The sequence below is a fragment of the Coregonus lavaretus genome (genome assembly GCF_964263955.1).
Source record: "Coregonus lavaretus genome assembly, chromosome: 20".
Taxonomy (NCBI): domain Eukaryota; kingdom Metazoa; phylum Chordata; class Actinopteri; order Salmoniformes; family Salmonidae; genus Coregonus; species Coregonus lavaretus.
The window spans coordinates 29,888,250-29,959,790 of record NC_140007.1 but is presented as its reverse complement, the minus strand read 5'-3'; the positions used below and the strand labels follow the sequence as shown (position 1 = coordinate 29,959,790).

Genomic DNA, 71,541 nt, shown 5'->3' with positions numbered 1-71,541 from the left:
AAAGCACATATACATGCCCGTCTGAAGTTTGCCAATGAACATCTGAATGATTCAGAGGAGAACTGGGTGAAAGTGTTGTGGTCAGATAAGACCAAAATGGAGCTCTTTGGCATCAACTCAACTCGCCGTGTTTGGAGGAGGAGGAATGCTGCCTATGACCCCAAGAACACCATCCCCACCATCAAACATGGAGGTGGAAACATTATGCTTTGGGGGTGTTTTTCTGCTAAGGGGACAGGACAACTTCACCGCATCAAAGGGACGATGGAATGGGCCATGTACCGTCAAATCTTGGGTGAGAACCTCCTTAACTCAGCCAGGGCATTGAAAATGGGTCGTGGATGGGTATTCCAGCATGACAATGACCCAAAACACACAGCCAAGGCAACAAAGGAGTGGCTCAAGAAGAAGCACATTAAGGTCCTGGAGTGGCCTAGCCAGTCTCCAGACCTTAATCCCATAGAAAAGCTGTGGAGGGAGCTGAAGGTTTGAGTTGTCAAACGTCAGCCTCGAAACCTTAATGACTTGCAGAAGATCTGCAAGGCGGAGTGGGACAAAATCCCTCCTGAGATGTGTGCAAACCTGGTGGCCAACTATAAGAAACGTCTGACCTCTGTGATTGCCAACAAGGGTTTTGCCACCAAGTACTAAGTCATGTTTTGCAGAGGGGTCAAATACTTATTTCCCTCATTAAAATGCAAATCAATTTATAACATTTTTGACATGTGTTTTTCTGGGTTAAGTTGTTGTTATTCTGTCTCTCACTGTTCAAATAAACCTACCATTAAAATTATAGACTGATCATGTCTTTGTCAGTGGGCTAAAGTACAAAATCAGCAGGGGATCAAATACTTTTTTCCCTCACTGTATATATATATATATATATATATATATATATATATATATATATATTCAAATATCTTGCATATCTTAATTTCCATCATTATCAATGAATATGCATAATAATGTCGGCAGTTCATGCGAAGGATTGTTACCTATAACCCGGATTGCCATTGTATTACATTACATTTTTGTCAAGCAATTATTATTTTAGCAAACAATTATTGTGGTTCATCCTATATTCTCCCTAACATCCTTACCCCCTTCCAACAGATGTGGGATACACACACACACACACACACATACTTTAACACACTCAACCCCTTTCCTCCACTATCAACCATAAGCTCAGATGCTCAACGGTTGTTACATCCCAGAGCCCAACTCAAGAAAGGACCTGATTTACGAATTCATATACAGTTACTGCTGTTTGAGAAAGCGTGCAAGATTGAGCAAAAATGGACAAAAATTTGAGATTTGATTAACCTATGTCAAGTCCTAGGTGATGGCGATCAGATCCACCCTCTTCCCCTGAGACACCACCACTCTGGTCCCCCGTTGTAACCATTTTTCCTAAGCATCTCCGTGCAGTCAGACCTTTGATTATTTTGTGCCACCAGGGCCACAATAATATGCCCCCTCTCTGATTGTCCGAGTGTGACCCCCTCCCCATGGGTTACTGCAGCTAGTGTTGCCAGCACTGCCACTACCTGGGTGGGGGTACCCCACCGGAATCCCCACCGGCTAGGAACAAGGTCATCAAGGTTCTCATTAGCAGCTTTGAGAATTTCCTTGTATATTATGCTCTCCCATCAGGGGGCTCTGGCTTTGTAGGACCAACCCTGCCAGGCAGGCTCAGAATCTTGAGGGGGCGGTGCTGCTCTAGTAGTCTCTGACCGCATTTATCTTTCTGTTTTGGCTGCATATAGGCAACTTACAGCAGGGCCATAAAACAGATGGGGACTTCTCTTTGGTGTATGGGTCGCTCAGGTGGGTGTCTAGGATATAGGGTTATGGACCGTTCCATCACGATAGGACAATAAAAAAATAGATTAGATGTATACTTTCTTTTAAAATGTATATCCCTCATCTGCACAAAATTGAAAGCTCTCTCTCACAACCCCTTCCCCAAACTGTTGCCACAAAGATGGAAGCACACAATCGTCTAGAATACATTGTATGCTGTAGCGTTAGGATTTCCCTTCACTGGAACTCAGGGGCCTAGCCCGAACCATGAAAAACAGCCACAGACCATTATTCCTCCTCCACCAAACTTTACAGTTGGCACTATACATTCAGGCAGGTAGCGTTCTCCTGGCATCCGCCAAACCCAGATTCGTCCGTCGGACTGCAAGATGGTGAAGTGTGATTCATCACTCCAGAGAACGCATTTCCACTGCTCCAGAGTCCAATGGCGGCGAGCTTTACACTACTCCAGCCGACGCTTGGCATTGCGCATGGTGATCTTAGGCTTGTGTGCGGCTGCTCGGCCATAGAAACCCATTTCATGAAGCTGCAGACTAACAGTTCTTGTGCTGACGTTGCTTCCAGAGGCAGTTTGGAACTCGGTAGTGAGTGTTGCAACCGAGGAGAGACGATTTTTACGCGCTTCAGCACTCAACGGTCCCGTTTTGTGAGCTTGTTACATTTACATCATTTAGCAGACACTCTTATCCAGAGCGACTAGAGCTTCCTAGGGTTAGAGGCAGAGGCTTGAAATTTAGAGTGGTAGAAAGTGGCTTTAGCAGCGGAAACAGAGGAAGAGAATGTAGAGAGGAGGGAGTGAAAAGATGACAGGTCCGTAGGGAGTCTAGTTTTCCTCCATTTCCAATCGGCTGCCCAGAGCCCTCTTCTGTGAGCTCGCAATGAATCGTCAAGCCACGGAGCAGGAGGGGAGGACCGAGCCGGCCGGGAGGATAGGGGACATAGAGAGTCAAAAGATGCAGAAAGGGAGGAGAGGAGGTTTGAGGAGGCAGAATCAGGAGATCGGAGGGAGAAGGATTGAGCAGAGGGAAGAGATGATAGGATGGAAGAGGAGAGAGTAGCGGGAGAGAAAGAGCGAAGGTTGCGACGGCACATTACCATCTGAGTAGGGGCAGAGTGAGTAGTGTTGGAGGAGAGCGAGAGAGAAAAGGATACAAAGTAGTGGTCGGAGACTTGGAGGGGAGTTGCAGTGAGATTAGAGAAGAACAGCATCTAGTAAAGATGAGGTCAAGCGTATTGCCTGCCTTGTGAGTAGGGGGGGACGGTGAGAGGGTGAGGTCAAAAGAGGAAAGGAGTGGAAAGAAGGAGGCAGAGAGAAATGAGTCAAAGGCAGACGTAGAGAGGTTAAAGTCACCCAGAACTGTGAGGGGTGAGCCATCCTCAGGAAAGGAACTTGTCAAGCTCATTGATGAACTCTCCAAGGGAACCTGGAGGGCGATAAATGACAAGGATGTTAAGCTTGAATGGACTAGTGACTGTGACAGCATGGAATTCAAATGAGGAGATAGTCAGATGGGTCAGGGGAAAAAGAGAGAATGTCCACTTGGGAGAGATGAGGATTCCTGTGCCACCGCCACGCTGACCAGATGCTCTCGGGGTATGCGAGAACACATGGTCAGATGAGGAAAGAGCAGTAGGAGTAGCAGTGTTTTCTGTGGTAATCCATGTTTCCATCAGCGCAAAGAAGTCGAGGGACTGGAGGGTAGCATAGGCTGAGATGAACTCTGCCTTGTTGGCCGCAGAACGGCAGTTTCAGAGGCTGCAGGAGACCTGGAACTCCACGTGGGTCGTGCGCGCAGGGACCACCAGATTAGAGTGGCAGCAGCCACGCGGTGTGAAGCGTTTGTATGGCCTGTGCAGAGAGGAGAGAACAGGGATAGACAGACACATAGTTGACAGGCTACAGGAATAGGCTACAATAATGCAAAGGAGATCGGAATGAAATGAACTAAACATCTGGGAAAGCGAGAGAGTGGGGCCTCTCTCACTTACGTGTCACTGAAACACTCAAATATAACTCTCCCAACTTCCAAAATGTTGTAAACTACAGCGGTTCAATGTTTTCTAGGAATAGACTCTAACTTAGTTTATTCAGCTAGCTAACTTGGTACAGTATTCTTCCGTGAAAACCGTCCAGGGCACCGAATCCTATGACCCCATAGCCAACTAGCATGCCAGCCTCCAATAACACGGTTTAGCACCAATACTCGGTTACAACAAACCACCAGTGTGTTAACACGCCAAACAGATCATTTGTGTCCGTGTCTAACGTTGTGTAAAGCTTTGGGTTAGTTTTGACAGTTTGAGTGAGTACGTTGTCAACTTATTCAGACAGTTAGTTAGCTAGAATAGTTAGCATACTAGCTAGCCATTGCTCTCTGCCAACGAACCAACCCCTCCTCCCACGGCACGAAACACACAGAGAGAGCCAAGCTAACGTTAACTAGTCACCCATGTCCCGAATTCCCTTGAACGACTCTGGTTACCAGTATGTAAAAACAAAACAAAAATAAATGTAGGTTATAACTTACCCTTAGTAGCTACTGTTAGCCAGTTAAGTGCAAAGCTAGCCACTGAATCGATTCAGCCAGTTCGCGTCTGTCCCAACGGAGAGAAAGCGTCTCCAAATATTACAGCTAGGTCGTTCCAGCTATTGTTTAGTTAGCTATCCAGGTAGCAATAAGCTAGCTACATTTCGAGTACAGTAGCTACTAACTACCTAACATTAACGCTTCCGATAATGAGGTTAGAAAAACAGCTGAATGGTAGGTAGCTAGCTGGCATAATTAAAGGTACTCTTAAGCGTGAAATAACATTGGAAACAACTATCCACAGTTGCTAATAGTTACCAGTAGCTACCCGCTAGCTAGCTAGCTAGCTTTATTGGTCCAGCTAGTGGGTTAGCTAGCCTCGTGCTTCACCGGGCTCAGCCGAATACAATACTTACCTACAATAATTACCTACAATAACCTACAATAACTACCTAGATAAACTACCTACAATACCTAACTACAATACCTACCTACAATCTAAATACATGGTTTAAGCTTTACTCGACACCATATAAGAAGCCAAGCTTACCTCCTGCTAGAGAAACACAATCCAGAATCGGCTTCCTATTTCGCAACAAAGCCTCCTTCACTCATGCTGCCAAACATGCCCTCGTAAAACTGACTATCCTACCGATCCTTGACTTCGGCGATGTCATTTACAAAATAGCCTCCAACACTCTACTCAGCAAATTGGATGTAGTCTATCACAGTGCCATCCGTTTTGTCACCAAAGCTTGTGTGGCCTAGACTTTTCCACTTCACAATAACAGCACTTACAGTTGACCAGGGCAGCTCTAGCAGGGCAGAAATCTGATGAATGGACTTGTTGGAAAGGTGGCATTCTATGACGGTGCCACGTTAAAAGTCACTGACCTCTTCAGTAAGGCCATTCTACTGACAATGTTTGTCTATGGAGACTGCATGGCTATGTGCTCGATTTTATACACCTGTCAGCAACGTATGTGTCTCAAATAGCCGAATCCATCAATTTGAAGGGGTGTCCACATACTTTTGTATACAGTATATATACAGTAATTGCATTGGTGACTATTTTTTTCAATGGTAAACGGCCTGAGTGAGCTATCTTTATTTATCCACCATCTTTGATCATACGTAACATGCAGGGTGCATTTGTAAATTCCCCTCTCGTGCTCTGGCAACTTCGGACCCTCATAGACCATCTCTGTTTGTAGAAATGTTTTATGAAATGAGTCTGTCTCCAAGACCAAAGGTTAAAAAACAGTGGTTGATTAAACAATGCTATCTATTTCAGACCCATGTTCAGGGATGGAGGAAGCGGAAGCACTGTTTGAGTCGGATGGTGCATTGAGTAAAGTTAATGAAAATTAGTGGAACATTTGCATTGAAGAAAGGAGCAAAACGGGCTAAAGTTGTAAATGAAGATAGGCCTCGGTCTAATAATGCCTCGTTCCTTGTTGGAGTATGGTTCATGGATAAGAATGTGTTTTTGGGAGATACATTTGCGGTCAGGGAAATTTATGTTTTATTTATTTATTTTATTTAATCTTTATTTAACTAGGCAAGTCAGTTAAGAACAAATTCTTATTTACAATGATGGCCTACCAAAAGGCAAAAGGCCTCCTGCGGGGACTGGGGCTGGGATAAAAATAAAATAAAAAATACATGGTCCTCTGTAGCTCAGCTGGTAGAGCACGGCGCTTGTAACGCCAAGGTAGTGGGTTCGATCCCCGGGACCACCCAAACACAAAAAAAGAATTATGCACGCACGACTGTAAGTCGCTTTGGATAAAAGCGTCTGTTAAATGGCATATTATTATAAATGGCATATTACATAAGACAAAACACACATCACGACAAGAGAGACACCACAACACTACATAAAGAGAGACCTAAGACAACACCATAGCATGGCAGCAACACAACATGACAACAACATGGTAGCAGCCCAAAACATGGTACAAACATTATTGGGCACAGACAACAGTACAAAGGGCAAGAAGGTAGAGACAACAATACATCACACGAAGCAGCCATAACTGTGTGGAGGATGCACTGGGAAAGGTGGTGTCAATCAAAGTGACCAGGAGTGGTATAGTGTTGATTTATTGTATGTCATATAACAAAAGGAAAGTGCATTGTGTCTCTGGGAATTATCAGAGTATGTAGTAGAAAGCTTAGATTTTCTGAATAGGGCACTGGTAAAAGGTGTCTTCTCTGGCATCGCGGTGGAAATTGAGGCTGAAAATCTAAAGTACCACGTACCAGGAGAAGTGGATGCACATGGATTTAACCATATGGTGAATAGAAGGAAAGAGGAAAGCCTATTGGTGCTATTGCTATTTGATGAAGAGTCTCTTCCGACACATGTAAAGCACGGTGCTGCAATTGTGGTGGGAACCACATTCCCGAGTTCTTGGTGTGCGCTGTAAGGGTGAAGGAGGTCGAAGTAGCAAGAATCCGGGCTGTCCATCAGGTCTCCTATGCAGAGGCAGTGCAAATACAGTGGGGAGAACAAGTATTTGATACACTGCCGATTTTGCAGGTTTTCCTACTTACAAAGCATGTAGAGGTCTGTAATTTTTATCATAGGTACACTTCAACTGTGAGAGACGGAATCTAGAACAAAAATCCAGAAAATAACATTGTATGATTTTTAAGTTATTAATTTGCATTTTATTGCATGACATAAGTATTTGATCACCTAATAACCAGTAAGAATTCCGGCTCTCACAGACCTGTTAGTTTTTCTTTAAGAAGCCCTCCTGTTCTCCACTCATTACCTGTATTAACTGCACATGTTTGAACTCGTTACCTGTATAAAAGACACCTGTCCACACACTCAATCAAACAGACTCCAACCTCTCCACAATGGCCAAGACCAGAGAGCTGTGTAAGGACATCAGGGATAAAATTGTAGACCTGCACAAGGCTGGGATGGGCTACAGGACAATAGGTAAGCAGCTTGGTGAGAAGGCAACAACTGTTGGCGCAATTATTAGAAAATGGAAGAAGTTCAAGATGACGGTCAATCACCCTCGGTCTGGGGCTCCATGCAAGATCTCACCTCGTGGGGCATCAATGATCATGAGGAAGGTGAGGGATCAGCCCAGAACTACACGGCAGGACCTGGTCAATGACCTGAAGAGAGCTGGGACCACAGTCTCAAAGAAAACCATTAGTAACACACTACGCCTTCATGGATTAAAATCCTGCAGCGCACGCAAGGTCCCCCTGCTCAAACCAGCGCATGTCCAGGCCCGTCTGAAGTTTGCCAATGACCATCTGGATGATCCAGAGGAGGAATGGGAGAAGGTCATGTGGTCTGATAAGACAAAAATAGAGCTTTTTGGTCTAAACTCCACTCGCCGTGTTTGGAGGAAGAAGAAAGATGAGTACAACCCCAAGAACACCATCCCAACCGTGAAGCATGGAGGTGGAAACATCATTCTTTGGGGATGGTTTTCTGCAAAGGGGACAGGACGACTGCACCGTATTGAGGGGAGGATGGATGGGGCCATGTATCGCGAGATCTTGGCCAACAACCTCCTTCCCTCAGTAAGAGCATTGAAGATGGGTCGTGGCTGGGTCTTCCAGCATGACAACGACAAGAAACGCGCAGCCAGGGCAACTAAGGAGTGGCTCCGTAAGAAGCATCTCAAGGTCCTGGAGTGGCCTAGCCAGTCTCCAGACCTGAACCCAATAGAAAATCTTTGGAGGGAGCTGAAAGTCCGTATTGCCCAGCGACAGCCCCGAAACCTGAAGGATCTGGAGAAGGTCTGCATGGAGGAGTGGGCCAAAATCCCTGCTGCAGTGTGTGCAAACCTGGTCAAGACCTACAGGAAACTTATGATCTCTGTAATTGCAAACAAAGGTTTCTGTACCAAATATTAAGTTCTGCTTTTCTGATGTATCAAATACTTATGTCATGCAATAAAATGCAAATTAATTACTTAAAAATCATACAATGTGATTTTCTGGATTTTTGTTTTAGATTCCGTATCTCACAGTTGAAGTGTACCTATGATAAAAAATTACAGACCTCTACATGCTTTGTAAGTAGGAAAACCTGCAAAATCGGCAGTGTATCAAATACTTGTTCTCCCCACTGTAGCTGAAGGAGCAAGTGCAAATGAGGAAGAAATTGCAGAAAGTGTTGTTCATCAGTTGAGGGATCCTGAAGTACTGATAGTGAAGGTGGATTTTGTTGTGTTTATTGCGCAGGTGATAAATTGTGTCAAACAAGAAATGGAAGAAACTTGACATAATTGTGAATGCAGCAAAAAGGTTTTTGTATCTCCAGGACTTTATGGCTGAAACATTGCAGGGAATAGAGAGCAATAGTTATGGCGTCTTTTTGTCAGCACTAACTCCGCCATGGTTCATTGAACAAAGCCTATTGTAAAATGAATGGAGTTTTTATAGGGTTTTCGGATAAATGCCAAAAATAAGGTCTGTGGTAAACATACGTTTTGTTCTATGAGATAATCATCATCAGCTAACGTCACTTTTTGTGAATTTTGAAGCATTTATGTAATTTTAAAAAGCACATAAAGGCTTCATAATTCATAAAGGTCATGTTAACTGACTGATATTATCTCATAGAACAAAACGTATAAGCCTGTGTTAACCTCAGACCTTATTTTCGGTGTTTATCCCAAAACCCTATTCTTTCCCCATTCATTTTCGCCATAGGAATGTCTGAACGAACCAGAGATAACTCATTTCCGGGTTTTAAGACTACAAGCTGGCGAGCTCTATACCAAAGACAGTACATTATGAAGATAAGCTAAAACTGCTTCTCCAATAGAAATCCCGATCACACTTGTAGCCGATGTCATGGCGACGTTGGCTAACTAAGGGTGTTTTTACATATAGTGCTCTTTAAAATAACCGATCTCAGTCCTCTTTAAAGTGAACTCTGGGGTAAAAAAAAAGCTAAAGAACTCAGTTCTCTTTGAATTCACACTGCCCTTGCCTTTGAATGAGGACTCAGTTATTTTGCCAGTCCACTTCATCTATTTTATTGTCCGAGTCCTCTTTGCATTCACATTGCTATGTTTAGAATGGAACCTAGATCTTTTTCCAACATTCACTCAATGCACTCTGGGTTTTCACAAAGTGCAGGACAAGCCATTCCATCAAAACGTGTTATCGGACAGCTATACAGTATATACCTACTTACATTTTGGGAACCGGACCGAGAAATTCAAGTCAACCGAACTCGGACCTAGGAATTCAAGTGAACCCTGAACATGGTCTCAGTTCGGTTCGCTTCGGGGGCTCTTTTGAGGGGTCTGAATTCCTTTGGAGTGTTCACACTGGGCAAAAAAATCTAGCAAACCCGTTCATCAACATTGTCTGAAAGGGACCAAGTGTGAAAACACCCTAAACTCATGTGGAAAAACATGTAATCAGGTCTAACGGTCATCTCGCGCCGAACTGTGCATGTGCAGGCCGTCAAATCAAAGGCACTCCCTCGATATAAAGTTGTTTTTGAAGAAAATTATAACCTGTCAATTGTCACTTTCACGAGGTTGGAGTAATAACATGTTCAACTACTTAAGACATTGGCTCGAATCTAGGTTGTGCCTTTAGATTTGAGAAAATTAACAACTAATGAATAATTTTTCACTGTTTGGTCTGTTTCACAAGCATTCCTTGAAGTGTCCCGATGTAGCGCCTCTGGGTTTGCGCCTCGTTCACACCAAAAGTAAATTGCGTTTTGGTACACCAGAAGTACATTCAAATCCAATATAACGTTCCGTTTCAGTGGCAGTTGCATTGAGTTCTGTGTGGTGCATCCGTTGGATTAATAGAACGTATGCCTCAAACTGTATGTGTAGACGTCTTGACAGAAATGGTAGCAGAAAGTGAATATTTAACTTTTGTTGCATACATATCCAGATGATGCTGCTTACCATTTTGCGCAGAAACACTGTCGGTGTGATTGAGGCGTTAGAAACTTGTGTCTACTGTCCGAAGGTGCGCTTCCCTCTCAGGCTCCAGAGCCTGTAGGGATCAGAGTTTGTTGAATATGTTTTTTTTTTCAGCCTTTCCCTTGTTCCCCAGTTTTCACCTCACAGTAGGTGGCGGCATTGTACCTTTAACATATGTTTTCGGACTGCCATAATACCATAGACGACGAAGAAGAAGTGCTACCAAAGATATTTAGAACTAACCCAAGATAGTTAATCTGTGTCGTTTACAGTGAGAACAAATTAAGCATAGTTGGCAGAACAAGCAAGGAGCTGGCGAGATCCGATTGGCGCGTTGTAGCATATATCCATTAGGGAACGCCTCCTCTTTGAAGTGCGCGTGTGCACAAACTCAATTCGACCTTGCACTCCTAAACAACGCATTTTTTAAATCTTTGACAAAGCGTCAAGTCTATAAAACTTAATGCATGTGTTCGTAACAGACTGTAGTTTTGGGAACAGAAAAATGTATTGAGATCAGATATGAGAAAATTAGCAGAATGTCGGTCCAGTTTCACCTAGTTCAAACCTCTCACACTACCCGCGACTGGACTTCCTCTCACTACCATATTTGCTGGTGAGAAAACGTTCTAAACGGATGCTTCAACTTTATAGCCCTTGTGACGTATCTGGGTTACCCCTTTGGTCTGTGGCGCTACTTTATGTCTGGGGAAGCACAGGCGACAGCATGTTCTTGGGAATTTAGGGGCTTTTGAGCTAGAATGACTCAACAACCAACGGCTATATAGGCAAGCTCAACGTTGTGTCCTGTTTCGTTCATCATAGTGTAAAATATAAGTAGTATACGAGCGAGCTAACTAGCGTGCTAACGTTTCATTTCTGTATTTAGTTTGACGGGCCTCTAACAACACAGGAGCCCTTGCAGTTGTATGTAGACTACACTTCCTTGTGATGAAGAGGAGAGCAAAAATGGGCCAATTACAAAGCAAGAGCAACGACTGTGACTCAAGTTTGGTCCGGGAAAAAGTAAGTAGGTCCAACGTCATGTATATTTCTTGTCAAACATGGAAAAAGAGTCTTAGAAAACATCTACCAGAAAGTCTTAAAAATGTATTAAAAATACAACACAATAATGTTAAAGTAAAGACCCCTGCTAACTAATATCAACACTTATATTTAGTTTAGGAGATTTTCTTCAGCCTTCTGTAAGTTTAAGATACATTGCCTTGTGCCTGTATCCCGTTACCAAAAACCCCAGGTCTAAGAAAATAATGAAAGTTCACATACACTACCAGTCAAAAGTTTGGACACACCTATTCAAGGGTTTTTCTTTATTTTTACATTGTAGACATCAAAATTATGAAATAACACACATGGAATCATGTAGTAACCCAAAAAGTGTTAAACAAATAAAAATATATTTTATATTTGAGATTCTTCAAATAGCCACCCTTTGCCTTGATGACAGCTTTGCACACTCTTGGCATTCTCTCAACCAGCTTCATGAGGTAGTCACCTGGAATGCATTTCATTTAACAGGTGTGCCTTGTTAAAAGTTTATTTGTGGATTTCTTTCCTTCTTAATGCGTTTGAGCCAATCAGTTGTGTTGTGACAAGGTATACAGGAGATAGCCCTGTTTGGTAAAAGACCAAGTCCATATTATGGCCAGAACAGCTCAAATAAGCAAAGAGAAACGACAGTCCATCATTACTTTAAGACATGAAGGTCAGTCAACACCGAACATTAAGAACTTTGAAAGTCTCTTCAAGTGCAGTCGCAAAAACCATCAAGCGCTATGATGAAACTGGCTCTCATGAGGACCGCCACAGGAATGGAAGACCCAGAGTTACCTCTGCTGTGTTATTTCATCTTTTTGATGTCTTCACTATTATTCTACAATGTAGAAATAGTAAAAATAAAGAAAAACCCTGGAATGAGTAGGTGTGTCCAAACTTTTGACTGGTACTGTAAGTAACAATTAAAAGGTAGACCTGCCAATTAGTTGTAGTGTTTTTACTGATTTACATTTTGTTTATTAATTATTAGGTGATTTATACTCAAAATTCTGTTACCTAATCCATAACAAGATTTCTGAAAAATCGGTAAGAGGATTTCTGCAATTGAATTGGCTAAATGGGAAATTATAAGACTCACAAACCACATTGCACGTGCACTACGTTTTTTTATGGGCCTAATAGTAAAGACGTATTTTAATGGTAAACATGTATTACCTTTTAATGTGGCATGAACACAACCAGTCATGATGTTTTCATCTGATTGTAAAACGAATTACTTCTAAAAGTAGGCTACTGGCCTCCCGAGTGGCGCAGTGGTCTAAGGCACTGCATTGCAGTGCTAGAGGCGTCACTACAGATCCGGGTACAATCCTGGGCTGTGTCGCAGCCGGCCGCGACCTGGAGACCCATGAGGCGGCGCACAATTGGCCCAGCGTCGTCCGGGTTAGGGGAGGGTTTGTCCGGCTGGGATGTCCTTGTCCCATCGCGCTCTAGCGACTCCTTGTGGCGGCCGGGCGCATGCACGCTGACTTCGTCGCCAGCTGTACGGTGTTTCCTCTGACACATTGGTGCGGCTGGCTTCCGGGTTAAGGTAGCAGTGTGTCAAGAAGCAGTGCGGCTTGGCAGGGTCGTGTTTCGGAGGACGCATGGCTTTCGACCTTCGCCTCTCCCGAGCCCGTACGGGAGTTGCAGCGATGGGACAAGACTAACTACCAATTTGGATATCACGAAATTGGGGAGAAAAAGGGGCTACCTGCGCATGTTGTCCACTCCAAGATATACTGAACAAAAATATAAAATGCAACAATTTCAACGATTTTACTGAGTTACAGTTCATATAAGGAAATCAGTCAATTGAAATAAATTCAGTAGGCCCTAATCTATGGATTTCATATGACTGGGCAGGGGAGCAGCCACAGGTGGGCCTGGAAGGGCGCCAGGCCCACCCTCTGGGGAGCCAGGCCCAGCCAATCAGAATGAGTTTTTCCCCACAAAAGGGCTTTATTATAGACAGAAATACTCCTCAGTTTCATCAGCTACCCGGGTGGCTGATCTCAAGACGATCCTGCAGGTGAAGAAGCCACATGTGGTGGTCCTGGGCTGGCATGGTTACACGCGGTCTGCAGTTGTGAGGCCGGTTGGACATACTGCCAAATCCTCTAAAACAACGTTGGAAGCGGCTTATGGTAGAGAAATTAACATTACATTTTCTTGCAACAGCTCTGTTGGACATTACTGCAGCCAATATGCCAATTGCACGCTTCATCAAAACTTGAGACATCTGTGGAATTGTGTTGTGACAAAACTGCACATTTTAGAGTGGCCTTTTATTGTCCCCAGCACAAGATGCAACTGTGTAATGATCATGCTGTTTAATCAGCTTCTTGATATGCCACACCTGTCATGTGGATGGATTATCTTGGCAAAGGAGAAATGCTCACTAATGGATATAAACAAATTTGTGCACAAAATTAGCAAGAAATACATTTTTTTTGCGTATGTAAACTTTCTGGGATCTTTTATTTCAGCTCATGAAACATGGGACCAACACTTTACATGTTGCGTTTTATATTTTTGTTCAGTGTAATTCCAGCATCCAAACAGTGCACTTCTACCATTTGATGAAGGGAAAGAGACATCTGTTACCAGTGGCGTGTATTCATGGAGGCCAAGGGAAGCCAGGCTTCCCCTAATATTTGTCCAATAGAAATGATAAAATAATTGATCTTTCGTCTGTGTTTTTTCATAATTTTCCGTCAATTCGCAAGTGGCTGAATCTCACCGGAGAAATCATCCGATCGAGGGAAACAGTGCCCCTCTGTCTCAGAATGTGTAGCCCATGTATCTGATACTGTCTGGACCAAAAGAGTATGACATGTTGCCGCCATAGCATTTGATTGATTGATGCCAGCAAGCATTTGGCCTCATTGATAAAACAATAAAATAATTAGCCAATCAGCGTTGAGCTGAGCTCAACTGTGGGTTGTCCTGTTGCAGCAAAACACCCCCCAAGGGAGACCAGTTTGGATTTGGCTTCGCACCAATCAAATCACATCCTAAGCAAAACGTCATTTTCAGAAAAACTTGTCTGTTTCAGGTCTGCTTGTGTTGATGTCCTGCAGTATCTAGCTTGCTAAATAGGCCCATTCCTAAGCTATGGATGGAGATGGGGATTTCGATTTGTGGTTTTGACTTAATTCTCTGTACAGGCCAATGATTATGACAGTGATTCAGATCTAACCATAAATTCATATGTTGTGCCACTGGCCTGAGACGATTGCAGTTCAACATGTAGCCTAGCTGTAGACTAGTAGGCTAACTTCGCTGCTTCATTGTTGCCCATGCGAGGAAGTTAGGCTAGCAAGCATTTTAGCTAGGTAGCCTATGACAACAAAAACTAAACGCGCACTGTATGACAGCCATAGACCATTTTGCCAACATGAAAGAGGAGGATGGCATTGGTGTTCAACTAGTCTACAAGTAGGGTGACACATCAGTGCCATGGACAGCTACATATTTTATATTATTTTCCTGTGTGTTTATGCAACTTTCAAAACAATTCCACCAATCTTATAACCTCTCTAGGTGGATGTCAGTGACAGAAACTACCACAAAAGTGTATTTTGAAAACTAATATCTGGGCAGAGCTTCAGAGTAGGTGACTAGAGCGACTACCATACTCATGGGAAACAAGATCCCGGACGAGCCCCCATTCTGTTACATTCCCCAGCCAGAAAACCAAATAGTGTAGCTCAAACAGAAGGGAGAACTAACAAAGAGTCATTTATTTAATTTTAATATTTAACATTGTAGCAGTACAAAGTAGCATTTTAAACAAATAGGAGAATGGTTCAATTAGATTTGGTCTGGTCCACATGGCTTTCTCCCGATCAAACCAATGAATGTAATGGAGTTCCATCTCAAAAAGTTGTTTGAATAGCCTGAAAACGTGAGGTAGCCAGGGGACTAATAATGAGAGAGAGAGAACAAACCATATCAATAGCCTATAGAAAATTGGAATGACACGTTTAAGCTTATTAAAGGGGCAGTGCAGTCAACGTGATTTTCAAAAAAAAAAGGAAAAAAAAAAGAAGATATTTCCACACTATAAGGTCGAAATAACACTCTGAAATTGTGAAAATGATAATGCCCGTTTAGTCTAAGAGCTTTAAAAAATAAAACGCCTGGAATATGAGCCTGTACAGGTGGGATAGAGTTTTTGTCCCAGAGCATGACGTCACAATCTGATCTGCTTTGAATATTTTATTTGCATATGTATCCTCTAGGGCTGTAACGGTACACTTACTTTTTACCGGCACGGGGACCTCGATTCAGTCCGCACTGTGAACCTGAATGAATACATTAAAAAATTTAAAATCACTAGGGCTAGGCCTATAGGCTATGCCTACGCTGTGTTGTATGCCATTGCCTCGTGAGTAAATCTGAGCTGAAAAAACATTCAGTTAAAACAACTACAGCCTATGCACACGTTGTAATCAAAATTCTAATCTTAACTGGTGGATTTCAAACAATCCTTTTGTGAGGCACAGCCGGGAACTCTGTAGGTGGTGAGTGATGGGGCGAGTGTTGGGATCAATAAACCAGAATTGGAGGATCCTCCATCATCGTTTAAATCTCCAGTTTGGGAACATTTTTGCTTCACAGTCGATCACAACGGCGCTGGACAGAGTTGTGGATAAAAAGTTAATAATATGTTCTCCACTAGTGGTGCGGAGTCGAGTCCAAAATAATGGATTCCTCGACTACTTGCCCGTCGACTCCCATTTCTGGTGTCGACTGCTAAGATTCAGTATTTTTGCAATGGAGGAAACTAGTTGCTGTAGGCTACTTCCGAGAATACAAACTCATACATCTTTTACAGCAAAGAGCGAGCTAGGGAGGAAGAGAAAGGGGATCGAGAGGCATAGGCATGTCGGCCACCAGGCAGACAGTCAGAACCGTGCATCGGTAATCAAAAGATGTATAGGCTATCGCAATGCTGTATCTCTCAATTTCTTTGCTTGCAATGTCTCGTGCAAGTTCACCAAAGTAGGTGCTATCAATGAGTAGGCTGAGCTATTCTACATGCAAGACCAAACACACACTAGCATTGTTCGTAGCGAAGAGAAAGAGCAGACGAGCCAGACAGTCGGAACCGTGCACATAGGCTATATCTTGGTAATATGTGTTTCGCAATGTACACTGCTCAAAAAAATAAAGGGAACACTTAAACAACACAATGTAACTCCAAGTCAATCACACTTCTGTGAAATCAAACTGTCCACTTAGGAAGCAACACTGATTGACAATACATTTCACATGCTGTTGTGCAAATGGAATAGACAACAGGTGGGAATTATAGGCAATTAGCAAGACACCCCCAATAAAGAAGTGGTTCTGCAGGTGATGACCACAGACCACTTCTCAGTTCCTATGCTTCCTGGCTGATGTTTTGGTCACTTTTGAATGCTGGCGGTGCTTTCACTCTAGTGGTAGCATGAGTCGGAGTCTACAACCCACACAAGTGGCTCAGGTAGTGCAGCTCATCCAGGATGGCACATCAATGCGAGCTGTGGCAAGAAGGTTTGCTGTGTCTGTCAGTGTAGTGTCCAGAGCATGGAGGCGCTACCAGGAGACAGGCCAGTACATCAGGAGACGTGGAGGAGGCCGTAGGAGGGCAACAACCCAGCAGCAGGACTGCTACCTCCGCCTTTGTGCAAGGAGGAGCAGGAGGAGCACTGCCAGAGCCCTGCAAAATGACCTCCAGCAGGCCACAAATGTGCATGTGTCTGCTCAAACGGTCAGAAACAGACTCCATGAGGGTGGTATGAGGGCCCGACGTCCACAGGTGGGGGTTGTGCTTACAGCCCAACACCGTGCAGGACGTTTGGCATTTGCCAGAGAACACCAAGATTGGCAAATTCGCCACTGGCACCCTGTGCAGATGAAAGCAGGTTCACACTGAGCACATGTGACAGACGTGACAGAGTCTGGAGACGCCGTGGAGAACGTTCTGCTGCCTGCAACATCCTCCAGCATGACCAGTTTGGCGGTGGGTCAGTCATGGTGTGGGGTGGCATTTCTTTGGGGGGCCGCACAGCCCTCCATGTGCTCGCCAGAGGTAGCCTGACTGCCATTAGGTACCGAGATGAGATCCTCAGACCCCTTGTGAGACCATATGCTGGTGCGGTTGGCCCTGGGTTCCCTCATGTGGCTGGAGTGTGTCAGCAGTTCCTGCAAGAGGAAGGCATTGATTCTATGGACTGGCCCGCCCGTTCCCCAGACCTGAATCCAATTGAGCACATCTGGGACATCATGTCTCGCTCCATCCACCAACGCCACATTGCACCACAGACTGTCCAGGAATTGGCGGATGCTTTAGTCCAGGTCTGGGAGGAGATCCCTTAGGAGACCATCCGCCACCTCATCAGGAGCATGCCCAGGCGTTGTAGGGAGGTCATACAGGCACGTGGAGGCCGCACACACTACTGAGCCTCATTTTGACTTGTTTTAAGGACATTACATCAAAGTTGGATCAGCCTGTAGTGTGGTTTTCCACTTTAATTTTGAGTGTGACTCCAAATCCAGACCTCCATGGGTTGATAAATTTGATTTCCATTGATAATTTTTGTGTGATTTTGTTGTCAGCACATTCAACTATGTAAAGAAAAAAGTATTTTAATAAGATTATTTCATTCATTCAGATCTAGGATGTGTTGTTTAAGTGTTCCCTTAATTTTTTTGAGCAGTGTATTTTCTTGCAATGGCTCGTAAATTCACCAAATTATATTAAAGTGTACAGTGCATTTGGAAAGTATTCAAACCCCTTGACTTTTCCAACATTTTGTTACATTACAGCCTTATTCTAAAATGGAGTAAAAAAATAAATAATCCCTCATCAATCTACACACAATACCCCATAATGACAAAGCGAAAACAGGTTTTTAGAAATGTTGGCAAATTTATACAAAATAAAAAACAGAAATACCTCCTTTAAATACAGTTGAAGTCGGAAGTTTACATACACCTTAGCCAAATACATTTAAACTCATACATTTTTCACAATTCCTGACATTTAATCCTAGTAAAACATCCCTGTCCTAGGTCAGTTAGGATCACCACTTTATTTTAAGAATGTGAAATGTCAGAATAGTAGTAGAGAGAATGATTTATTTCAGCTTTTATTTCTTTAATCACATTCCCAGTGGGTCAGAAGTTTACATACACTCAATTAGTATTTGGTAGCATTGCCTTTAAATTGTTTAACTTGGGTGAAACGTTTCGGGTAGCCTTCCACAAGCTTCCCACAATAAGTTGGGTGAATTTTGGCCCATTCCTCCTGACAGAGCTGGTGTAACTGAGTCAGATTTGTAGGCCTTCTTGCTAGCACATGCTTTTTCAGTTCTGCCCATATATTTTCTATAGGATTGAGGTCAGGGCTTTGTGATGGCCACTCCAATACCTTGACTTTGTTGTCCTTAAGCCATTTTGCCACAACTTTGGAAGTATGCTTGGGGTCGTTGTCCATTTGGAAGACCCATTTGCGACCAAGCTTTAACTTCCTGACTGATGTCTTGATGTTGCTTCAAAATATCCACATAATTTTCCTTCCTCATGATGCCGTCTATTTTGTGAAGTGCACCAGTCCCTCCTGCAGCAAAGCACCCCCACAGCATGATGCTGTCACCCCGTGCTTCACGGTTGGGATGGTGTTCTTCGGCTTGCAAGTCTCCCCTTTTTCCTCCAAACATAACGATGGTCATTATGGCCAAACAGTTCTATTTTTGTTTAATCAGACTAGAGGACATTTCTCCAAAAAGTACAATCTTTGTCCCCATGTGCAGTTGCAATCCGTAGTCTGGCTTTTTTATGGCGGTTTTGGAGCAGTGGCTTCTTCCTTGCTGAGCGGCCTTTCAGGTTATGTCGATATAGGACTCGTTTTACTGTGGATATACAGTGGGGGAAAAAAGTATTTAGTCAGCCACCAATTGTGCAAGTTCTCCCACTTAAAAAGATGAGAGAGGCCTGTAATTTTCATCATAGGTACACGTCAACTATGACAGATTTTGTACCTGTTTCCTCCAGCATCTTCACAAGGTCCTTTGCTGTTGTTCTGGGATTGATTTGCACTTTTCGCACCAAAGTACGTTAATCTCTAGGAGACAGAACGCGTCTCCTTCCTGAGCTGTGTGATGGCTGCGTGGTCCCATGGTGTTTATACTTGCGTACTATTGTTTGTACAGATGAACGTGGTACCTTCAGGCGTTTGGAAATTGCTCCCAAGGATGAACCAGACTTGTGGTCTACAATTTTCTTTCTGAGGTCTTGGCTGATTTATTTTGATTTTCCCATGATGTCAAACAAAGAGGCACTGAGTTTGAAGGTAGGCCTTGAAATACATCCACAGGTAGACCTCCAATTGACTCAAATGATGTCAATTAGCCTATCAGAAGCTTCTAAAGCCATGACATTTTGTGGAATTTTCCAAGCTGTTTAAAGGCACATTCAACTTAGTGTATGTAAACTTCTGACCCACTGGCATTGTGATACAGTGAATTATAAGTGAAATAATCTGTCTGTTAACAATTGTTGGAAAAATTACTTGTGTCATGCACAAAGTAGATGTCCTAACAGACTTGCCAAAACTATAGTTTGTTAACAAGAAATTTGTGGAGTGGTTGAAAAACAAGTTTTAATGACTCCAACCTAAGTGTATGTAAACTTCCGACTTCAACTGTATAGTGATGATTTAGAAATGTAATTAAAAATACTGCATTGGGGCTTTAAGAAAGAAATGATACATGCGGGCCAGGAAAATCCCTTCATGCGAGGTTGAAAACCAAATGGCCAATAACCTATCCTCCTACTAGGCCTATCAAAAAAGTTAGTTATGAACAGTAGCTTATTTCTGAAATATTCTAGCCTAAGAAGGTGTCCTAAAGTTCCTGCTTGTTTTATGGGTACATAATCACGATAGGATTATTTAGGATATGTCACCTATTTAGGATAAAACACCATGTAGAGAATGACATTCATATCCATAATGATGCATTTCTGTATACAAATCAGAACAGGGACCCATGAGGAAATTCAGTTTCCGCAATTCTGTTACCGGGTGTAAATCCACTTCACTTACTCTAGTTCAATAACCAAAATATATGTTTTCAAACTCAAGGAGCCATGTCATAGCTAACACCCCATTCTTTCTGCAGACATCTTTGAATCTTAATTTGGAGCAGATATCCCACATGGAAAAGAATCATGAAAAACAAATAAGAATCTTGTATGGTGCAAAAAATCGAATTAGTATCTGGAAAAACTTTGTATGTTTTGCCTTATGTCAGCAGTGTATTTGTATATGTGTCTGGGGTTGGAACCGGTTCAGGGAACAGAACAGAAAACCTTAAAATAATGACATTTTTAAATGAACGGGAACAAAGGTGATCCATACTGTTCCGGCCCGTTATTTAAAAACATGGGAACCGGTTAATTTTACGTTCCAGACTTTTTTTTCTAGTCCCACAAAACAAACGCAACAAAGCACCTATGCAAAGCCCTCACTGTCACTCAGAATCGTATTCCAGTGTCTGCCTGCAAGCTGAAAATCTTTGACAGAGCGTGTTTAGGATACCTGCCCCTCCCCCCTCGAAGCATATGCTACTGTACTGACGTTACAAGCGTGATTCAGAAGATGTGGAGAGAGATTTTTATTAGCTACAAAAGAATGGATTAACTTTTTCAATGCTATTTAAGGATACTAAAGGCTGAGTTATCACGTTTCACGTTGGATTTACGAACTACAAAAAAGGTAAGACGTGTTTTTAATTCTGGTGCCGCTCTGCACACACAAGCATGTTAGCTAGGTAGCTCAAGCTTGTTAGCTAGCTAGCTCAAAGGACATTCAAAGTTCCTCCATAGAAGCCACTCCTCCTTGGTATAATTCTGTGGACCTAATTCAGATAATGCATGTCCTAACAAGATGCCCAGCGCTTCAAGACTCTTTCTCAACCCTCTCTCGTTCTCTCCCCACCCTAAAATTTCAGTCGCATCTTGCGCCATAGGCTACACTTGTTTGTCCATCACACATGTAAATACAGTTGAAGTCGGAAGTTTACATACACTTAGGTTGGAGTCATTAAAACTCGTTTTTCAACCACTCCACAAATTTCTTGGTAACAAACTATAGTTTTGGCAAGTCGGTTAGGACATCTACTTTGTGCATGACACAAGTAATTTTTTCCAACAATTGTTTACAGACAGATTATTTCACTTATAATTCACTGTATCACAATTCCAGTGGGTCAGAAGTTTACATACACTAAGTTGACTGTGCCTTTAAACAGCTGGATAATTCCAGAAAATGATGTCATGGCTTTAGAAGCTTCTGATAGGCTAATTGACATTATTTGAGTCCATTCGAGGTGTACCTGTGGATGTATTTCAAGGCCTACCTTCAAACTCAGTGCCTCTTTGCTTGACATCATGGGAAAATCAAAAGAAATCAGCCAAGACCTCAGACATTTTTTTTTGTAGATCTCCACCAGTCTGGTTCATCCTTGGGAGCAATTTCCAAACACCTGAAGGTACCACGTTCATCTGTACAAACAACAGTATGCAAGTATAAACACCATGGGACCACGCAGCCGTTATACCGCTCAGGAAGGAGACTCATTCTGTCTCCTAGAGATGAATGTACTTTGGTGCGAAAAGTGCAAATCAATCCCAGAACAACAGCAAAGGACCTTGTGAAGATGCTGGAGGAAACAGGTACAAAAGTATCTATATCCACAGTAAAACGAGTCCTATATCGACATGACCTGAAAGGCCGCTCAGCAAGGAAGAAGCCACTGCTCCAAAACCGCCATAAAAAAGCCAGACTACGGTTTGCAACTGCACATGGGGACAAAGATCGTACTTTTTGGAGAAATGTCCTCTGGTCTGATGAAACAAAAATAGAACTGTTTGGCCATAATGACCATCGTTATGTTTGGAGGAAAAAGGGGAACGCTTGCAAGCCGAAGAACACCATCCCAACCGTGAAGCACGGGGGTGGCAGCATCATGCTGTGGGGGTGCTTTGCTGCAAGAGGGACTGGTGTGCTTCACAAAATAGATGGCATCATGAGGAAGGAAAATTATATGGATATATTGAAGCAACATCTCAAGACAGGAAGTTAAAGCTTGGTCGCAAATGGGTCTTCCAAATGGACAATGACCCCAAGCATACTTCCAAAGTTGTGGCAAAATGGCTTAAGGACAACAAAGTCAAGGTATTGGAGTGGCCATCACAAAGCCCTGACCTCAATCCTATAGAAAATGTGTGGGCAGAACTGAAAAAGCGTGTGCGAGCAAGGAGGCCTACAAATCTGACTCAGTTACAGCAGCTCTGTCAGGAGGAATGGGCCAAAATTCACCCAAATTATTGTGGGAAGCTTGTGGAAGGCTACCCAAAACGTTTGACCCAAAGTTAAACAATTTTAAAGGCAATGCTACCAAATACTAATTGAGTGTATGTAAACTTCTGACCCACTGGGAATGTGATTAAAGAAATAAAAGCTGAAATAAATCATTCTCTCTACTATTATTCTGACATTTCACATTCTTAAAATAAAGTGGTGATCCTAACTGACCTAAAACAGGGAATTTTTACTAGGATTAAATGTCAGGAATTGTGAAAAATTGAGTTTAATTGTATTTGGCTAAGGTGTATGTAAACTTCCGACTTCAACTGTAACTAGCTTGCCTGCTCTATCTGCACTGATTGAAGTAATTTAATGAGCTAAATGTAAAAAACTTGATTTCACAGGTAAAAATAAATAAATAAAGGAAAGGTACGATATAAACTGTTACTTTTTGTTGTTCGAAATGGTTCAGAACTTTATTTTGCTGTTCGGAACAGTGGAACGGAACAAAAAGAGTGGTTCTGTTCAAAAATAAACGAATGGAAAATCATTTAGGTTCCAACTCCTGATATGTGTTACTGTTTACTTATTATATTCCTTATGTAACACATTCACTACATGATTGTGGTGAATTCCCTACATAGATATGGTGCAAGATCTTTGAGGCAAAATATGAAATGAGTAATCTATTAATATTATAAGAAAGGTGTATGTTCTGACAATGTAACCTCTACAAAATAAATGCTTTCCTTTATAGGTTTCACATTTGTTTTTATAAGTCAACATATACAAAACCCTGACAATTACTATAAGACAAGTATGAATTTTCATGTATAAGGCTGGGCAGCACCTCCTACTGGACAGTTGATTTATCTACAGCTATGCCTTTGGTCTCCCATCCAAGGTTTTAACCAAGCCCAGCTTTGATATTTATCACTGACTACTACCAATGTGCTATCATGAGAATGATTGTTGAGTGATCTCCACTTAATAATGAAATAGATTCAATGCTGCTGTTGAAGTCACCCCCCCCCCCCCCCCCCCCCCCCACCCTTCCTGCTCCTCCTCTTGCTACTCCTCGCAGCGGACTTTGTGTCTTTCTTCAATAAGTGTGACGTAGCATGTGTCAATGATGTCAGACAGTGGTATGCAAGCGCTTTGTATAATTTGTCTAAATAATTTGTCTAAAGTCTCCCATGTCAACGAAAACATACATTCTCTTGTTCAGTTCACAGGCATGCTAAATGTAAATGTAAATGTATGTGTATGTCCCATGTATGTGAGACCTTAGAAGGCTTAGCTTACATGTCTCTTGAATTTTTCTTATACAGTACTTGCAACATTTCTGTTATATGGGTGGATAACATTTAGACATTAGTCAGATATTAAAATAATCTTTGTGTATTTACTGCCATATGTATCACTGACCAGTTCCAGGTAGAACAAACAGTAATCTTGTTAAGTCTTCTAGATCTTTTCCATATGAGATTTAAGAGTTTTTGGAAAATGTGGTCACGTAAAACACTGAGGGAGATTTGACCAAAATTCTGTAAACAAACTTTGCATCTGCACAGTTCTTCCAGTCAATGTGTTAAAAGTAGTCCTTGTGGATAGAGGTTTGTTAAACTCTGAAATCAATAGTTTCTGTTTTGCATACATTTTAAGTGAAAGATCTGAGTCTAGACAGAATGTCTAGGAAGAGACGTTCTAATCACGTCTGTCAACTTGTTGCTAGAGCTAACATCTAGACCTATTCCTATTCTAAAATGTGTACAGAATTTGTCTAAAGTCTCCCATGTCAACGAAAACATCCATTCTCTTGTTCAGTTCAAAGGCATGCTACCTGTGCTCCCTCTAGAAGTCCTGGAGGAGATGCTCCTGAATGTCCCTCCACACCAGGTGGTGTGTGTCTGTCGACTTGTGTGCCGTGAGTGGAAAGAAGTGGTGGACAGTGATTCTCTTTGGAGAGAGAGGTGCCGAAGAGAAGGATACCAGACACATGATGTGACTAAACTACCTAAAGACTGGCGTTTGTTTTACTTCTTGAGCAAGAAGAGACGTAATCTTCTCAAGAACCCCAGAGCAGATGGTAAGAGTCGAGACCACAGAAATGTCTAAATTCTCTGTTGGGGTATGGGGGTCCTGTTATTAACCTCAGAACCCACACTTCAAATCCCTCACTCTTTTTCTCCAGATGAATTCAATGGCTGGCAAATTATGGAGAATGGAGGGGATAAATGGAAAATTGAGCCAGTGGAAGAAGTGCCGCTTCCTGATAACACAGTGAAAAAATACTTTGCAACTTCTTACTCGTGAGTTTACTACTATACCATATTCGTTTTTCAGTGAGAGAATATCACTTGGTCCCACTTTGTTTCACATCCACATTAGTGTTGATTTATTTTCCAGCTCTTCAAATACATTTGGATGATAATACCTATCATTGACCCTAACCCTTGGAGTTTTCCACATTTTGTTGTTACAAGGTGGGATTAAAATGGATTTAATTGTCCTTTTTTATCAACAATCTACACAAAACTGTCAAAATAAAAAATAAATATCCATGTGTATATATTGTGGCAGACGAGGGGGTTTGATCTAGACGTTTACACAGATCAGACACAAGTGTGATACCTCAGTTTCAAGGATGTTTATTTAAAACAATAAAGAAAATGAAAAGAAACAGGTCTCCTCCAGGAGACCACTTCTGGGTCACTGCCTTCTGGGCCCTGGGGAATGCTGTCTCCTCTGGGATAGAACACCGAGCCCCTCGGTTCTAGCAGACCGTGAGGACGTCAATCCGGCAGCAACCTCTCACTACCTCCAACCCTCCCGTGTGATGCCCTCCTGGCAGCTTTAAGAGCCCCGTACGGCTGGTGAGCAATCAGCCTCTTGATTACTCACCAGCCTCAATCAGCCCCAATTAGTCCTGGCCGGAGGACCCGTCGAGACCTGGCACGTCCAGCAGAGGGAGCCACCGCCGCGTGATGTAGACTCCGTCTGTCATGAGGCCTCGACGTGTCTCCCCCTGGTGGCTTGTCCGCGGTACGCCACAATATATGAAAAATAAAACCCTAATATATCTTCATTACATAAGTATTCAACCCCTTGAGTCTATACATGTTAGAATCACCTATGGCAGTGATTACAGCTCTGAGTCTTTCTGGGTAAGCCTCTTAAGAGCTTTGGACACCTGGATTGTACATTATTATTTGTAAAATTCTTCAAGCGCTGGCAAGTTGGTTGTTGATCATTGCTAGACAGCCATTTTCGATGCCGATTTTAAGTAAAAAGTGTAACTTTAGTGCCTTATTGCAAACAGGATGCATGTTTTAGAATATGTTTTATTCTGTACAGGCATCCTTCTTTTCACTCTGTCATTTAGGTTAGTATTGTGGAGTTCTAGAATGTTGTTGATCCATCCTCAGTTTTCTCAAAATGGAAACAAAACAAATTGAAACAGTAATATTGGTGCTTTTTTCTCGTTTTTCAAGCGAAGGTCTTTTTAAGGTAGTATATGCGCACACTCGTTCGGTTTGGCTAGACGAGCTTGGCTAGGTGCCAGCCGAACTGAAGCATGCTGACTGAAGCATGCTGACGCCTAAACATTATTGACTCGACATTTCAGCTTTTCATTTTTAATTAAAGATGCACTATGCAGAAATCACTCTGCCATTTCCGGGTTGCTAACATTTGAATAGTTTGCCTCATTTCAGTTTGTGACAATACAAGCAAGTATAGTGTAGAGAATCATTGTCCCATCTAAACCGCTGTGAAATGGATTTTCCATAACCAAAAAGATTGTATTTTCAGCTGTTTGAAGCTGGTGTACAAAACCGAAAGTAAAAGACCCAAAAACGAGACTTCAGTACGTAAAACATAGAAATAGTGCACATAGAACAGATCTACCGCTTCTTAGACTTGCTTTCAATGAGAATGACAGATCTATAACCCACATTTCTATGTGAATTTGGTCGGGTTGCCCAAAAAGTTACATGTTGCAGCTTTAATTTGTAAAAATGTCTAAAACATAATGTCCACTTTGACATTATTGGGTATTGTGTGTAGGCCAGTGACACAATCTTAGTTCAATCCATTTTAAATTCAGACTAACACAACAAAATGTGGAAAAAGTCAAGAGGTGTGAATACTTTCTGAAGGCACTGTATATGGCCTCCTGAATTGAAATGGCTTTCAGGCTGCTTACTATCAACTATGGTAAATGTGTTGGCTGTGTGTCCTCTTGTCTTCGGCTCATCTCAGGACCTGCAGGAAGTCTCAGCTGATTGACTTGGAGAAAGAGGGTTACAGGCCTTCTTTCATGGATGACTTTCAACCTGACATCATAATATCCGACTGGTGAGAGGAATATTAGAATTTTATAATTCAGTGTCTGCTACTCTATACTTGTCAGAGGAATAGTCCTGTACAACTTGTATGTTTGTTTGTCCATATCAGGTATGCTCCACGGTGGGACTGTGGCTCTGAATATGATATCTGTGTTGAGTTGCTAAATCATAAGAAGACGACAATTAAGAAGTTTAGTCCAGAAACTGTCATCTTTCAACAGTGGAATGATCAGAAATGGAATCAGGTAAAACCTTCAGACTTTAAGATAATTCTCAATATACATGGGTCTGTAAATAGCTGAGTACACAATCAACTATTTGATTTCTCCTTGTCTTGTGTTCTACTAAGATGTTGTGTGCATTAGACATTTTCAGTGATTGCATTGCAAGATGTTTTTTGTTTTATTCATTTACAAAAAAAGACAATTGTGTGTGTGTGTATGTATGTATGTATGTATGTATGTATGTAATTAATTAATATATATATATATATATAGATATATATTTGTTATTTAAAAAATATATTTATTATTAGTACCAGTCAAATGTTTGGACACACCTACTCATTCAAGGGTTTTTCTTTATTTTTACTATTTTTACAAAGTTGCCACCCTTTGCCTTGATGACAGCTTTGCACACTCTTGGCATTCTCTCAACCAGCTTCATGAGGTGGTCACCTGGAATGCATTTCAATTAACAGGTGTTCCTTCTTAAAAGTTAATTTGTGGAATTTCTTTCCTTAGGGCATTTGTGCCAATCAGTTGTGTTGTGACAAGGTAAGGGGGGTATACAGAAGATAGCCCTATTTGGTAAAAGACCAAGTCCATATTATGGCAAGAACAGCTCAAATAAGCAAAGAGAAACAACAGTCCATTACTTAAGACATGAAGATCAGTCATTATGGAAAATTTCAAGAACTTACAAAAGTTTCTTCAAGTGCACTCTCAAAAACTATCAAGCGCTATGATGAAACTGGGTCTCATGGGGACCGCCACAGGAATGGAAGACCCAGAGTTACCTCTGCTGCAGAGGATAAGTTCATTAGAGTTACCAGCCTCAGAAATTGCAGCCCAAATAAATGCTTCACAGAGTTCAAGTTACAGACACATCTCAACATCAACTGTTCAGAGGAGACTGTGTGAATCAGGCCTTCATGGTCGAATTGCTGCTAAGAAACCACTACTAAAGGACACCAATAAGAAGAAGAGACTTGCTTGGGCCAAGAAACACAAGCAATGGACATTAGACCGGTGGAAATGTGTCCTTTGGTCTGGAGTACAAATTTGAGATTTTTGGTTCCAACTGCCGTGGCTTTGTAAGATACGGTGTGGGTGAACGGATGATGATCTCCGCATGTGTATTTCCCACCGTAAAGCATGGAGGAGGAGGTGTTATGGTGTGGGGGTGCTTTGCTGATGACACTGTCTGTGATTTATTTAGAATTCAAGGCACACTTGACCACCACAGCATTCTGCAGCGATACGCCATCCCATCTGGTTTTGGTTTAGTGGGACTATAATTTTGTTGAAGAATCTCAAATATATTTTGATTTGTTGAACACTTTCTTGGTTACTACATGATTCCATATGTGTTATTTCATAGTTTTGATGTCTTCACTATTATTCTACAATGTAGAAAATAGTAAAAATAAAGAAAAACCCTGGAATGAGTAGGTGTCCAAACTTTTGACTGGTACTATATATATATACATACAAAACAGATTTCCCAATTAAACAAAGCATACTAATTACAATTGAACATGAATATATGACCTCTTCAATGTTTCAGATGACTCATGTGTTCAAGAATTATGGACCAGGTGTGCGGTACATCCAATTCATTCATGGAGGAAATGACACTCAGTTCTGGGCTGGCTGGTATGGAATTCGGGTCACCAACAGTAGCATCGAGATCTTCCCATCGGTGGACAGATAGATAACTTTCAGTGTTCCCATTTAGTCTCCCAAGAGGTTACAAGTGAACGTTGTGCCGAGCTGAAAGCTTTGAAACCTCTCTTAGCATAGTGTACACCATGTTCTGTCTTTTCTGCCTTAGGCAATACGCACACTATGATGTTTCTCTGTGGATATAAATGATTCTGGCTGTACAATACAGGTAACTGCAAAAATAAAGGAAACACTTGAGTAAATGAGGGATACAAAGTGTATTGAAAGCAGGTGCTTCCACACAGGTGTTGTTCCAGAGTTAATTAAGCAATTAAAATCCCATCATGCTTAGGGTCATGTATAAAAATGCCCAGTTGCCCATTATTTAGGTTACTATGGCTAGAAGAAGAGATCTCAGTGACTTTGAAAGAGGGGTCTCAAAGGAGCATAGTGGTCTGTCGGTCTCAGTCACCAGATCTCAACCCAATTGAACACTTATGGGAGATTCTGGAGCGGCGCCTGAGACAGCGTTTTCCACCACCATTCAACAAAACACAAAATTATGGAATTTCTCATGGGAGAATGGTGTCTCCTCCCTCAAATGGAGTTCCAGACACAGAATCTATGAATGCTAAGGCGCATTGAACCTGTTCTAGCTCGTGGTGGCCAACGCCCTATTAAGACACTTTAAGTTGTTTTCTTTATTTTGGCAGTTACCTGTATATTATTTGTGTCCATCTCTGAATTGTACAGAGCAAAGCAAAAATGCACATTATATACCTGGAATACATTGAAGCCTTATACAAGGAAGATAGACCAAAGGAGAGAAAGGAAAGTGTGAACTTGAATGTAATGTGTTATGTACATAAATGTCTGACCCACTTTGACAAACGACACCTTAAGAAACGTAGTTGAACACTTTTGGTTGTACTCACCTATATCTAAACATCTATAATGTAATTGTTATCATGTACAGTGCCTTCAGAAAGTATTCATACCCCTTGACTTATTCCACATTTTGTTGTTACAGCCTGAATTCAAAATTGATTAAATAGATTTTTCTAAACCATCTTCACACAATACCTCAATCTTTGCCAATTTATTGAAAATTAAATACTGAAATATCTAATTTACATAAGTATTCACACCCCTGAAGCAATACATGTTAGAATAGTCTTCGGCAGAGATTACAACTTTTGAGTCTTTGGGGTAAGTCTCTAAGAGCTTTGCACACCTGGATTGTATAATATTTGCACATTATTATTTTTAAAAGTTGGTTGTTGATCATTGATAGACAGCCATTTGCAAGTCTTGCCATAGATTTTCAAGCCGATTTTTAAGTCAAAACTGTAATTATGCCACTCAGGAACATTCAATTACGTCTTGGTAAGCAACTCCAGTGTACAGTGGGGAAAAAAAGTATTTAGTCAGCCACCAATTGTGCAAGTTCTCCCACTTAAAACGATGAGAGAGGCCTGTAATTTTCATCATAGGTACACGTCAACTATGACAGACAAATTGAGGAAAAAAAATCCAGAAAATCACATTGTAGGATTTTTTATGAATTTATTTGCAAATTATGGTGGAAAATAAGTATTTGGTCACCTACAAACAAGCAAGATTTCTGGCTCTCACAGACCTGTAACTTCTTCTTTAAGAGGGTCCTCTGTCCTCCACTCGTTACCTGTATTAATGGCACCTGTTTGAACTTGTTATCAGTATAAAAGACACCTGTCCACAACCTCAAACAGTCACACTCCAAACTCCACTATGGCCAAGACCAAAGAGCTGTCAAAGGACACCAGAAACAAAATTGTAGACCTGCACCAGGCTGGGAAGACTGAATCTGCAATAGGTAAGCAGCTTGGTTTGAAGAAATCAACTGTGGGAGCAATTATTAGGAAATGGAAGACATACAAGACCACTGATAATCTCCCTCGATCTGGGGCTCCATGCAAGATCTCACCCTGTGGGGTCAAAATGATCACAAGAACGGTGAGCAAAAATCCCAGAACCACACGGGGGGACCTAGTGAATGACCTGCAGAGAGCTGGGACCAAAGTAATAAAGCCTACCATCAGTAACACATTACGCCGCCAGGGACTCAAATCCTGCAGTGCTAGACGTGTCCCTCTGCTTAAGCCAGTACATGTCCAGGACCGTCTGAAGTTTGCTAGAGTGCATCCAGAAGAGGATTGGGAAAATGTCATATGGTCAGATGAAACCAAAATATAACTTTTTGGTAAAAACTCAACTCGTCGTGTTTGGAGGACAACGAATGCTGAGTTAAATCCAAAGAACACCATACCTACTGTGAAGTATGGGGGTGAAAACATCATGCTTTGGGGCTGTTTTTCTGCAAAGGGACCAGGACGACTGATCCGTGTAAAGGAAAGAATGAATGGGGCCATGTATCGTGAGATTTTGAGTGAAAACCTCCTTCCATCAGCAAGGGCATTGAAGATGAAACGTGGCTGGGTCTTTCAGCATGACAATGATCCCAAACACACCGCCCGGGCAACGAAGGAGTGGCTTCGTAAGAAGCATTTCAAGGTCCTGGAGTGGCCTAGCCAGTCTCCAGATCTCAACCCCATAGAAAATCTTTGGAGGGAGTTGAAAGTCTGTGTTGCCCAGCGACAGCCCCAAAACATCACTGCTCTAGAGGAGATCTGCATGGAGGAATGGGCCAAAATACCAGCAACAGTGTGTTAAAACCTTGTGAAGACTTACAGAAAACGTTTGACCTGTGTCATTGCCAACAAAGGGTATATAACAAAGTATTGAGAAACTTTTGTTATTGACCAAATACTTATTTTCCACCATAATTTGCAAATAAATTCATTAAAAATCCTACAATGTGATTTTCTGGATTTTTTTCTATAATTTTGTCTGTCATAGTTGACGTGTACCTATGATGAAAATTACAGGCCTATCTCATCTTTTTAAGTGGGAGAACTTGCACAATTGGTGGCTGACTAAATACTTTTTTTCCCCACTGTATATTTGGCCTTGTGTTTTAGGTTATTGTCCTGTTGGAAAGGTGAATTTGTCTCCCAGTGTCTGTTGGAAAGCAGACTGAACCAGGTTTTCCTCTAGGATTTTGCCTGTGCTTGGCTCTATTCCATTTATTTTTATTTAAAATAAAAACATCTCTAGTCCTTGCCGATGACAAGCATACCCATAACATGATGCAGCCACCATCATGCTTGAAAATATGAAGAGTGGTACTCTGTGATGTGTTGTGTTGGATTTGCCCCAACCATAACACTTTGTATTCAGGATATACCGTTTTAGTTTAGTGCAGGATGCACGTTTTGGAATATTTTTATTCTGTGCAGGCTTCATTCTTTTCACTCTGTCATTTAGGTTTGTATTGTGGAGTAACTACAGTGTTGTTGATCCATCCTCCGTTTTCTCCTATCACAGCCATTTAAACTCTGTAACTGTTTTAAAGTCACCATTGGCGTCAGTGAAATCCCTGAGCGGTTTCCTTTCTCTCCGGCAACTGAGTTAGGAAGGACGCCTGTATCTTTGTAGTGACTGGGTGTATTGATACACCATCCAAAGTGTAATTTATAACTTCACCATGCTCAAAGGGATATTCAATGTCTGCTTTTTTTTTTTTACCCATCTACCAATAGGTGCCCTTCTTTGCGAGGCATTGGAAAACCTCCCTGGTCTGTGGTTAAATCTGTTTGAAATTCACTGCTCGACTGAGGGACCTTACAATTACAGTGGGGGAAAAAAGTATTTAGTCAGCCACCAATTGTGCAAGTTCTCCCACTTAAAAAGATGAGGCCTGTAATTTTCATCATAGGTACACGTCAACTATGACAGACAAAATGAGAATTTATTTTCTCCAGAAAATCACATTGTAGGATTTTTAATGAATTTATTTGCAAATTATGGTGGAAAATAAGTATTTGGTCAATAACAAGTTTCTCAATACTTTTATATACCCTTTGTTGGCAATGACACAGGTCAAACGTTTTCTGTAAGTCTTCACAAGGTTTTCACACACTGTTGCTGGTATTTTGGCCCATTCCTCCATGCAGATCTCCTCTAGAGCAGTGATGTTTTGGGGCTGTCGCTGGGCAACACAGACTCAACTCCCTCCAAAGATTTTCTATGGGGTTGAGATCTGGAGACTGGCTAGGCCACTCCAGGACCTTGAAATTGCCCGGGCGGTGTGTTTGGGATCATTGTCATGCTGAAAGACCCAGCCACGTTTCATCTTCATTGCCCTTGCTGATGGAAGGAGGTTTTCACTCAAAATCTCACGATACATGGCCCCATTCATTCTTTCCTTTACACGGATCAGTCGTCCTTGTCCCTTTGCAGAAAAACAGCCCCAAAGCATGATGTTTACACCCCAATGCTTCACAGTAGGTGTTCTTTGGATGCAACTCAGCATTCTTTGTCCTCCAAACACGACGAGTTGAGTTTTTACCAAAAAGTTCTATTTTGGTTTCATCTGACCATATGACATTCTCCCAATCCTCTTCTGGATCATCCAAATGCACTCTAGCAAACTTCAGACGGGCCTGGACATGTGCTGGCTTAAGCAGGTGGACACGTCTGGCACTGCAGGATTTGAGTCCCTGGCGGCGTAGTGTGTTACTGATGGTAGGCTTTGTTACTTTGGTCCCAGCTCTCTGCAGGTCATTCACTAGGTCCCCCCGTGTGGTTCTGGGATTTTTGCTCACCGTTCTTGTGATCATTTTGACCCCACAGGGTGAGATCTTGCGTGGAGCCCCAGATCGAGGGAGATTATCAATGGTCTTGTATGTCTTCCATTTCCTAATAATTGCTCCCACAGTTGATTTCTTCAAACCAAGCTGCTTACCTATTGCAGATTCAGTCTTCCCAGCCTGGTGCAGGTCTACAATTTAGTTTCTCAATTTGTCTATCATAGTTGACGTGTACCTATGATGAAAATTACAGGCCTTTCTCATCTTTTTAAGTGGGAGAACTTGCACAATTGGTGGCTGACTAAATACTTTTTCCCCCACTGTATCTGTATGTGTGCGATACAGAGATGAGGTAGTAGTCATTCAAAATCATGTTAAACACTATTATTGCACACAGTGAGTCCATGCAACTTATTATGTGACTTGTTAAGCACATTTTTACTCCAGAACGTATTTATGCTTGCCATAACAAATGGTTGAATACTAATTGACTCGACATTTCAGCTTTTAATTTTTTATTAATTTGTAAAATGTTCTACAAACATAGTTCCACTTTGACATTATGGGGTATTGTGTGTACGGCAGTGACCATCTCAATTTAATCAATTTGAAATTCAGGCTGTAACACAACATTTGGAAAACGCCAATGGGTGTGAATACTTTCTGAAGGCACTGTTTATATTAAAAGGATACTATATACAGTGAGCTCCATAATTCATTGGACAGTGACCATTTTTTTGTTATTTTGGTTCTGTACTCTAGCACTTTGAGTTTGAAATTATACAATGACAATGAGGGTGAAGTGCAGACTGTCAGCTTTAATTTGAGGGTATTTTCATACATATTGGATGAACCGTTTAGAAATGACAGCACCTTTTGTACATGGTCCCCCCATTTTAAGGTACTACAAGTATTTGTTAAATTGGCTTCACAGATGTGTGTCATTAGGCAGGTGTATTAATTTGTGTCGTTAGTGAATGCAGGAGAGCTGTTGATGAATAGTATTGATTCTAGACTTTGCTATTGCCTTTGGAGGTTGTTGTTGGGGTGTGACAATATGAGGAAGACAGCAGTGTCGATGCAAATGAAGCTGGCCGTCAGAAGGCTCAGAAATGAAAATCAATCAATCAGGAACATTGCAAAAACCTTGGCCATGCCCAAGTCAACAGTTTGGTTCATCATTAACAAGAAAAAAACTACAGGTGAACTCAATTATGTCAAAAGACCCGGTAGACTGAGGAAGACCACTGTAGTGGATGACCGGAGAATACTCTCTATGGTGAAGAAAAAACACCTGATAACAGCCCAACAGATCAAAAACACTCTCCTGGATGCAGGTGTAGATGTGTCAAAGTTTACCATACGTAGAAGACTACACCAGCAGGACTACAGAGGGTACACTACAAGATGCAAACCACTGATAAGCCTGAAGAACAGAAAGGCGAGATTACAGTTTGCTAAAAAGCACCTAAAAGAGCCCCAAGAGTTCTGGAAAAAAGTATTGTGGACAGATGAGACAAAGATTAACATGTACCAGAGTGATGGAAAGAGGAAAGTGTGGAGAAAAAAAAAGAAATGCCCATGATCCAAAGCATACCACCTCATCCGTGAAACATGGTGGAGGGGGTGTTATGGCTTGGGCCTGTATGACTGCCAGTGGAACAGGCTCACTTGTCTTCATCGATGATGTGACTGCAGACAGTAGAACAATGAATTCTGAAGTCTACAGAAATATTTTATCTGCTCAGATAAAACCAAATGCCTCCAAACTCATTGGATGGCACTTCATCATGCAACAAGACAATGACCCTAAACATACTGCTAGAGCAACGAAGGGGTTTTTGATGGCCAAAAAGTGAAAGATCCTTGACTGGCCGAGTCAATCACCGGATCTGAATCCAATTGAACATTCATTTTACATGCTGAAGAGGAGACTGAAGGCAATAAGTCCCCGAAACAAGCAGGAACTGAAGATGGCTGCAGTACAGGCCTGGCAGAGCATCACCAGGGAAGATACCCAGCGTCTGGTGATGTCGATGCATCGCAGACTTCAAGCAGTCATTGCATGCAAAGGATATGCGACCAAATATTAACATTGATTACTTTATTCTACATTATGTTAAACTGTCCAATGTTTTTTGATGCCCGAAAATGGGGGGGACCATGTACAAAAGCTTCTATAATTTATAAACGGTTCATCCGATATGTATGAAAATACCCTCAAATTCACCCTCATTGTCATTGTATCCTTTCAAACTCAAAGTGCTAGAGTACAGAACCAAAATAACAAAAACATGGTCAATTACCATTGAATTATGGAGCTCACTGTAAATGTATGAAAATAAGATAAGAAATATGTTAAGTGTTTGTTTGTGAACCTGTAATACATTTATGAATACATTAATATAATGTCTAATTTGGTTATGTACTGCTATCCTGTGGAGATTGCTTCTTATGGTTTTTCTCTTGAATAAGAAGTTGTTACACTTGTGTAACGACATTTAAAGTGTACTGTCCTTATTGTTTATTCAACTACTGTGGAGTGATTTTATCCTCTATGCTTGAACATTAGACATTACATCAATATACAGAGACCCCATACTAACAGTGCATGCGGAAAGTATTCAGACCCCTTGACTTTTTTCACATTTTGTTACGTTGCAGCCTTATTCTAAAATGGATTAAATTGTTTTCCTCATCAATCTACACACAATACCCCATCATGACAAAGCGAAAACAGGTTTTTAGAGAAATCTTGGCAAATGTATTAAAAATAAGAAACGGATACCTTATTTACATAAGTATTCAGACCCTTTGCTATGAGACTCGAAATTGAGCTCAGGTGCATCCTGTTTTCTATTGATCATCCTTGGGATGTTTCTACAGCTTGATTGGAGTCCACCTGTGGTAAATTCAATTGATTAGACATGATTTGGAAAGGCACACACCTGTCTATATAAGGTCCCACAGTTGACAATGCATGTCAGAGCAAAAACCAAGCCATGAGGTCGAAGGAATTGTCTATAGCGCTCTGAGACAGGATTGTCGAGGCACAGATCTGGGGAAGGGTACCAAGAAAATTCTGCAGTATTGAAGGTCCCCAAGAACACAGTGGCCTCCATCATTCTTAAATGGAAGACGTTTGGAACCACCAAGACTCTTCCTAGAGCTGGCCGTCCGGCTGAGCAAACTGGGGAGAAGGGCCTTGGTCAGGGAGGTGACCAAGAACCCGATGGTCACTCTGACAGAGCTCCAGAGTTCCTCTGTGGAGATGGGAGAACCTTCTAGAAGGACAACAATCTCTGCAGCACTCCACCAATCAGGCCTTTATGGTAGAGTGGCCAGACGGAAGCCACTCCTCAATAAAAGGCACATGACAGCCCGCTTGGAGTTTGCCAAAAGGCACCTAAAGGACTCTCAGACCATGAGAAACAAAATTCTCTAGTCTGATGAAACCAAGATTGAACTGAATGCCAAGCGTCACGTCTGGAGGAAACCTGGCACCATCCCTACGGTGAAGCATTGTGGTGGCAGAATCATGCTGTGGAGTTGTTTTCAGCGGCAGTGACTGGGAGACTAGTCAGGATAGAGGGAAAGATGAACGGAGCAAAGTACAGAGAGATCCTTGATTAAAACATGCTCCAGAGCGAATGTTCACCTTCCAACAGGACAATTACCCTAAGCACACAGCCAAGACAACGCAGGAGTGGCTTCGGGACAAGTCTCTGAATGTCCTTGAGTGGCCCAGCCAGAGCCCAGACTTGAACCCGATCAAACATCTCTGGAGAGACCTGAAAATAGCTGTTCAGCGACGCTCCCCATCCAACATGACAGAGCTTGAGAGGATCTGCAGAGAAGAATGGCAGAAACTCCCCAAATACAGGTGTGCCAAGCTTGTAGCGTCATACCCAAGAAGACTCAAGAATGTAATCGCTGCCAAAAGTGCTTCAACAAAGTACTGAGTAAAGGGTCTGAATACTTCTGTAAATGTAATATTTCATTTGTATTTTTTGCAAAAATTGCTAAAAACCTGGTTTTGCTTTGTCATTATGGGGCATTGTGTGTAGATTGATGAGAAAAACAAAACAATTTAATCAATTTTAGAATAAGGCTGTAACGTAACAAAATGTGGAAAAAGTAAAGGGGTCTCAATACTTTCCAAATGCACTGTATGAAGAAATTAACTTTTACTCTTAATTGTGAATGTACATTTTGTATAAAACAAACAAACATAGGCTACTGTAAGGTGCTGTTCCTGTCAAAGGAGGAACAATATCTGTTGACAGATAAAGCAAGAGTATTTGGTAGTTTTACACTGCAGCAATTTGAGCTGTTTCATTCAGATTTAGGGCCGATTCAGAGTTACGAAATCTATGGCTTTCTTCACACTTTTTGATTTAAGCACTTCTCCAGAAGTTGGTATTCAGATTTACCTTATGCAGGTGCAGCGTTGAGGGGATTCGATTATCTGGCCCTGGTTACCCCGGTGGGAGGAGTTTGCTCTGGGTGAAAAGTGACTGCATTTGTTTTGGAACCGGGCTGCCTCCCGGGCGTGAGCCAGGTGCCCGTCTGCCCAGAACAAAAGTGATGTAGCATAGGCTAGATGAAGGACGTGGAGTAATTAGTAGAATTCTGTGTTTTCACATGCAAAAGTAGATTAAATTCAATTTTCACAGAACCGCGTGTTGTAATTTCGATGAGGCTCTCTTGTTCAGATATCGGTAAGTGGACTGGAGTCAGGGCATGAAAGGGATAACGAATCCAGGTGTTGTGTCGTTCGTTTAGGGAAAGTACCTGCGTAATTGCGCACCAAGCTCACTCAGGTGTTTCGCTATATCACATTTGACATTGTCCGTAAGCTTGAGTTCATTTGCACACAAAATATCATACAATGATGGAAATACCTGTGTGTTGTCCTTGTTAATGCAGACAGAGAAGAGCTCCAACTTCTTAATCATAGCCTCAATTTTGTCCCACACATTGAATATAGTTGCGGAGAGTCCCTGTAATCCTAGATTCAGATCATTCAGGCGAGAAAAAAAGTGGTTATCCCACCAATTTGTAAGTTGCTCTGGATAAGAGCGTCTGCTAATGACATAAATGTAGATGGTTTAATTGTATTTTTGAAACGAGGCTACTCAGGCGAGAAAAAAACCATCCAAATGTATAGCCCCGTTGGAAAATCTAAATAGACTGTTTCAAAATGTGAATCACATTTTTATTTGGCGTACCCCTGCAGCATTTACGGTGATAAGGCCTCAGCAGAAGTCAGGGCATTCATATTTCTTGCGCTTCGTGGAGCAGTGCAGAGCTGTTGTCAAGAAAGTGAGTTTGTGTTTTCTACAGGATGTACCACCCCCACCTACCGTCAACCAATCATGTCAATGCGGAGTTATACAGAACCCTCCGCATTGTTACAACATTTGGGAGGCGCATGGCGTCAGCCCTAGTCAAAACACCTAAAAACAAGACATGGTATCAAATTCGATATACAACGAGCTGAAACTAGCCACCTACGGTTCCCCACATGGCAGCTTCTTGTCATTGTTGCTATCTGACCATTCAGAATAACACCGCACGCCTTCCGACCACATCGATGCGTGCGCATCATTTTCATTTTCGCCAACCCGTCTATAGGAGCAAAGCAGGAAGTAAAAGCAAAGTAAAAGCAGGAAGTGTACCCAACAATATGTGCTGTGGTTTCTTGATTCAATTCAACTGACGTTACAAAAAATACATTCCATTGCATGAGCGACATCAGGTAACATCATTTGAATGAACATTTTACATTACCATGGAAATTATTGTATCACAATACCAGGTAGCCATTGCGATTGTACCCATAAGTTTACCAGTCAAATTAGGTTAAAGGGTTAGAGGTTCCAAGCCCATTCTATTCATCGTTTGCTACAACACCATGCTTGTTTCAGCAAGGGGCAACAATGTTTCATCACGTTGTGAAGAATCCATGTTATCCCAGAAACCGACTCCACGCACGAATGCCTGGCCGTTCAGCTGTTAATTCCCAAAAAATCAAATATATTCGTTTTATTTAAAAACGGTTATGACTTAATTTATTTTCATTACGGTCTTCATCCATAACCGTCGTTTACATGGTTATACAGTAAATGTGGCAGCCCTAACGAAAATTATGGAACATATGCTTTTCCTGTGTATATGCATGGCTTAAAACATAATAGCATTATGCCAAAAGTAACTATAAACATGTTTATTACATAGTCTAAGTATGTATAAATGATTAAATGGTCATTGTATTGGTAAGCTCAGTAAATTTGGTCAATCTGTGACTATCGTATTTGGCTGCTTGTACATTTTACGCCTTAGAAATGGCATTACGGTTTTCAATATCTCTGGCCCAGAAAGTCAGATTCTTACGAGGTTAAGTTCTCGTGGTTCAGTGGGGTCTCCCGCAGTTTTCAAAGGTCTACATAATCTGAGAATGGTCCTTAGTGGCGCTACAGACCACAACTGTAGCTGAACAAATCTGAATTTGTATATTTTCTTTATATTTGGATGTCTTAAGCATAATAGCTGTATGAAAAGTAACTTAACATATCCATTCTATAGTCTGTGTTTATGTTTGATAAACTACCCAGTTTTTGTTAAGAATTTCTGGATATTTGACCTAGGCCTAAATGTATTCCATCATGTCCACCAGATTTGACATTTGACCCTTTGAAAATCTGGCCTAACTTTGTGTATCACCCCATCATTGTTTGATCTAGCATGGATGACAGCCTTTAACAAGCCAATTTCTTTTCAAGCACTTATTCCAGGTTGGCTGGTCTACTACTATTGTTATTTTACAATGAAATAACTTTAGTGGATGTTTTGAGATGTCAGACAGGTCCACCATCTAAGCAGCCAGTAAGGTTTCTGTTAGTGTTATAGAGAGTGATCGTGAGAAAATTACTTGTTCACTATTCTTTCAATATACATAATTGTATGAAGCAATAATTGGACTGTTAATCAATACAAAAACTAGTACTTTGATGTAGCCAACTACCAATTATTAAATAATTCCGTATTTCTTCTAAAATAAAAACTGTCACCACACATTGTTATTGGATTTTCAACATTGTTTACAATTTTATTTGAGAAAATAAAGACAAATGGCATGGACAAAATTATTGGCACCCCGGCGCTAGTACTTGGTTGCACAGCCTTTGGCCAAGATAATTGCAGACAAACATTTATTGTAGCCATCAATGAGCTTGCTGCACCTTTATACTGGCAATTTGGCCTTTTCAGCAGCAAACTGCTCTAATTCTTCAATGTTTGCCCTGCACCAACTGCTTTTTTCAAATCACATTTTATTTGTCACATACACGTGTTTAGCAGATGTTATTGTGAGTGTAGCGAAATGCTTGTGCTTCTAGCTCCGACAGTGCAGTAATATCTAACAATTTCACAACATATACCCAATACACACAAATCTAAGTAAGGAATGGAATTAAGAATATATACAGTGAGGGAAAAAAGTATTTGATCCTCTGCTGATTTTGTACGTTTGCCCACTGACAAAGACATGATCAGTCTATAATTTTAATGGTAGGTTTATTTGATCAGTGAGAGACAGAATAAAAAAATTAAAATAAAGAAAAACGCATGTCAAAAATGTTATAAATTGATTTGCATTTTAATGAGGGAAATAAGTATTTGACCCCTCTGCAAAACATGACTTAGTACTTGGTGGCAAAACCCTTGTTGGCAATCACAGAGGTCAGACGTTTCCTGTAGTTGGCCACCAGGTTTGCACACATCTCAGGAAGGATTTTGTCCCACTCCTCTTTGCAGATCTTCTCCAAGTCATTAAGGTTTCGAGCCTGACGTTTGGCAACTCAAACCTTCAGCTCCCTCCACAAATTATCTATGGGATTAAGGTCTGGAGACTGGCTAGGCCACTCCAGGACCTTAATGTGCTTCTTCTTGAGCCACTCCTTTTTTTGCCTTGGCCGTGTGTTTTGGGTCATTGTCATGCTGGAATACCCATCCACGACCCATTTTCAATGCCCTGGCTGAGGGAAGGAGGTTATCACCCAAGATTTGACGGTACATGGCCCCGTCCATCGTCCCTTTGATGTGGTGAAGTTGTCCTGTCCCCTTAGCAGAAAAACACCCCCAAAGCATAATGTTTCCACCTCCATGTTTGATGGTGGGGATGGTGTTCTTGGGGTCATAGGCAGCATTCCTCCTCCTCCAAACACGGCGAGTTGAGTTGATGCCAAAGAGCTCGATTTTGGTCTCATCTAACCACAACACTTTCACCCAGTTCTCCTCTGAATCATTCAGATGTTCATTGGCAAACTTCAGATGGGCCTGTATATGTGCTGTCTTGAGCAGGGGGACCTTGCGGGCGCTGCAGGATTTCAGTCCTTCACGGCGTAGTGTGTTACCAATTGTTTTCTTGGTGACTATGGTCCCAGCTGCCTTGAGATCATTGACAAGATCCTCCCGTGTAGTTCTGGGCTGATTCCTCACCGTTCTCATGATCATTGCAACTCCACAAGGTGAGATCTTGCATGGAGCCCCAGGCCGAGGGAGATTGACAGTTATTTTGTGTTTCTTCCATTTGCGAATAATCACACCAACTGTTGTCACCTTCTCACCAAGCTGCTTGGCGATGGTCTTGTAGCCCATTCCAGCCTTGTGTAGGTCTACAATCTTGTCCCTGACATCCTTGGATAGCTCTTTGGTCTTGGCCATGGTGGAGAGTTTGGAATCTGATTGATTGATTGCTTCTGTGGACAGGTGTCTTTTATACAGGTAACAAACTGAGATTAGGAGCACTCCCTTTAAGAGTGTGCTCCTAATCTCAGCTCGTTACCTGTATAAAAGACACCTGGGAGCCAGAAATATTTCTGATTGAGAGGGGGTCAAATACTTATTTCCCTCATTAAAATGCAAATCAATTTATAACATTTTTGACATGCGTTTTTCTGGATTTTTTTGTTGTTATTCTGTCTCTCACTGTTCAAATAAACCTACCATTAAAATTATAGACTGATCATTTCTTTGTCAGTGGGCAAACGTACAAAATCAGCAGGGGATCAAATACTTTTTTCCCTCACTGTACATATATAGATGAGCAATGACAGAGCGGCATGGACTAAGATACAGTAGAATATTATAGAATATATACATATGAGATGAGTAATGCAAGATATGTAAACATTATTAAAGTGACTAGTGTTCCATTCTTAAAGTGGCCAGTGATTTCTAGTCTATGTCTATAGGCAGCAGCCTCTAATATGCTAGTGATGGCAATTTAATAGTCTGATGGCCTTTAGATAGAAGCTGTTTTTCAGTCTCTCGGTCCCAGCTTTGATGCACCTGTACTGACCTCGCTTCTGGATGATTTTTTTATTTTTTTTATTTTTTTATTTCACCTTTATTTAACCAGGTAAGCCAGTTGAGAACAGGTTCTCATTTACAACTGCGACCTGGCCAAGATAAAGCAAAGTAGTGCAATAAAAACAACACAGAGTTACATATGGGGTAAAAAAAACATAAAGTCAGAAATACAACAGAAAATATATATACAGTGTGTGCAAATGTAGCAAGTTATGGAGGTAAGGCAATAAATAGGCTATAGTGCAGAATAATTACAATAGTATTAACACTGGAATGCTAGATGTGCAAGAGATTATGTGCAAATAGAGATACTGGGGTGCAAAAGAGCAAAATAAATAACAATATAGGGATGAGGTAGTTGGGTGGGCTAATTTCAGATGGGCTGTGTACAGGTGCAGTGATCGGTAAGGTGCTCTGACAACTGATGCTTAAAGTTATTGAGGGAGATAAGAGTCTCCAGCTTCAGAGATTTTTGCAATTCGTTCCAGTCATTGGCAGCAGAGAACTGGAAGGAATAGCGGCCAAAGGAGGTGTTGGCTTTGGGAATGACCAGTGAGATATACCTGCTGGAGCGCAGACTACGGGTGGGTGCTGCTATGGTGACCAATGAGCTAAGATAAGGCGGGGATTTGCCTAGCAGTGATTTATAGATGGCCTGGAGCCAGTGGGTTTGACGACGGACATGTAGTGAGGACCAGCCAACAAGAGCGTACAGGTCACAGTGGTGGGTAGTGTATGGGGCTTTGGAGACAAAACGGATGGCACTGTGATAGACTACATCCAATTTGCTGAGTAGAGTGTTGGAGGCTATTTTGTAAATGACATCGCCGAAGTCAAGGATCGGTAGGATAGTCAGTTTTACGAGGGCATGTTTGGCAGCATGAGTGAAGGAGGCTTTGTTGCGAAATAGGAAGCCGATTCTAGATTTAACTTTGGATTGGAGATTCTTTATGTGAGTCTGGAAGTTGAGTTTACAGTCTAACCAGACACCTAGATATTTGTAGTTGTCCACATACTCTAGGTCCGACCCGTCGAGAGTGGTGATTCTAGTCGGGTGGGCGGGTGCTAGCAGCGTTCGATTGAAAAGCATGCATTTAGTTTTACTAGTGTTTAAGAGCAGTTGAAGGCTACTGAAGGATTGTTGTATGGCATTGAAGCTCGTTTGGAGGTTTGTTAACACAGTGTCCAATGAAGGGCCAGATGTATACAAAATGGTGTCGTCTGCGTAGAGGTGGATCTGAGAGTCACCAGCAGCAAGAGCGACATCATTGATATACACGGAGAAAAGTGTCGGCCCAAGAATTGAACCCTGTGGCACCCCCATAGAGACTGCCATAGGTCCAGACAACAGGCCCTCCGATTTGACACACTGAACTCTATCTGAGAAGTAGTTGGTGAACCAGGCGAGGCAGTCATTTGAGAAACCAAGGCTATTTAGTCTGCCAATAAGAATGCGGTGGTTGACAGAGTTGAAAGCCTTGGCCAGGTCGATGAAGACGGCTGCACAGTACTGTCTATTATCAATCGCAGTTATAATATCGTTTAGGACCTTGAGCGTGGCTGAAGTGCACCCGTGACCAGCTCGGAAACCGGATTGCATAGCGGAGAAGGTACGGTGGTATTCGAAATGGTCGATGATCTGTTTGTTAACTTGGCTTTCGAATACTTTCGAAAGGCAGGGCAGGATGGATATAGGTCTGTAGCAGTTTGGATCTAGAGTGTCACCCCCTTTGAAGAGGGGGATGACCGCGGCAGCTTTCCAATCTCTGGGGATCTCAGACGTTATGAAAGAGAGGTTGAACAGACTAGTAATAGGGGTTGCGACAATTTCGGCGGCTAGTTTTAGAAAGAAAGGGTCCAGATTGTCTAGCCCAGCTGATTTGTAGGGGTCCAGATTTTGCAGCGCTTTCAAAACATCAGCTGTCTGAATTTGTGTGAAGGAGAAGCGGGGGGGGCATGGGCAAGTTGCAGCAGAGGGTGCAGAGTTGGTGGCCGGGTTAGTGGTAGCCAGATGGAAAGCATGGCCAGCTGTAGCAAAATGCTTGTTGAAATTCTCGATTATTGTAGATTTATCGGTGGTGATAGTGTTTCCTAGCCTCAGTGCAGTGGGCAGCTGGGAGGAAGTGCTCTTATTCTCCATGGACTTTACAGTGTCCCAAAACTTTTTGGAGTTAGTGCTACAGGAAGCAAATTTCTGTTTGAAAAAGTTAGCCTTTGCTTTCCTGACTGCTTGTGTATATTGGTTCCTAACTTCCCTGAAAAGTTGCATATCGCGGGGGCTATTTGATGCTAATGCTGTACGCCACAGGATGTTTTTGTGCTGGTCAAGGGCAGTCAAGTCTGAGGAGAACCAGGGGCTATATCGGTTCTTAGTTCTGTATTTTTTGAATGGGGCATGTTTATTTAAGATTGAGAGGAAATTACTTTTAAGGAACAACCAGGCATCCTCTACTGACGGAATGAGATCTATATCCATCCAGGATACCTGGGCCAGGTCAATTAGGAAGGCCTCCTCGCTAAAGTGTTTTAGGGAGCGTTTGACAGTGATGAGGGGTGGTCGTTTGACCGCGGACCCGTTACGGACGCAGGCAATAAGGCAGTGATCGCTGAGATCCTGGTTGAAGACAGCTGAGGTGTATTTAGAGGGTGTGTTAGTCAGGATGATATCTATGAGGGTACCCATGTTTACGGATTTAGGGTTGTACCTGGTAGCTTCGTTGATAATTTGCGTGAGGTTGAGGGCATCTAGCTTGGATTGTAGGATGGCTGGGGTATTAAGCATATCCCAATTTAGGTCACCAAGCAGTACAAACTCTGAGGATAAATGGGGGGCAATCAATTCACATATGGTGTCCAGGGCACAGCTGGGGGCTGAGGGGGGTCTGTAGCAAGCGTCAACAGTGAGAGACTTATTTCTGGAAAGGTGGATTTTTAGAAGTAGAAGCTCAAACTGTTTGGGCACAGACCTGGATAGTATGATAGAGCTCTGCAGGCTATCTCTACAGTAGATTGCAACTCCACCCCCTTTGGCAGTTCTATCTAGACGGAAAATGTTATAGTTGGGGATGGAAATTTCAGAATCTTTGGTGGCCTTCCTGAGCCAGGATTCAGACACTGCTAGAACATCAGGGTTGGCAGAGTGTGCTAACGCAGTGAATAACTCAAACTTAGGAAGTAGACTTCTGATATTTATGTGCAAGAAACCAAGACTTTTGCGATTACAGAAGTCATCAAATGATAGCGCCTGGGGAGTAGGAGTGATACTGAGGGCTGCAGGGCCTGGGTTAGCCTCTACATCACCAGAGGAACAGAGGAGGACTAGAATAAGGATACGGCTAAAGGCTTTAAGAACTGGTCTTCTAGTGCGTTGGGTACATAGAATAAAGGGGGCAGATTTCCGGGTGTTATAGAAAAGATTCAGGGCATTATGTACAGACAAGGATATGGAAGGATATGAGTAAAGTGGAGGTAAACCTGAGCGTTGGGTAACAATGAAAGAGATAGTATCTCTAGAGGCATAAATTGAGTCGGTCTCTGAGTGTATGGGGGGAGGGACAAAATAGCTATCTAAGGCAGGTTTAGCTAGGCTGGGGGGTCTACAGTGATATAGTACAATTAGAAATAACCGAAACAACAATAAACTAACCATGTTTGGGCTGAGGCTAAACATAAACAGGATGTAGTACCGTAAAAAGGAACAGTCCAGCAGATATCAGCTGTATAGCTGAGTTATCATAAGGTCCGGTGGTGAAGCACTAGTGAGTAAGAGGGTTAGCAGGGGCTAGTAAGGGCTAGCAGATGGATGGAATCTTCGTGGTTAACGTCGTAACCACATCAGACGATTTCGTCGGCAGACCAGTCGTGTAGGATCGGCGGGGCTTCGTGTCAACACTAGGTGGTCCCGTCCGGTTGACAGAGAGGTAGATAGCCGGGAGATGGGCCTAGCTCAGGATGCTTAGCCAGACCACAGCGTCCGTTTTGTTGTAGCCAGCTGGTAGCGATGAATCCGGAGTTAAAGGTCCAGTGATTCAGTGATTCCGGTGGAAAAACGGATATGTTCTGGGTCGATAACGCGCTGTGCAGACTGGCCGAATATCCGGTGATCAATGTCCAGTGATTAAAATTAATCCCGCGGAAAAAATCCAAATGTTCTGAGTGAAACACCGCTAGCTGTGGCTATTAGCAAGTAGCTAGTTAGCTGAAACTGGCTAGCTAGTTTCAACTGGAGATTCTAGATTCTAGACAAAGGTAAGTCAACAATAGAATCCGTTCCACATTGAGTGAGGCGGGTTGCAGGAAAGTATATTTTCTAGAAGGATGAAAGGTCTGATAGGGAAACATGTACGAAAAATACAAAAAAACAGGGTATTTACAGGCTATTTACAGACACACGACAGAAACAGGACTGCACTACTTCGCCATCTTGGATAGCGGGGTGAACAGGCAGTGGCTCGGGTGGTTGATGTCCTTGATGATCTTTTTGGCCTTCCTGTGACATCGAGTGCTGTAGGTGTCCTGGAGGGCGGGTAGTTTGCCCCCGGTAATGCGTTGGGCAGACTACACCACCCTCTGGAGAGCCCTGCGGTTGCGGGCGGTGCAGTTGGCGTACCAGGCGGTAATACAGCCCGAAAGTTTGTGAGGTTTTAGGTGTCAAGCCAAATTTCTTCAGGCTCCTGAGGTTGAAGAGGCTCTGTTACACCTTCTTCACCTCACTGTCTGTGTGGGTTGACCATTTCAGTTTGTCAGTGATGTGTATGCCAAGGAACTTGAAGCTTTCCACCTAGGGGGTTCTCCCAGAGCCCTCACCTCCTCCCTGTAGGCTGTCTCGTCATTGTTGGTAATCAAGCCTACTACTATTGTGTCGTCTGCAAACTTGATGATTGAGTTGGAGGCGTGCTTGGCCACACAGTCATGGGTGAACAGGGAGTACAGGAGTGGGCTGAGCACGCACCCTTGTGGAGCCCCAGTGTTGAGGATTAGGTGTTGTTTCCTACCTTCACCACCTGGGGGCGGCCCGTCAGGAAGTCCAGGACCCAGTTGCACAGGGCAGGGTTCAGACCCAGGGCCTCAAGCTTAATGATGAGCTTGGAGGGTACTATGGTGTTGAATGCTGAGCTATAGTCAATTAACAGCATTCTTACATGGGTATTCCTCTTGTCCAGATGGGATAGGGCAATTTGCAGTGTGATGGTGATTACATCGTCTGTGGATCTATTGGGGCGGTAAGCAAATTAAAGTGGGTCTAGTGTGACAGGTAAGGTAGAGGTGATATGATCCTTGATATGATCCTTGACTAGTCTCTCAAAGCACTTCATGATGTGATTCAGATCTCGACTCGTAGCTGGCCACTCAGAACAGTCCAGCATCTCTTGTTAACCAGTACCAGCACCCAAACTGAGTCCTGGAAACTGTTTCAGTCCAAGTCAAGCACTGATAAGAAGTAATCAGGTAGGCCTATTTTATGACGTTTCCACTGGATCAGAGCATAACATTTTTCCCTTTCACGCTGAGTGGTTATCGAAAGGGAGAGAGCTGGAAAGATTTTTCAAGTACATTGAGGAACTATTGTAATTCTCAATGGATGTAAAAACAGACTTTGTTTGCTTGCTGTTTAAGGTGAAGAAAACATTACTTTGAGAAGCTCTACAGGTCATTAGTGGCGGTCCGTTAAGCCAATCAGAAATACTGTCAGATCCCCAAATGGGCACATTTACATGCCTACATTTACCCGCAGGCCAGGTAGCCTATAGGCCTATTTCTATGCGTGTGCGTCCTACCTCAACATTGACAGGAGCGCTCCAATTCCTGGGTTCTTTTTTATGTGTGTTTGGGGTCGTTAACCTGCTGGAAGACCCACAACCTTTAATGGAGACCCAGTTTTGGACACTGTTGAACATTGGACTCCATAACACCTGATAATCTTCTGATTTCATGATGCGTTGCGCACATTCAAGGCCCCCAGTATCAGAGGCAGCAAAGCAACATCACAGCATTATCAAACCTCCCCCATCTTTGATTGTAGGGAGGGTGTTCTTTTCATTTAACACTTAATTTGGACGTCAGTAAACACAGCACTGATCTGTATTGCCAAAGAGCCTACATTTTGTTTCATTTGTCCATAGTACATAATTTGTCTGAAGTCTCCCATGTCAACGAAAACATCCATTCTCTTGTTCAGTTCACAGGCATGCTCCCTGTGCTCCCTCTAGAAGTCCTGGAGGAGATGCTCCTGAATGTCCCTCCACACCAGGTGGTGTGTGTCTGTCGACTTGTGTGCCGTGAGTGGAAAGAAGTGGTGGACAGTAATTATCTTTGGAGAGAGAGGTGCCGAAGAGAAGGATACCAGACACATGATGTGACTAAACTACCTAAAGACTGGCGTTTGTTTTACTTCTTGAGCAAGAAGAGACGTAATCTTCTCAAGAACCCCAGAGCAGATGGTAAGAGTCGAGACCACAGAAATGTCTAAATTCTCTGTTGGGGTATGGGGGTCCTGTTATTAACCTCAGAACCCACACTTCAAATCGCTCACTCTTTTTCTCCAGATGAATTCAATGGCTGGCAAATTATTGAGAATGGAGGGGATAAATGGACAATAGAGTCAGCGGAAGGAGTGCCGCTTCCTGATAACACAGTGAAAAAATACTTTGCAACTTCTTACTCGTGAGTATACTACTATACCATATTCGTTTTTCAGTGAGAGAATATCACTTGGTCCCACTTTGTTTCACATCCACATTGGTGTTGTAGGTCTTTTCCAGCTCTTCTAATAATACCTATGATGCAAGATGGATACAATGCAATTGACAATGACCTTGCTGTCAAGGCCAGGGATGGGCAACTTTGATGGGGGGTGGGGGCCACAAACAAATCTGAACTCATCATGGGGGACCCGCAGTGGCTCGTGGGTCTGCGTACCCACATCCATACCCCCCTGCTTGGGAGCAAAACATTTTAGCGGCCCTCTTGACAGCGGAGAGAAAAGGTTTTAGAGTAAATTTCCTGCAATTCTACACATTTTGCCATGGGGCGTAGAGAAAAATGCAGTTTTACAGCATATTTCCTGCAATTCTACACATTTTGCCATGGGGCGTAGAGAAATTGTAGTGGCTTTAAATCAAGAAGACAATTTTATAACCAATTTCATGCAATTCTACTAATTTTGCCATAGGGTGGAGAGAAATGTTTGCAGTATTTAATATGATATCTGAGTGATGGTGACTAACAAAATCAATGGGGCGGTCGGTAAATAGATCCCGACTGAGTTTTATATTATTATTTTTGGTCTTTGGAAATTGATCCACGGGCCTACTTGCGGCCTGCGGGCCACCATGGTAAATGTGTTGGCTGTGTGTGTCCTCTTGTCTTTGGTTCATCTCAGGACCTGCAGGAAGTCTCAGCTGATTGACTTGGAGAAAGAGGGTTACAGGCCTTTCATGGATGACTTTCAACCTGACATCATAATATCCGACTGGTGAGAGGAATATATTAGAATTTTGTTATTCAGTGTCTGCTACTCTATACTTGTCAGAGGAATAGTCCTGTACAACTTGTATGTTTGTGTGTCCATATCAGGTATGCTCCACGTAAGGAATGTGGCGCTAAATATGAGATCTGTGTTGAGTTGCTAAATCATGAGAAGAAGACAATTAAGAAGTTTCGTCCAGATACTGTCATCTTTCAAAACTGGGATGATCATAAATGGAATCAGGTAAAACCTTCAGACTTTAAGATAATTCTCAATAACATCTGTAAATAGCTGAGAACGCAATCAACACTGTGATTTGTCCTTGTCTAAGATGTGTGCAATACACATTTTCAGTGATATGTTTTTTGTTTTACTCATTTGCACAAAAAAACAATTGAAAGACAAACATTGCAGATAAAAACAAGGTATAAAGGTGTGCAGGTGAGGTTGGAAACACAAGAGGGCTAATATGAAAACCACACCAAAAACAAAAGAACAATATTTTATATATATATACAGTGAGGGAAAAAAAGTATTTGATCCCCTGCTGATTTTGTACGTTTGCCCACTGACAAAGAAATGATCAGTCTATAATTGTAAAGGTAGGTTTATTTGAACAGTGAGAGACAGATTAACAACAAAATAATCCAGAAAAACGCATGTCAAAAATGTTATAAATTGATTTGCATTTTAATGAGGGAAATAAGTATTTGACCCCCTCTCAATCAGAAAGATTTCTGGCTCCCAGGTGTCTTTTATACAGGTAACGAGCTGAGATTAGGAGCACACTCTTAAAGGGAATACTCCTAATCTCATTTTGTTACCTGTATAAAAGACACCTGTCCACGGAAGCAATCAATCAATCAGATTCCAAACTCTCCACCATGGCCAAGACCAAAGAGCTCTCCAAGGATGTCAGGGACAAGATTGTAGACCTACACAAGGCTGGAATGGGCTACATGACCATCGCCAAGCAGCTTGGTGAGAAGGTGACAACAGTTGGTGCGATTATTCGCAAATGGAAGAAACACAAAAGCACTGTCAATCTCCCTCGGCCTGGGGCTCCATGCAAGATCTCACCTCGTGGAGTTGCAATGATCACGACAACGGTGAGGAATCAGCCCAGAACTACTCGGGAGGATCTTGTCAATGATCTCAAGGCAGCTGGGACCATAGTCACCAAGAAAACAATTGGTAACACACTACGCCGTGAAGGACTGAAATCCTGCAGCGCCCGCAAGGTCCCCCTGCTCAAGAAAGCACATATACAGGCCCGTCTGAAGTTTGCCAATGAACATCTGAATGATTCAGAGGAGAACTGGGTGAAAGTGTTGTGGTCAGATGAGACCAAAATCGAGGTCTTTGGCATCAACTCAACTCACCGTGTTTGGAGGAGGAGGAATGCTGCCTAAGAACACCATCCCCACCGTCAAACATGGAGGTGGAAACATTATGCTTTGGAGGTGTTTCTCTGCTAAGGGGACAGGACAACTTCACTGCATCAAAGGGACGATGGACGGGGCATGTACTGTCAAATCTTGGGTGAGAACCTCCTTCCCTCAGCCAGGGCATTGAAAATGGGTCGTGGATGGGTATTCCAGCATGACAATGACCCAAAACACACGGCCAAGGCAACAAAGGAGTGGCTCAAGAAGAAGCACATTAAGGTCCTGGAGTGGCCTAGCCAGTCTCCAGACCTTAATCCCATAGAACATTTGTGGAGGGAGCTGAAGGTTCGAGTTGCCAAACGTAAGGCTCGAAACCTTAATGACTTGAAGAAGATCTGCAAAGAGGAGTGGGACAAAATCCCTCCTGAGATGTGTGCAAACCTGGTGGCCAACTACAAGAAACATCTGACCTCTGTGATTGCCAACAAGGGTTTTGCCACCAAGTTTTGCAGAGGGGTCAAATACTTATTTCCCTCATTAAAATGCAAATCAATTTTATAACATTTTTGACATGCGTCTTTCTGGATTTTTTTGTTGTTATTCTGTCTCTCACTGTTCAAATAAACCTACCATTAAAATTATAGATTGATCATGTCTTTGTCAGTGGGCAAACGTACAAAATCAGCAGGGGATCAAATACTTTTTTCCCTCACTGTACATACAGTGGGGAGAACAAGTATTTGATACACTGCCGATTTTGCAGGTTTTCCTACTTACAAAGCATGTAGAGGTCTGTAATCTTTATCATAGGTACACTTCAACTGTGAGAGACGGAATCTAAAACAAAAATCCAGAAAATCACATTGTATGATTTTTAAGTAATTAATTTGCATTTTATTGCATGACATAAGTATTTGATACATCAGAAAAGCAGAACTTAATATTTGGTACAGAAACCTTTGTTTGCAATTACAGAGATCATACGTTTCCTGTAGGTCTTGACCAGGTCTGCACACACTGCAGCAGGGATTTTGGCCCACTCCTCCATGCAGACCTTCTCCAGATCCTTCAGGTTTCGGGGCTGTCGCTGGGCAATACGGACTTTCAGCTCCCTCCAAAGATTTTCTATTGGGTTCAGGTCTGGAGACTGGCTAGGCCACTCCAGGACCTTGAGATGCTTCTTACGGAGCCACTCCTTAGTTGCCCTGGCTGTGTGTTTCGGGTCGTTGTCATGCTGGAAGACCCAGCCACGACCCATCTTCAATGCTCTTACTGAGGGAAGGAGGTTGTTGGCCAAGATCTCGCGATACATGGCCCCATCCATCCTCCCCTCAATACGGTGCAGTCGTCCTGTCCCCTTTGCAGAAAAGCATCCCCAAAGAATGATGTTTCCACCTCCATGCTTCACAGTTGGGATGGTGTTTTACATTTACATTTACGTCATTTAGCAGACGCTCTTATCCAGAGCGACTTACAGTTAGTGAATACCTATATATATATATATATATATATATATATATATATTTATTTATTTTATACTGGCCCCCTGTGGGAATCGAACCCACAACCCTGGCGTTGCAAACGCCATGCTCTATCAACTGAGCTACATCCCTGCCGGCCATTCCCTCCCCTACCCTGGACAACGCTAGGCCAATTGTGCGCTGCCCATGAGTCTCCCGGTCGCGGCCGGCTGCGACAGAGCCTGGATTCGAACCAGGATCTCTAGTGGCACAGTTAGCACTGCGATGCAGTGCCTTAGACCACTGCGCCACTCAGGGTTGTACTCATCCTTCTTCTTCCTCCAAACATGGTGAGTGGAGTTTAGACCAAAAAGCTCTATTTTTGTCTCATCAGACCACATGACCTTCTCCCATTCCTCCTCTGGATTATCCCGATGGTCACTGGCAAACTTCAGATGGGCCTGGACATGCGCTGGCTTGAGCAGGGGGACCTTGCGTGCGCTACAGGATTTTAATCCATGACGGCGTAGTGTGTTACTAATGGTTTTCTTTGAGACTGTGGTCCCAGCTCTCTTCAGGTCATTGACCAGGTCCTGCCGTGTAGTTCTGGGCTGATCCCTCACCGTCCTCATGATCATTGACGCCCCACGAGGTGAGATCTTGCATGGAGCCCCAGACCGAGGGTGATTGACCGTCATCTTGAACTTCTTCCATTTTCTAATAATTGCGCCAACAGTTGTTGCCTTCTCACCAAGCTGCTTGCCTATTGTCCTGTAGCCCATCCCAGCCTTGTGTAGGTCTACAATTTGATCCCTGATGTCCTTACACAGCTCTCTGGTCTTGGCCATTGTGGAGAGGTTGGAGTCTGTTTGATTGAGTGTGTGGACAGGTGTCTTTTATACAGGTAACGAGTTCAAACAGGTTCAGTTAATACAGGTAATGAGTGGAGAACAGGAGGGCTTCTTAAAGAAAAACTAACAGGTCTGTGAGAGCCGGAATTCTTACTGGTTGGTAGGTGATCAAATACTTATGTCATGCAATAAAATGCAAATTAATTACTTAAAAATCATACAATGTGATTTTCTGGATTTTTGTTTTAGATTCCGTCTCTCACAGTTGAAGTGTACCTATGATAAAAATGACAGACCTCTACATGCTTTGTAAGTAGGAAAACCTGCAAAATCGGCAGTGTATCAAATACTTGTTCTCCCCACTGTATATATATATATATATATATATATATATATATATATATATATATATATATATATATATATATATATATATATATATATACAGTGCATTCGGAAAGTATTCAGACCCCTTGACCTTTTCCACATTTTGATACGTTACAGCCTTATTCTAAAATGGATTAAATAGTTTTTTGCCTCATCAATCTACACATAATACCCTATAATGACAAAGCAAAAACAGGTTTACATAAGTGTTCAGACCCTTTACTCAGTACTTTGCACCTTTTGGCAGCGATTACAGCCTTGAGTCGTCTTGGGTATGACGCTACAAGCTTGGCACACCTGTATTTGGGGAGTTTCTCACCTTCTATGCAGATCCTCTCAAGCTCTGTCAGGTTGGATGGGGAGTGTCGCTGCACAGCTATTTTCAGGTCTCTTCAGAGATGGTCGACCGGGTTCAAGTCCAGGCGTTGGCTGGGCCACTCAAGGACGTTCAGAGACTTGTCCCAAAGCCACTCCTGCATTGTCTTGGCTGTGCGCTTAGGGTAATTGTCCTGTTGGAAGGTGAACCTTCGCCACAGTCTGAGGTCCTGAGTACTCTGGAGCAGTTTTCATCAAGGATCTCTCTGTACTTTGCTCCGTTCATCTTTCCCTCGATCCTGACTAGTCTCCCAGTCCCTGCTGCTGAAAAACATCCCCACAGCATGACCCTGCCACCACCATGCTTCACCGTAGTGGTGGTGCCAGGTTTCCTCCAGAAGTGACGCTTGGCATTCAGGCCAAAGAGTTCAATCTTGGTTTCATCAGACCAGAGAATCTTGTTTCTCATGGTCTGAGAGTCTTTAGGTGCAAACTCCAAGTGGGCTGTCATGTGTCTTTTACTGAGGAGTGGCTTCCGTTTGCTCTGACATGCACTGTCAACTGTGGGTCCTTTTATATAGACAGGTGGACTCCAATCAAGTTGTAGCAACATCTCAAGCATCATCAATGGAAACAGGATGCACCTGAGCTCAATTTCAAGTCTCATTGCAAAGGGTCTGAATACTTATGTAAATAAGTTGTGTTTTAGTTTTTTTAGTTTTTTACATTTGGAAAGAATTTCATTTTCATTATGGGGTATTGTGTGTAGATTGATGAGGGGGGATAAAAACTATTTAATCAATTTTAGAATAAGGCTGTAACGTAACACAATGTGGAAAAAGTCAAGGGGTCTGAATTCTTTCCGAATGCACTGTATACAAAACAGATTGTTCCCAATTAAACAACGCAAACTAATTACAATTGAACATGAAAATATGACCACTTCAATGATCCTCTTCAATGTTTCAGATGACTCATGTGTTCAAGAATTATGGACCAGGTGTGCGGTACATCCGATTCACTCATGGAGGAAAGGACACCCTGTTCTGGGCCGGCTGGTATGGAATTCGGGTCACCAACAGTAGCATAGAGATTTGCCCATCGGTGGACAGATAGCTTTCGGTGTTCCCATTTACTCTCCCAAGAGGTTACATGTGAACATTGTGCCTAACTGCAAGCTTTACTTTAGCATCTGAAACCTACCTTAGCATAGTGTACACCTTGTTAAGTCTTTTCTGCCTTAGGCAATAGGCACACTATGTTCTATTCTCTGTGGATCTGGACGATTCTAGCTGTAGAATATATCATTTTTGATATATTGATCATGTTCATTTTCCCCTAGTCTGATTTAGTGCCTGGTCTTGTCCACTCTATTCTAATGAGTCCTTGTGGACACTGTAGAGAGAAACAGAAGACGAGTATGTGTTCCTCAGTCTTATCTTTCAGTGATAGGGTCATAATATTTTGTAGCTTTAACCGTAAGAAAGATAGAGCCACATTTGTAGGAAGAAAACAGAAATCGCTCTGTTTATTACAACCGTATCTACAGTGGTTTGCAAAAGTATTTATCCCCCTTGGCGTTTTTCCTATTTTGTTGCATTACAACCTGTAATTTAAATTGATTTTTATTTGGATTTCATGTAATTTACATACACAAAATAGTCCAAATTGGTGAAGTGAAATGAAAAAAATCACTTGTTTAAAAGAATTCTAAAAAATAAATAATGGAAAAGTTGTGTGTGCATATTTATTCACCCCCTTTGCTATGAAGCCCCTAAATAAAGATCTGGTGCAACCAATTACCTTCAGAAGTCACATAATTAGTTAAATAAGGTCCACCTGTGTGCAATCTAAGTGTCACATGATCTCAGTATATATACACCTGTTCTCAAAGGCCCCAGAGTCCGCAACACCACTAAGCAAGTTGTGGAGAAGTACAGATCAGGGTTGGGTTATAAACAAATATCAGAAACTTTGAACATCCCACGGAGCACCATTAAATCCATTATTAAAAAATGGAAAGAATATGGCACCACAACAAACCTGCCAAGAGAGGGCCGCCCACCAAAACTTACAGACCAGGCAAGGAGGGCATTAATCAGAGAGGCAACAAAGAGACCAAAGATAACCCTGAAGGAGCTGCAAAGCTCCACAGCGGAGATTGGAGTATCTGTCCATAGGACCACTTTAAGCCGTACACTCCACAGAGCTGGGCTTTATGGAATAGTGGCTAGAAAAAAAGCCATTGCTTAAAGAAAAAAATAAGCAAACACGTTTAGTGTTCGCCAAAAGGCATGTGGGAGACTCCCCAAACATATGGACTCTGGTCAGATGAGACTAAAATTGAGCTTTTTGGCCATCGAGGAAAACGCTATGTCTGGCGCAAACCCAACACCTCTCATCACCCCGAGAACACCATCCCCACAGTGAAGCATGGTGGTGGCAGCATCATGCTGTGGGGATGTTTTTCATCAGCAGGGACTGGGAAACTGGTCAGAATTGAAGGAATGATGGATGGCGCTAAATACAGGGAGATCCTTGAGGGAAACCTGTTTCAGTCTTCCAGACATTTGGGACTGGGACCGAGGTTCACCTTCCAGCAGGACAATGACCCTAAGCATACTGCTAAAGCAACACTCAAGTGGTTTAAGGGGAAACATTTAAATGTCTTGGAATGGCCTAGTCAAAGCCCAGACCTCAATCCAATTGAGAATCTGTGGTATGACTTAAAGATTGTTGTACACCAGCGGAACCCATCCAACTTGAAGGAGCTGGAGCAGTTTTGCCTTGAAGAATGGGCAAAACTCCCAGTGGCTAGATGTGCCAAGCTTATAGAGACATACCTCAAGAGACTTGCAGCTGTAATTGCTGCAAAAGGTGGCAAAGTATTGACTTTGGGGGGTGAATAGTTATGCACGCTCAAGTTTTCAGTTTTTTTTGTCTTATTTCTTGTTTGTTTCAGAAGAAAAAATATTTTGCATCTTCAAAGTGGTAGGCATGTTGTGTAAATCAAATGATACAAACCCCCCAAAAATCAATTTTAATTCCAGGTTGTAAGGCAACAAAATATGAAAAATGCCAAGGGGAGTGAATACTTTCGCAAGCCACTGTAGCTGCTACTGGAGGTTACTGATGTAATGGTTAGGTTCTATGAACCAAGCACCATTTTTTGTTTGAGTTTCTCTCGCAATCCCGTTTTCAAATCAGGTGACCCAACATCACGACCCCTAGTTTGGGAAACACTGGTTTAGCCACTACATGTACTTTTTTCAGAGAGTGCAGTGGTTGTACCATGCCCTTCAACCGATTTGTAGGAATTGTCAATTGGTAGGGGCTATGGGTCTATCTGTTTTTGACTGTTTGACTCACCGACCATTCTCCGGGAGATCTATTCTCTGGTAGATTTTCTCCCCAACCATCACATATCACAACAGATTACGCCAAGCAAGTTCTTGTTGAGAAGCTAAGTGTAATTGTGTGTTTGCAATAAGTGTGAACTCTATACCTCCTATCTGATTTTGTTTTCCTAACACCCTCTTATTTTCACCATGATCTGTTTTCCTCTCACAGGAACACCTTACAGAGCTTGAGCACATGTAAAACAATAACTTGAAAAGATACTTACATGCCATGATTTAGACTTTCATTATAACTTTGTTTACAATCTGTTTATTTTGTTATGTAAATAACTGATGAGAATTGATGTAGAATGAGGACAACCTTTCATTGCAGTCTGGTTTCTTTATTACATTTTTTTCAACAGCAGAAAACATTCCAAAATGTGTAATTCAAGAGTGTTTATAACTTAAATTTTTCTAATGAGTAATCTCCAGTATCATCACAGTCTATTTCATGAAATTATTAAATAGACTTTGATGATACTGAAGATTATATCATATAGTCTGCCCTGTAGATAATCATGGCGTTCTGCAATGAATAGACGGCAGACAGGGTATAGGCCAGGATGGTCCACCAGGCAAACAGGCTGTTCTGGTCCTGCATCTTCTGGTGACCTATTGAAAACTGCACAACAATGATAAAGCAAATTAAGATGCATTATGTATGCCTTTTGTTCTGATGACAAGACAAAGTAGCCTACACACCTGTGTAGCTTTGTCGCTTTCAGGGTCCAGCTCCAAGTGACTGGTTCAATACCATGTTTTTTGTGGGGGGGTTTTAGGGGTAAGGCTCTAGACCATCCTATCAGCCAATCAGGGCTGTGTATGTAAATATCTAATTTTTACATTTACATTTTACATCATTTAGCAGACGCTCTTATCCAGAGCGATTTACAGTTAAGTGAGTGCATAAAATGTCTTTCCTCACTCCCACACGATCACTGAGCATTTCAGTGGCCCAAGGAGCCTCAGGGAAATAATTAATAATTAAAAAGACTATGGGGGCTTTAAACAAGACAGACCAAAGGAGCGAAAGGAAAGTGTGAACTTGAATGTAATTTTGTATGTACATAAACGTCTGACCCACTTTGACAAATGACACCTTAAGAAACGTAGTTGAACACTTTTGTAAACATCTATATTATTTTATTTCTAAACATCTATAAGAATGTAATTGTTAACATGTACATTATATATTGAGGATACACAGATTACATGTTGCACTGCCTTACTATATACATGTATGAAGATCATTAAGGTGTTAAGAAATTATTTCAAGTGTTTAACTGTTTGTGACCCTGTAATACATTTATGAATACAATATAATGTAGGCTAATTTGGTTATGTACTGCTATCCTGTGGAGATTGCTTCTCATGCTTTGCCTCTTGAATAATATATGAGAAGTTACACTTTATAACTAAATACATGAAGTGTCCTGTCCTTATTGTTTCTTCAACTACTGTGGAGTGATTCTCATCCTCTATGCATGAACACTGACAATACAGGCACTACATCAATATACTGAGACCCCATACTTACATCAGGGGCCATTTCAGCACTCCTACTCTGAGAATGAATCAGAAAATAATGCACACTTGAGAATTCTAAACTTTATTAGGTTGATACATTTCACTTATACTCTTTAATTGTGACGTGAGATGTACATTTTTGTATAAAATAAACATACTGTAAGGTTCTGTTCCTGTCAAAGGAGGAACAATCTGTCGACAGAGTGAAATTCTAAAGCACAAGTCTCATGGAGTTTTTACACTGCACCAATTTGAGCTGTTTCGTTCAGAGCAGTTAAGACTTAAGTCCTGGAATGCAGATACAGTAGAGTATGTGACAGACAAGGCATTTGATTTAAAAGACAAACTCAATACTATACTGCCCTGACAAACAGCATGTACAGTATCTCACAAAATTGAGTACACCCCTCACATTTTTGTAAATATTTGAGTATATCTTTTCATGTGACAACACTCAAGAAATGACAATTTGCTACAATGTAAAGTAGTGAGTGTACAGCTTGTATAACAGTGTAAATTTGCTGGCCCCTCAAAATAACTCAACACACAGCCATTAATGTCTAAACCGCTGGCAACAAAAGTGAGTACACCCCTAAGTGAAAATGTCCAAATTGGGCCCAATTAGCCATTTTCCCTCCCCGGTGTCATGTGACTCGTTAGTGTTACAAGGTCTCAGGTGTGAATGGGGAGCAGGTGTGTTAAATTTGGTGTCATCGCTCTCACACTCCCTCATACTGGTCACTGGAAGTTCAACATGGCACCTCATGGCAAAGAACACTCTAAGGATCTGAAAAAAATAATTGTTGCTCTACATAAAGATGGCCTGGGCTATAAGAAGATTGCCAAGACCCTGAAACTGAGCTGCAGCACGGTGGCCAAGACCATACAGCGGTTTAACAGGACAGGTTCCACTCAGAACAGTCCTCGCCATGGTCGACCAAAGAAGTTGAGTGCACATGCTCAGCGCCATATCCAGAGGTTGTCTTTGGGAAATAGACGTATGAGTGCTGCCAGTATTGCTGCAGAGGTTGAAGGGGTGGGGGGTCAGCCTGTCAGTGCTCAGTCCATACGCCGCACACTGCATCAAATTGGTCTACATGGCTGTCGTCCCAGAAGGAAGCCTCTTCTAAAGATGATGCACAAGAAAGCCTGCAAACAGTTTGCTGAAGACAAGCAGACTAAGGACATGGATTACTGGAACCAAGATAAACTTATTTGGTTCAGATGGTGTCAAGCGTGTGTGGCGGCAACCAGGTGAGGAGTACAAAGACAAGTGTGTCTTGCCTACAGTCAAGCATGGTGGTGGGAGTGTCATGGTCTGGGGCTGCATGAGTGCTGCCGGCATTGGGGAGCTACAGTTCATTGAGGGAACCATGAATGCCAACATGTACTGTGACATCCTGAAGCAGAGCATGATCCCCTCCCTTCGGAGACTGGGCCGCAGGGCAGTATTCCAACATGATAACGACCCCAAACACACCTCCAAGACGACCACTGCCTTGCTAAAGAAGCTGAGGGTAAAGGTGATGGACTGGCCAAGCATGTCTCCAGACCTAAACCCTATTGAGCATCTGTGGGGCATCCTCAAATGGAAGGTGGAGGAGTGCAAGGTCTCTAACATCCACCAGCTCCGTGATGTCGTCGTGGAAGAGTGGCAACCTGTGAAGCTCTGGTGAACTCCATGCCCAAGAGGGTTAAGGCAGTGCTGGAAAGTGATGGTGGCCACACAAAATATTGACACTTTGGCCCCAATTTGGACATTTTCACTTAGGGGTGTACTCACTTTTGTTGCCAGCGGTTTAGACATTAATGGCTGTGTTGTGTTATTTTGAGGGGACAGCAAATGTACACTGTTATACAAGCTGTAAACTCACTACTTTACATTGTAGCAAAGTGTCATTTCTTCAGTGTTGTCACATGAAAAGATATACTCAAACATTTACAAAAATGTGAGGGGTGTACTCACTTTTGTGAGATACTGTATGTTGTAACTTGGTTGGCACCAAAATATCATTGTTACTACCGACGGTTACATAATCTATGATCAGTTTCCCAATTGAAAGGGGATTTATGTTTACCTCAGGTGTTCATGAAAACATTATGTCCACCTAAAAAAGGTGAATCATTAAAAAAAATAACTTTTTGGGAATATTGCCCTGACATTTGAAGGTAGAACTGTTTTGTCCTGTTGTCGCTGGTCCCAATCATCAGCTGTCTGTGACCCTCTCACACTCTTCTGACAAGATGTTGCAGCCACCAATCTGTTTAACTTAAAAATTCTGAGATGGCTCTAGGAATGATGTGTATTACATAAGAGGGTTATATTTCACAGGTTCTAGTAGAGATCAATCTAGTTCAATTAAGTTCACACACTACTTTGCAAACATTTAAAAATTATTCATATCAGTTAGCAATAGGAGTGAAGTAATCTTGTGCAATAATGGTTTGCTTTTCTCCAAGTAGTGTTGATGAAATGCTCTAACCAATAGAAGAGGGGAAATGCTCAGAGCAGCACACATTTGCGCCTCTTCTTGGGTTCCGGAGGCTCCAGGGCAGCCAGTATTGCCTCATCAAACACATTCTTTAGTCCTTTCTGCAAACACAAAACATGAATGTACCAAATATATTTTTTACCTTGCAGTGTAACCACAACTGGTAATACCATATTTTAAAAGGAAAACAAACTCAGCTGCAGCCTTATGAAAACTTGCACATTAAGTGCTAAAATGGACGTGTTCTCTCCCATATACAAATAAAAGTTAGTATCCTTGCCATGAAGGCCAAGGTAGTATGGGCTATTGTGACTAGAAAAATCAGACATTTAAATGAAAGAAGTTAATGGTCACGCATTTGAAAAGTGCATCTTGGTTATTTACTTGACAAATAGACATTCCTTTACATTAAAGACGCAGCAGACGATCAAAGAGGCAAAGCAAATATTTTAAAAAGACCGCCATCAAAACAGACAGCATTTTCGCTGGGTTTCAGGGGGTTCTAGAGCTGCTAGGATAGCTTCATCAAATACATTCTTCAGACCTCGCTATAGAGAGAGGGAGGAGAAAGAGGGGAATATGACCAGCGTTAGAGAGAGGTTAGTTAGCAGACATACAAGAGTAAAGTGCATTCAAATGAGTTTCCAGTACTAGGCCACCACTAACACAGAAAGAGAGAAGGCAAGACAAGCTTAGCACAAAGACAACACAGACTAAATGAACATGCACATCTAACATAAGTTGCTATCGTGCAAGTCATATCTCTATTCCCTGTTTTCTATATTTTTTAGATAGAACGTCTCACCTGTGTCAGGGCAGAGCACTCAACGTATTTGACTGCCTTCAGGTCGCGGGCGAGCTTCTCAGCTGTCTCAGGGCTGATGGGCTTCTGTTTGTTCTTGGCCAGCTTCTCTACTGTAGAAGGGTCATCTCTCAGGTCAATCTGAGTTCCAACCAGCAGGAATGGTGTCTTGGGACAGTGGTGAGTGATTTCAGGTACCCACTGCAAGAGAGAGGAAACATTCTTTTTAAACAATCAGAAAAGTCAGTCAGTCAGATAACTAGTATCTTCCCCATCACTTCCCAATGTTGCCAATTTGACATTCCATTTAACCTACTAAACATAATGTATAATTTAGTCAATATTCCTTTATTAAATAATGTGCATTGTATGCTTCAAGGGCTTGGCGTTGTACTCACCTTTTCTTTAACATTCTCAAATGAAGAGGGTGAAACATTAGAGAAACAAACTAGGAAAACATCAGTCTGGGGATAGCTCAAAGGCCGTAACCTGTCGTAATCCTCCTGACCTGCGGAAACATATATAACGTGTTGATTAAATGTGAATAGCAATCAACCAAAAATATGATTTATTCAAATTGGGAACTGATGAACATGTCCTTGAAAAGGATCCACTCTTACCCGCAGTATCAAATAATCCTAGGGTGTATGGTTCCCCTCCAATCATGACCGTTACTGCATAGTTATCAAACACCTGTGATGAGAAAATGAAAAGAGAATGAGACATCTGTCCTGTTCCGTGATTATTCAGAATGGTAGTTATTGAGAAGAACCAGCCAGGTCTCTTCTCTTAAAGCGTGTGAAACATGAGAACGAGAATCCTACCTCTATGTCTGGTAATCAATTGATCAATAATCACTGTGACTGAGAGAAACCCAATGTATAGAAGATATACATACTGTTGGTACATATTCAGAGGGGAATTTGTTGGTTGTGTATGAAATCAAAAGGCAGGTTTTTCCCACTGCTCCATCTCCAACCACAACACATTTAATCGTCTGCATATTTGTGTTCTCTGCTTACTGTGTATGTCTGAAATAGAAAAGAGAAAAGTTATGCATAAGTTAGCTAACGTTTGCTACAAGCCTTCAGATGAGTGGCAGGGAAGAAGTATCCAGTAGCTGGTTGTTATGCTATAACGTTAGCTAGCTAGCGTCTGAAACTGGGTTGCTAGGTGGCTAGCAAGCCAGGTCTAAATGAAGAAGTTGTAGCAACAACCAACTACAGATTCAATAGAAATCTATGAGAAAAAATAACGTTAACTAGCTACAGTAGTTACTTGGCTCTAACTAATTTAAACTGACATAGCTAACGTTACCGTGGCTGGCTATCTGGGTCGGTGTTAGCAGTACTCATTCTCAATTTCCTATTAATATTTTTTTTTTACTAACAATGAATGACAAACCTATAGCAAAAACACCTTCATAAACAGCTTTGGTATCGTTTCAATTGTTACACTATTGATGATTATAACATGTAATTCGAAAGATTTCCCTACCTCTTTCTTCTTCTTGTGCGTTTACGGCAGACTAGATGCTGTATTGCGTATTGCTGCTGTTCTCAGGTCGGAGTGCGAATTACACATTTAAATATCTAATAGCCTCTCAACTGTTGGTGCAGGCCTGTCATTTGAGCCTAAAATTGTTACAAGCGAAAATGCAGTTACACCCAACTCAGCCAGCTCACAGAAAAGTGTCCTCCTATCCTCAGCATACCGACTGCAATATAACAGGACATGCTTCACAGTCTCTACCTCTCCACATTCTTCACATTTCCCATCTGGGTGTTTCCACACTAACAATAACCCACTTCCCAATCCACAATGACCAACCTCAGCCTTGTCAACAGAACCAGATCCCTCCTTTCACTCCCCAGATACCTACTGACCTTCCTCACAGAATTCTGGATAGAGAAAAACTGCCTTCCCCTGCTCCTCCCCCTCCACTCAAGTTCCCACTCCTGTGTCAATCACTTTGCTATGACACTCCTACATTCCATCCCCCCTAACCAGACCACCACATCTACCTTCTCCCTCTTCAGTGCTTCCTTCGCAACCTTATCTGCTACCTCATTTCCCCCTGCCCCAACATGAGCTGGGATCCACAGAAGACCTACCTTACACTAGTGATGGGTCGTTCGCGAACGAATGGCTCTTTTTGAACTGATCTTTTTGGTGAACGTTGGGAGCCGAATCACATCGGTGAAAGATTTTCATACTGCTGATTTGCATACTGGTTCTACTGCTTTTTGAGCTCAAAACAATGTTTTTCTGCAGATAAATTACAAAATAACTATCTAAAGAGGTTGACTTCTCACTGCAGAAACAAATAGTGGGGAGAGCTCGTCAATCTGGTCCACCCTGATTTTTTACAGTGCCATCTAATAATTTGGCCAGGTAAACATTTATTTGAATGCGCACTTCATGATCTGACATAATGGTAGCCTACCTTTTGGGCTTTTTATTGGAGATTTAAAAAACATTTCATGGTTCGAGGTTGATTTTTAAGCATTTTGAACGAAGAGCCATTTGGGAGCCAAATGAGCAGGCTCTTTTACGTGAACGGAGCCAAATTAGCCGGCTCACTGAAAAGACTCAGAATGCCCATCACTATCTTACACCCTGTCTGCCTCACCCTATAAAGTGCCATCAACAGCTCTATTATCAGGTCTGGACGTGCCTTCCCTTCTCTCAGCGCGACCAGGCTAGCAGCAGAGTCTGAACACAAAATTACCCACTTCTTCCACCCATCCCATGTCCACACTAGTGCTAGCATTTTAGCAGAGAAGACTGAAGCTCCATCAGCCGCCTACACTGGTGTATCTGAAATCGGGAAACATGTATCCCAAACCCTGCTCTCCCACTGCCTGGGTCCCTTGACGCATCTGTGAAGATCCACAGGTTGGGACCCCACGCCTGCCGCAGATGCGCCTCCACCACAGAAGGCTCTCCACAGTCCTCAGCTCTTATTTCATAAAGCTTGGTCATGTCAATATCAGGCTCTGGCAACAGCCACCGAGGAACACACGGCCAGCAGACAGGGGACCCCACTTCCAGACCTCCCATTCCTACCTCCTCCCCCCATTCCTGCACATGGGTCACATAGCTTGGCCTACCTCTTCTCACTCCAGTTCCCTCACCTCCCCATTCCCATGACTATCCCAACAGACACCTTGCGGGGTGAGTTGAGTCATGGCCCCGTACTTTCATCCCGTAGCGCATGGCCAGCTTAGCTCGTCGCAGCCTCAACCCGAACCGCCCCCATTTCAACAACGCAGGGATAAGGGTAGTTTGAAATGCCCCAAAACACAACCTCAGCGCCCTTGCCTGTACCACATCCAACATCGGCAGTATTGTAGCCGCCGCCAATACAAATGTCCACCACCTTTTTGTACCTTCCAGACCACAAATGGGATATTCCTCCCTCTTTTCCAGAGCGCCCCATCATCGGCAAACAGAGAGGTGAAAATCAGACCCGACACCCATTCACCATTACATTAAACAAAACTGGACTAATTACAGTTCCCTGCGTGTCCCATTCTCTATCTCAACTGACTCGGAATAGGCCCCACCAACTCTGACCTGGAGAGTCCGATTCTTTAAGAAATCCTAGATCCAATTAAACAGGCGACCCCTCACCCCGGCAGCATACAGCTCCAGCAGCAGTCCCCCTTTCCAGAGCATGTCGTATGCCTTTTCAATGTCCAGAAACACTGCCACCACTCCCTCCTTTTTGGCCAGCGCCTTCTTTATATCACAGTCCAGTGCTAGCACTGAGTCCATGGTCGTTCCAACCTAAATCCGCTATGGTACGGGGAAAAGAGGCCTCTACTCTCAAACATGTACTAATCTGTCTGTGACCATTCTTTCCATTACTTTACACAGTACAGAGGTCAACGCTACGGGTCTGTATGAGCCCGGGTGGGATGCTTCTTTTCCTGGTTTCACAATTGGCACCACTATGGCATGTTTCCACGCTGCTGGTAACGTCCCCTCCTCCCATACTGTATTCATTAATGCCAGTACCCCCTCCAGTACCAAATCATCCAGGTGTTTAAGTTGTTCATAGCATAGCCCATCCATACCGGGGCTGTGTTTCCTCTTCCTTGTATCGCCCGGCGCAGATCATTCATTGTAAAAAACACATTGCTCAGGTCAATATTGTCATAGTTGGGCTCAAGCTCATCCTCTCTGTCTGACATCAATACTATCCGTGTCATAATTCTCTCCTCCCCAACATTATGTACACTTCCACCAACAGTTTTCGGCCAAACCAGCTCAGAATGGGGAAATGGTCGCTCCTAATAGTATACTGGTCCATTAAATCCCAATTCTGTCTTCTTGCCAGATCCCCCGATGCCAGCGTCAGATCAATGCATGACATAGTTGCCCTCCTAAGCTGAAATCTTGTTGGGCGTCCATCATTTATGCAAACTAATCCGTGGTTATCAAGGAATTCTTCAATAACTTCCCCGTTCCGATCCATCTTCGTACTACCCCATAGCGGGTTGTGTGCATTCAAATCCCCCATCAATAACACAGGAGCCTTTATCGCATCCATTATCTCGTCAAGCACCCAATCTCCAGCGGGAGGGATGGGTTGTAAAAGTTATTTACTGTAGTCCCCTGTAGCTCAGTTGGTAGAGCATGGCGCTTGCAACGCCAGGGTTGTGGGTTCGTTTCCCACGGGGGGACAGTATGAAAATGTATGCACTCACTAACTGTAAGTCGCTCTGGATAAGAGCGTCTGCTAAATGACTAAAATGTAATTCTACCCTGGACACTCCACACTTCAACCGCTATACATTCCAACTCAGTTCTCAATATTATGCTTCGATACTGTACACCTAGTTTCAGAAACATCGCACACCCACCCCCCACTCGCTTCCTGATCCGCCCGTATGGCCACATACCCAGGCAAAACAAAATCCAAACATTGTTTTAACCACATTTCCTACACACAGACTATTTCAGGCTTATTCTTAAATACATCCACAAACCTCTTACATTCTTGTCCATTACAGATTCAACTTCTCTCATTCCACTGCAGTATCATAACGTCATTCCATATCATCCGATTCCGACACTTCCCCAACCTCGCCGTCCTCCTGAGACCCACCTCTCCTCACTGCCTGTATGTAGGAGTGCAAACTCACTGCTGATTGATCCTTGATCCCATAGAATGTCTCTGCTTACTTAATCACTGCATCTTTCAGGCCAGATGACGTCTTCACCTGTCTTGCTACCAACAACACTTCCACCATAAAGGCCAAGAACTCCTTCTTCTTGATCAAGTACGAGTCAGCTGGAATTATTGGTGCTGGCGGAGGGGCCATCCTTGGAACCCCCACTACCAGCTGCGCTCTCACCTCCATCTGTGCAGCAGCACCACCCACTACTCGTTTTGCCGCCTCTGTGTACGATACTCCCTCCCCCACTCAAATCTTCTGTACCTGCTCAGCTCGAACATGGTGCACACAACCTCGAAGTGCTGCCACATGGTTTCCCCCACAATTACAACACTTTGGCTTTCCTCCTGCACACACTGAGTACTCATGATCACCTCCTCATTTCCCACATCTTCTTGTCCCCCTGCACACCGCCGCCACATGCCCATACCTCTGGCACTTATAGCACCGCAGGGGAGGCCACACATATGGCTTGACCGTGAAGCTCAGGAGCCCAGGTTCACTCTCTGTGGCAAGGTCTCCACGCCGAATATACTGTAACTAGCACAGCCGTGCTCTCGCTTCTCTGTCCATTTCGAGTTCTTTGAACCAACCAGAAGACATCTACAATTCGAGCCCTCTCCAGATTGCTCCTCAACTCATCCTCCTTTATATCCAGCGATACCCCATAAATTACTACCATGGCTCCTTGTTTCTGTCCTGGGGCATAGCACTCTACTGCCTTTTCCCCCAGCGCTTTCTGTGTCAAGGCTTTGGTCTGTTGGACTACAGATTTGCAAAAGATTAGCAGGTTCACATTCAACAAGATTTTCGCATGGAGGATGTCTGATACTTTTAAAGGGTTAATGCTACTGCTCGCCTCTCTCTCCCTAAAACTTCACAATAACCTTAACCCCCCCTCCCCCACTTTTCTCAATCCTCATAACCTTTCCACTCGAGACACCTGGGTCACTGTTACTCTCCTTCTCCCTTTCTTTCCGCTTTAGTAAACTCTTTCGATTAGCTACCTCCAAACTATCTCCCTTCCTGTCATTCCTTGCTCCTGGCAGGATGTTGGTGTAACCGACCACTTCCCGCAGGGATACAGCCCCTTACAGGGACAGCTTCATGTACTGCAAAACTAGGCTGACTAACAAACACTGCTACCATGTGTGACAGCCCTCTGCAAAAGCCAAATAGCCTTTATGACTCCTTACCTCTTCCTCAATGCATCTGGTATTTACTTTCCTGGGCGTTGACACATTATTTTCATGCCACTTCGATACAGCTACAACCAGAAGTGATTTTCGTAGCAGGTTAGGAGAGTATTTTCGCTAACCCTAACCCTTTTCCTAACCATAACCTAATTTTTCTAACCTGCTATGTTAATTATCCTAACCTGCTAGGAAAAAGTCACTTCCGGTCGTAGCTGTATCTAAGTGGCGTAAAAAGTGTTTCTCTTGGCAGTTGCTTGGTTTTCTGCTAGTGCCAGTGTGTGTGACACCAGTCCACACCAGCATAAGGTGCTTGATAGTTAATAATGACGTAAACTTCAGGCCGATGTGTCTCTGGGACCATACCTCAGTGGTTCTTGCTATCAGGGATCCTTGGGACGTCCCTACCCCATTGAAGTTGACATTTAAAATGGATAAGGTAAGGGTTAAGTTTAGGGTTAGGTAAGGGTTATGGTTATGGTTATGGTTAGGGCAAGGGTAGACGTTAGGTTAGGGATGTCCCAATGAACACAGATAGCACTAACCATAGTGTCTGGGACAGATGAAACAATTGCTGTTGACGTGTTGATTTGATTGATCAATTAAAAAAAATAAAACCTTAAAACTAGGAGGGGTAGAACTACTCATCTCCTGAAATTATACTTAACACATAATGTAGACATATTTATTTATTTAGATATTGTTGTTATAAATATAAAATATAAAACAGCTCAATCACCATTTACATTTCCTCTATATTTATTTTTGCAACAGACACAACAACATCTTTGGTTTTACGTTCAGAGAGAGTGTGTCTGTGTGTGTCTTCGCTTTCTGTATGTGGTTCATTGTCTGTCCTTCCCATTAAAACATTGAGCAACATCTGCTTCCAGTTCTCTGTGTGTGTGTGTGTGTAATATCATGTTCCTGATTATTCAAATGATGGGCACTACTCCGAGTGTACTGCTTAGACAATTTATCTGCAGTAGGTGGCAGTAAAGGCCTCCTTTTGAAATGTGTTTTCTATTCATGCCAGATCATCGATTTAAAGGCATTTGGCATTTACATTTTAGTCATTAACCTCTACGGGATCGGTGTCCCGAATACGGGACGGTTGAGCTAACGTGCGCTAATGTGATTAGCATGACTGTTGTAAGTATCAGCAAACTTTCCAGGACATAGACATTCCAGGGCAGAAAGCTTACATTCTTGTTAATCTAACTGCACTGTCCAATTTACAGTAGCTATTACAGTGAAAAAATACTATGCTATTGTTTGAGGAGAGTGCACAACAACAACAAAACTTATCACGGCAGCTGGTTTGATACATTCACCTCTGAAGGTAAATAATTTACTTACATTCAGTAATCTTGCTCTGATTTGTCATCCTAAGGGTCCCAGAGATAAAATCTAGCATAGTTTTGTTTGATAAAATCAATTTTATTTTCAAATGTAGGAACTGGGTTCTACAGTTTGAACCCCTGCTGTCTCTGGCTCCACACCCACCCCGTTCGGCCATCTAGATGTGTGAAAGTTAGTGTATAAGCTAATGATCCATCATGTATGACATTCCTGGGAGTGTGTAAACTTACATTTTGTATTACAATATCATTTCTGTATGTTCTCTATAGTTATGTACTTGAAAATGTATCAATTGACCAATTTGGCACATTTGGGCAGACTTGATACAAAATAGTCCAGTATTGCAATGCTTCACTGGATTAATCTGAAACTTTGCACACACACTGCTGCCATCTAGTGGCCAAAATCTAAATTGCGCCTAAACTGCAATATTATATTTTGGCCTTTCTCTTGCATTTCAAAGATGATGGAAACAAAACAAAAATAGAAAATGCATGTTTTTTTGTTTGTATTATCTTTTATCAGATCTAATGTGTTATATTCTCCTACATTAATTTCACATTTCCACAAACTTCAAAGTGTTTCCTTTCATATGGTATCAAGAATATGCACATCCTTGCTTCAGGTATGTCATTTTAGGCGAGAATTGTAAAAAAGGGTCCGATCTTTAAGAGGTTTTAAGCAGACACTCTTACC

At 42.4% G+C, this 71,541-nt stretch overlaps 3 protein-coding genes across 11 annotated transcripts; 2 read left to right on the top strand and 1 right to left on the bottom strand.

Annotated features, from left to right (window-relative positions):
• Window positions 1-10,977: 10,977 nt before the first annotated feature.
• LOC311148313 (F-box only protein 6-like) lies at window positions 10,978-30,029 on the top strand. 6 transcript variants are annotated; one of them, XR_014614883.1, is made up of 8 exons: window positions 10,983-11,082; window positions 11,184-11,320; window positions 24,540-24,801; window positions 24,907-25,024; window positions 26,976-27,071; window positions 27,171-27,306; window positions 28,850-29,165; window positions 29,661-30,029. XR_014614883.1 is itself a non-coding variant. In XM_084185236.1 (7 exons), the coding sequence occupies exons 2-7, from the start codon at window positions 11,246-11,248 to the stop codon at window positions 28,994-28,996; spliced, it is 834 nt and encodes a 277-aa protein (XP_084041362.1). In that variant the 5' UTR covers window positions 10,978-11,082; window positions 11,184-11,245; the 3' UTR covers window positions 28,997-30,029. The 6 variants fall into 6 exon arrangements, 3 of the variants coding, with proteins under 3 accessions (XP_084041362.1, XP_084041361.1, XP_084041363.1); XR_014614882.1 differs by having other exon boundaries at window positions 10,978-11,320; XM_084185236.1 differs by having other exon boundaries at window positions 10,978-11,082; window positions 28,850-30,029.
• Window positions 30,030-39,315: 9,286 nt separating this feature from the next.
• Window positions 39,316-57,337, top strand: LOC311148315 (F-box only protein 6-like). 2 transcript variants are annotated; one of them, XM_084185240.1, is made up of 7 exons: window positions 39,316-39,399; window positions 49,192-49,453; window positions 49,559-49,676; window positions 50,395-50,487; window positions 50,589-50,724; window positions 54,430-54,489; window positions 55,852-57,337. In XM_084185240.1, exons 2-6 carry the CDS (start codon window positions 49,201-49,203, stop codon window positions 54,460-54,462), a joined length of 633 nt encoding a protein of 210 aa, XP_084041366.1. In that variant the 5' UTR covers window positions 39,316-39,399; window positions 49,192-49,200; the 3' UTR covers window positions 54,463-54,489; window positions 55,852-57,337. The 2 variants fall into 2 exon arrangements, with proteins under 2 accessions (XP_084041366.1, XP_084041365.1); XM_084185239.1 differs by lacking the exon at window positions 54,430-54,489 and having other exon boundaries at window positions 39,321-39,399.
• Window positions 57,338-61,661: 4,324 nt separating this feature from the next.
• Window positions 61,662-64,649, bottom strand: LOC311148319 (cell division control protein 42 homolog). Of its 3 annotated transcripts, none has more exons than XM_084185244.1 (6): window positions 64,602-64,649; window positions 64,003-64,135; window positions 63,725-63,797; window positions 63,503-63,612; window positions 63,108-63,305; window positions 61,662-62,403 (listed from the first exon to the last, which is right to left on the bottom strand). In XM_084185244.1, the coding sequence occupies exons 2-6, from the start codon at window positions 64,105-64,107 to the stop codon at window positions 62,314-62,316; spliced, it is 576 nt and encodes a 191-aa protein (XP_084041370.1). In that variant the 5' UTR covers window positions 64,108-64,135; window positions 64,602-64,649; the 3' UTR covers window positions 61,662-62,313. The 3 variants fall into 3 exon arrangements, with proteins under 3 accessions (XP_084041370.1, XP_084041371.1, XP_084041372.1); XM_084185245.1 differs by lacking the exon at window positions 64,602-64,649 and adding an exon at window positions 64,509-64,596; XM_084185246.1 differs by lacking the exon at window positions 61,662-62,403 and adding an exon at window positions 62,547-62,850.
• Between the last annotated feature and the right edge of the window lie 6,892 nt (window positions 64,650-71,541).

What these genes read in the sequence shown, in the direction of transcription:
- LOC311148313 (XM_084185236.1), top strand. Translation starts at nt 11,246, where the DNA reads ATGAAGAGGAGAGCAAAAATGGGCCAATTACAAAGCAAGAGCAACGAC. An exon ending in TACTTTGCAACTTCTTACTC is followed by an intron (nt 25,025 to 26,975) that starts GTGAGTTTACTA and finishes GGCTCATCTCAG; the next exon opens with GACCTGCAGGAAGTCTCAGC. An exon ending in ATGATCAGAAATGGAATCAG is followed by an intron (nt 27,307 to 28,849) that starts GTAAAACCTTCA and finishes TCAATGTTTCAG; the next exon opens with ATGACTCATGTGTTCAAGAA.
- LOC311148315 (XM_084185239.1), top strand. Translation starts at nt 49,201, where the DNA reads ATGCTCCCTGTGCTCCCTCTAGAAGTCCTGGAGGAGATGCTCCTGAAT. An exon ending in CAAGAACCCCAGAGCAGATG is followed by an intron (nt 49,454 to 49,558) that starts GTAAGAGTCGAG and finishes CTTTTTCTCCAG; the next exon opens with ATGAATTCAATGGCTGGCAA. An exon ending in GACATCATAATATCCGACTG is followed by an intron (nt 50,488 to 50,588) that starts GTGAGAGGAATA and finishes TGTCCATATCAG; the next exon opens with GTATGCTCCACGTAAGGAAT.
- LOC311148319 (XM_084185244.1), bottom strand. Translation starts at nt 64,107, where the DNA reads ATGCAGACGATTAAATGTGTTGTGGTTGGAGATGGAGCAGTGGGAAAA. An exon ending in CCTCTGAATATGTACCAACA is followed by an intron (nt 63,798 to 64,002) that starts GTATGTATATCT and finishes TTCTCATCACAG; the next exon opens with GTGTTTGATAACTATGCAGT. An exon ending in TTGAGAATGTTAAAGAAAAG is followed by an intron (nt 63,306 to 63,502) that starts GTGAGTACAACG and finishes TCTCTCTTGCAG; the next exon opens with TGGGTACCTGAAATCACTCA.